The 72,089-nt window shown below is 38.0% G+C and overlaps 1 protein-coding gene across 1 annotated transcript; it reads right to left on the bottom strand.

Annotated features, from left to right (window-relative positions):
• Nucleotides 1–25,880: 25,880 nt before the first annotated feature.
• Nucleotides 25,881–62,811, bottom strand: PKDCC (protein kinase domain containing, cytoplasmic). The gene is made up of 7 exons (XM_075595743.1): nucleotides 61,829–62,811; nucleotides 44,642–44,764; nucleotides 42,925–43,196; nucleotides 41,367–41,446; nucleotides 40,498–40,605; nucleotides 32,034–32,207; nucleotides 25,881–27,664 (listed from the first exon to the last, which is right to left on the bottom strand). Exons 1-7 carry the CDS (start codon nucleotides 62,513–62,515, stop codon nucleotides 27,579–27,581), a joined length of 1,530 nt encoding a protein of 509 aa, XP_075451858.1. The 5' UTR covers nucleotides 62,516–62,811; the 3' UTR covers nucleotides 25,881–27,578.
• Nucleotides 62,812–72,089: the final 9,278 nt, after the last annotated feature.

Here is a 72,089-nt window from a genome sequence, read left to right as displayed (position 1 = left end):
CCAATCCTCCTCCCCACAATTACATTACTTGTGATAAAATCTGATTTCAATGAGTAATCACTTATTTGTATTAAATAATAATTTATTTACTTTTGAAAGGTAAATGAGCGGCATATAGTTCCAAATAATATGGGAACATCCCCATATTTGTTTTTTTTTAATAACGTTACATTTTAACATAGCTATATCAACCTTTCGCTAATCTATCCCTATGATTAGTCATTTAAATACAGTTCTCCTGCAATGTTTTGCCTACTCCTTCCTCGTTTGTCATATTGTTCTCTAGTGTGTTTCATTCAGAGCCTGTTGGTTTTTTAGTGAATAAATAGCACTTAGCACTGGCTCTCATTCGTTTCTTTCTTGATCTTTGGGGGTTAACTATTCAGATGAGATCTGGTGTCTTCTTTCATTTTTTTGGCCTGAAAGCTCGGCTTGGTGTGGAACCAAGGGATGTTTAAGTCAATTGGAGCCTAAAAAAAAAAGGAACAAAGAGCAGCATGTAATTCATCACTCATAAGTTCAGCAACAATCTTTCTACAGTCCTTATTCAACTAACTGCCAACAGCACGTTTTCTCAACAAATGTGCAAAATCCTTAGTAGAAAGGTGCTTTCATTCTCAACATCTTTCAAGAAAGGAGTTTATTTGGAAAGCCTTAAAAATAAAGAACAGATGGGGAAGTAACAATTGCATGGGCGAGTATTTTTCGCCACAGAAGTCTTAGTACTTTCAACATTTACAAGAATGATAGAAAAAGTAGAGACTTTTCATAGACTATAATATTGAAAATGTGTTTAAAAAAACGGGATAAGGAATAGAACATCATAAGTGTTGTTCCAGGTCTGAGTAATGAGGACCAAGATTTTAGTCTATAAAGTTTCTTAAAATAACAAATTCGGGGCATCCCCTTTTTAAACATTAAATCGAATATGACAGCTCCAACTTGTGACTTTTTCACTGCAGCTCACAGACGAGATGAAATTCACCTAAACAATTTCAAACTTAGTGAAAATATTTGCCAAACATTATGAATCAATTAAAATACAGATTATAGACAGCACTCAAAAACAATGGTTATAAATAGTAATGTGCAGGGTGCAAGGAACAAAGAGGGGACCCAAATTCCCCCGAACCAATAGTCAAAATATAACTAAAGCTCCAGCACTCACTGACTATAGGAAAAAAGGATGAAAAACTGGTTAAATGCCAAATTAATAAAAAAATTAATGTAAGCACAAGATAACTCCACATGGAGTGATGATGGCACAAGCGGGTATAGGGACCCTACTAGTACAGTGGAAAGGGTAATGATACACAGGGTCAGGGAGTGAGGTAAACAAAAACCAGGAAAGTGGGGAGGGGGGAGAATACACAAGCGATGGGGGGGGGCGCTTAAGTGGGGCAATGTTTTGGGGAGAACCCCTTCCTCAGGCCTGTTACCTTAGGTCTGTATAGACCATAAGGTATTTCCCTTGACCCTATCCCGGACCACCGGAGCAGCACCCAGTAAGCAGCCCACATTTTGAAAGGAGAGATTAGGAGAGAGACTCAGCTGCAGTAAACCAGGCGGTTTGATCCCTTCACTTTGACATTATTGTACGCCTGTATACCCTGGACTTTGTCAACTTGGCTTGTATTATTGCAGTATATTTGTGTTCTCATTACTTGATGCTGCTCCGGTGGTCGGGTATACGATCAAGGGAAGTACCTTATGGTCTATACAGACCTAAGGGAACAGACCTGAGGAAGGGGTTCTCCCCGAAATATTGCCCCCGTTAAACACCCCCCCCCATCGCTTGTGTATTCCCCCCCCTCCCCACTTTCCTGGTTTTTGTTTACCTCACTCCCTGACCATGTGTATCATTACCTTTTCCACAGTACTAGTAGGGTCCCTATACCCGCTTGTGCCGTCATCACTCCATGTGGGGTTATCTTGTGCTTACATTAAATTGTTTATTCATTTGGCATTTAACCAGTTTTTCATCCTTTTTTCCTATAGTCAGTGAGTGCTGGAGCTTTTGTTATATTAAGAATCAATGTACACTGTAAATTTTTCAGAATGGTTTTTAATCTCCTAAATTTCTCCTAAATTTTGCTCTAATTTCTTTAACTGCAGAAACTATAAATAGGGCACACAGACCTTTTTGCTTGTGCAGTTGGGAGGGAGCTTTAATACAGATACACACACAGTACAGAGTTAAAATACAAACATGTCGAGTGGCATTGGCAAAAGAGGAGTGTTGGGAACCTAACATAGTGGTGGGGATGGTGGTAGTGGTAGGGATGGTGGTAGTAGTGGTGGTCATGGAAAGAAAGGATTAGAATAGCGTAGGACTGTAGAGAAAATACTAAGAAAATATACTGCAACTACTAAATAAACAGCAGTGGTACTTGACCCTCAGCAGACTATAGACCTAAGAGAAATAAAACTGAAATGGAGGAACAGGTTGTTCAGAAAAAAAACTGTGTGTTGCTGACACTTCTCAAAATGGCTTACAGAAGTTAGCCATCCATACCAGAGTCAGCAGATGTGTTATTAGTATGTGCGAGAGAGAAGAACCTATCTCTAAGTGTACTCCTACAGTAGAACAAATGCTGAATTATAGTCAGGCTTGTATAGAGTTTCATGATCACAGAGACAGAAAGGAGAAGGGGGATTCTAATGAGGATTGTTTTTCTAAATCTAGCTAGGCCTTTAACTCTGGGTGTGCAAGAGCACCAGCAAAACCTCTTGTGAGGGAAGGTCTCAGAGACCTTCCTCATGAAAACATGCAAGAATAGATGTTGAACTGACTCTATCTCATCCAGCAAGACTGAGGAGGTGGAGGAAGAAAGAATGGCTGAGAGATAGATTGAGTCAGAGGCACATATGGAGGAGGAAGAAGATTATTATCATGATGATGAAGATGATTATTAGTGTGGAGTTGGTAGTGTGTGTGTCATGCACAAACTGCATAAGCGGGGGGGAAGGGCAGGAGGGAGAGACTTATGGCAGAGGAGGAGGTGATCATTTGATCCTTGTTGTTACAACAACTTTTAGTGGTATTGGTGCCATCAGTCATAAAGATGATGATGATAGTAAATCACTCTGTTCGCAGCATGCAGCCATGATCTCCACAACTAGTAGAACGTGTGCTCCTATTATTAATAGTACACTGAAAAGCAGAATTGACATCTGTATATAGTCTATATTTCTAAGTAAAAAAAACACACACACACACGAGCCTACCACCAACACCATCATTGTCAGCTTAAGAAAGCGCACACATGATTAGGCAACAGCATCCAATGCCATGTAGTGTCATTTGGGGAAGAAGCTAGAAAATCTTTTCAGCACTATAGGTGGGCAAAACTTTTTGCCAAAGTTCGAGTTCACCGCAAATTCAACACATTTTCGCAAGTGCAAATTTTTGACGATGTGTCCGAGTTGTTTCTAATAATTTTGTTTGTGCAAACATTCTTTTTTTTTCTTTGTACCAAATGAAAAAGTTTGCAAAATCAAACAAAAAAATAAAAAATAAATTAAAGGGGAAGGAAGAAAGCAGAATGGAGTCTTTAGGCAGATTTCAATACTTTGCATGGATTGTAAGCAAGAACCACGCAGATGCACTTTTGTCTTTTGTGGGTTTGCAAAGATTGATAAAAGTTTGTGTGAATGTCCGTGGGCCATATAATAATAACACAATAAGGTCTAATCTCTAATCACCGCTCAGCAGCTGCACACAGTATTACCTACATAAAACTGCTGATAGTATGTTGGTGGTGGTGGTGGATGCAGCAGAAATAGCACAATAGGGGGTGGAGCAGAACAGCTTCTAGAATGCCTCTTAGGCCAGAAGCAGCAGCAACATCCATTCCTCTCTCATCAAGTCCAGCAGCACCCTCCAGTTATTTAAGTCAGGGCAGCCATTCTCCCCCCTATTTCTTCATCAACTCAAAAGTCAAGAGCTTGCAGATTTGTTATTATAGAGGGTGAGGATGTGGGTGCAGTGACTGATTGCTTGTCTCATGCCATTGTGAGACAAGTGAGAGCAGGGACTCATCAGAGTGCATTTGCACTTATAGGTCACATAAGCTATCATCATAAAGCTACATGGTAAGAAGTTTAAACTCTGAAAAGGGTACAAGCAGTAGCACAGTTGTGAGAAGGAGGAGTGACTCAATTCTTGTTAGTTGATCAGGTGCCTCAGAAGGATTTGATGGTGAAGCTCATCATGATCAGTTTCTGATGATAGATGTACTTGGTACTTATAGATTAAGGAGTAATAGTAATGATGGCGAGGCTGTGGGGGTTGCTTCAGAATGAGCTGAAACTAGTAGTGGGCAACATACACATGGTGAAAGAGGCCCTCTTGCAGTAAACAAACATGTGGACCAATTATGTCTAAGCCAGTACACCAACCTAAGGTTCGCAAAGTTTCTGATATGGTGGGCTCGTCACTTCCACAATAGGGCCCTTATGCCAAAGGGCAAATTGGCCAAAATATTTGAAGTTGAAATGTTGCCTAGAGGGCTAGGTCATTAATGGAGATACTCAAATGCACTGTCTTGCTGAAAAAAAGATGTTCCACAACTGTACAAAGAGGTTGTTTAATTAGTGGGCCGGCTCTTATTGGTTCACACACTAAGGTTACATCTCACAACATACATGTGTACTAATGGCAGAGGATACTAAATCACTGTTGCTGTCCATTGGGTGTGTTGGAAGTGGTGGCAGTAGTAGATGCTTAGTCTGAGGCAGTATTTAAAAAAACAAAAGGAGAATGGCAATCAGCAACATTTTTTTTGATAACTGTCCATTGCTGCAACCTTTGGTGATGTCAAGGTACTTTTTTATTGCTGGGTAGAATTTCTTGACAAGTGCCACAGGTGCTGACAGACATTTCCATTTCTCATGTTGGGCCAGTACATTATTGTTCTAACTTGAAACTTAGATCATTAAATGCTTGATGTGCAACATGAATTCTTTCTACCATATGTGTTCTGAAGCCCTTAGGTATGATGAATTTATTGCCTGTCATTAATAAACCATCCTCAACATGTACCTCATTGGCCAGTAAGATTGTATGCGTGTGTCAACAGTTTTCTTCTAGTTGTGCCAGCCATGAAGATACATTGCTTTTAGTGCATACACACCGCATACTGTGTACTGCAGCAATTGTCTCCTCTCGTCTCTCTATGCCGTGGAACAAATATACAAGACCGTATAATATTGGTACTGTAGGACCTACTGAAATCAGTTTAGTGTAATTTTATGTAGCATTGGGCTCTTTTGTCTTTTGCTACTTACGTTATATGCCCTTCTTTTGATCTATATCATCCTGATGTGGTATGGGATATTGAAGCAAGGGATCAGGAGCGCAAATATGGAATATACAGTATATTATGTATATCCCTTTAGATAGAAAATCTTTTTAACCAAATTGTATTATTTACTCTTGGTATTTGATTGCTTATATTGTTTTTTTATGTATAGATACAAAAAATCGTAGAGATTTGTGGGGTGATTACTATATACCTGTATAGAGCATGGTACAATCAAGATGAAGATTTGGAATACCTGAGATATAAGAATGAATATATCCTTTATGAATATTTCAACTATTGTATTGCATCTTTATTATTAAAGACTTGTGAAATGTTATCAATGTTAAATTGTTGATAACTTAATTTTTTATTGACAATGTTACATGATGTTGGTTCCATCTGTAACTCATGTCATACATATATACTTATCATGAGACTATCATAACTGTATATAGTGACTTCCTGTTATTGGCTAAATAAACTTTTTTATTTTTGGAGCTGCCTCCTTCTTCGTTATTTGCTGTGCTTGTGTGTCACAGTTTTTTCTTTTTTGTACTGAAGCAGCAATATCGCAGACAGCCTGTTCCTGTCAGGACTGTTTTGGAAGACAATGATTCCTTCTTTACATAGCAATCATGAGTCCCTGTTTCAGTCAATTTTGGGGAATTTAAAGTTGGAATAAGAATGCTGGGTGTCATTCATTTCATATTCCTGAATGTTTCTAGCTCTGAATCAGAGTAAGGTCAGATAGACGCCATCTTATCAAATACCAATTGTTATTGGATCCCTTCAGACTGATAAATGTAGGGCTCAGAGAGCCATGCCGCCATCGGCGTGCTCCCCACTCACCTTCACCGCCACGGGTTCCTCCACGCCGCTCGCTCCCACCTCCTGCCATGCCGGGCAATAACCGCTGGTCTGGCGTGCACGCCTGCGCCTATCCTAAATAGCACTGGTCGCGGGCGTGTGCAGCGCACACAAATGGATGCATGCACGTGCGCTCTAACTGAAGGTCCACCTCCTCACTCAGCTATTCCCTCAGCACCTGCACCCTGCCCTACCACACTCCTCACCTTGCACAAACCTCCATGCTGCAGGCACCTCATTGGACGCTCTCTCCTACTTATGCTCAGCTGCCCCACTGACAAATCGGCTGAGCAAAGAATCAGTTGCGTTGTACTTACCTCTTCTCTGTCTCCACAGTCTTGCCTTGTCTTGCTGTTCCTTATTCTGTGTACCAACCCAGCTTTTCATGACGATCCGCATCTCTCCAGACCCGACCTCGGACAAACGACCATTCTACTCTCTCCAAACCTGACCTCGGCAACCGGACAACGATGTCTCTACCCTCTCCAAACCCAAACACAGCTAATAGTACCTGCAACATTCCGCATCTCTCCTATTCTGACCCCGCCAAGTATATCGTCCATCCGTACCTCTCCAACTCCGACCCGGCTACCCTGACCAAATCTACAATCCAGACGTGCCCTCATGGCTGTGGGTGGTGTTATATCCTTTCCCACCTCAGCACCGTGGTCCCGCCTTGTTTGTGGTGAGAAATATACCAGAGAAAAGAATCCCCTGTCATCAGAGCACCCCAAGGAGTAGCAAAACCTTAATAGGTGACCAAGTGGTATATATTGATAGATAGCCAGGGTAGTAGCTCAACAGAATCGGTAAAGTATTGTGATAAGGACTTAAAAATGTAACTTTATTATGAGAAATACTCAATAAAATGGATCGCAAACCTAAATAACAAAACATTGGTGCCTAATAAACTTAGCGAATTAAAATGGGTGTGTAGCTTCAAAGGTACTCCTATAAAGTGTGTGTCACATGGGTTGGAAAGTGCTAGGTAGGCTTATCTTAAATTCATCTATAAATCAGATAAAGCATAAGTGCTTGTATGCAGGGAGACATAGGTCCCCTGTATGTCTGCCTGAATAGTGAGATAACCTTTTCAAAGTATGTTTCCATGGACAGTATTAGCATTCTCAATGATTGTCTTGGTAGCTAATATATTTGCTTTACCAAGATATAAAGCCAGAATAGATTTCTGGATTTTAGTGACGTCATCACGGCATCGGCAGTGGAATTGCAGCACGGGGAACCAAGACGACACTAACACGGATATCTTTTTGTATAACGCTGCTCAGGTCATTGATTTACCTACCTATTTACATTGTAGCTAGAGTGTATTATCATGATCTTAGTTACAATGCTCCAGTGACAGTCCAAGGTGCACTAGCATGTTTTGTATTGTCATATCTTGCATTTATTGCTAAGTGCATGCACTAGAGACTATGGGGCCTATGCAGAGAGCAGCGCGAATGGAAATATCGGCATTATTTAGCGAATTAATGCTATAAAAAGGTAGGTAATGGCGAGTTGAGAAAAAAGCGCCATTTTTTTTTTTGGTGTAAATCTCGCCGCGCGGGTGGCGAGATCCTAAATCTCGCCACTGTTGAAAAGGGCCGTATGCAGGAAGGCGCGATCACCATCTAGCGGCTGATCGCGCCATTAAAATGTAGAGAAATTCTACAATAAGCTCCGCCAACAAAAGTTGGCAATAAGCTGGAGCTCGGCGGCCAGAGAGACAAGAGAAAAAAAAACCCGCGATTTTTTCCTACAACGTTTCAACAGCGCGCATCTCTCCGTTTGAAACTCGCCATATTCATGACTGATATTAATTGCAGATTTCGGACCTTTCTGCATATAGAGAAAAAATCCTGCCATTACAGGTACAATTTATTACCCTCGCCAATTATTTACAGCGCTGCTCTCTGCATAGGCCCCTATATATAGGATATGATTGTTGCAGAAACTTAACTTTGGTCCGATTTTGTGTGGTTGTTAAATAGAGTTGTAATCTACCAATCTAAGATAGATAATTTATTTTCCAGCTCTATTCTATCCTGTGTCTTTACCAACAGGAGGGTGCAACATCTAGGCATGTAGCAAGAGGTTAAATTATACCTGCTTGTTTCTGTGTAACCTTGCAAGGATTGCTCCCCCAAGACACATTGGAGGAATATATACATAAGGATACATTTTTGATATCTGACTCATGCATCATACATTGTGGGCAAGTGTATCTTTGAGTGTCTATACCTAGAGGGTAATATCCCCTGGACACATATATTCCAACTCCCTGTACTGTGATTAACTGTGGTGGAAGTTCTTTACTCAGGGAGTATTAACCCTGTGTGGGAATTAAGAATATCTTCCCACATATATGAGTACTCCCCATTTTTTAGTCATATTCCACTGCCGTAATTTTAAACTTTTCTTGTATATTAAACCCTGTGGTTTTTGTAGATAACTATTAAAGATTTATTATTTTTACTTTTTCCACTCACTAGGACTGGCAGTATAGGATAATGTGTATCCTGGATCAATGTTATCCTCCATTTGAGTACTATACATGAGTGCAATTTTTGAGGGCTTCTTGTGGTGGAAGGGTTTTCTCCAATCCTTACCTCCTATGTGTATATATATTCAATATATTCCCTTATGCACCTTGTGACTTTTCATTATAAATATCTTAGTATGAGGTGAGCGGTATACCTCTCCTTATCTATTTTACTTATTAGAGCCCCAGTTTCCCATGAACTTTATACTTATAGTGATTTGTAGACCTGATATTTGGGTGCCTGGCAGCGTTATATGGATACAGCATTATATGGATACGGCCTTCGAACACCATTTGGCTTTCTCTATCTGTCGTCCTAGTAGTAGTTCATTAATATATACTCACAACACCCCTGTAAGCTCCAAACCCAAACCCACCTCACCACATATATCTATGTCAAAAAGGAGTGCTATTGGGTTTGCGACAATGTATACAACTAATGTATACATAATTTATGGTAATTTTAATTGTCCCATGGACTAGTGAAAAAAGTGTTAAATCCCTCAAGGGTTAAATAAAGCATGAGCTTATTATATTCACACCAGGGAATTTGTGCACCCTGGTTACCTTTATAGCAAAGGTAAGTATGATACTGGCTTTAGCCAGATTTTAATTGCACTACTCACATAAGCTCATGCTTTATTTAACCCCTTCAGGGATTTAACACTTTTTTCACTAGTCCATGGGACAATTATTACATATATATACAGTATAGTGTAGGTACCTGCATTAAACGGGTTGCCTTGACGTGGCATGCAGGCTTACAAATGCTTTGGCCAAAGGGTTTAACCAAATACCCTTTTTCATGAGAATATTATTTTATCTTAGCCTAATTGGTAGGAGCGCTGGAATCGTTCTTTTTGTTTATCATAACAGGTGGTATGAAGAGGTGCTTGATTCCTACAAACAGTCGGATTACCCCAGGAAATGGGAAACAAAAACAAAATAAACACTACAATAGTGCATTATCCTAAGGCTAAATGCTGTTAACATATATCGCCATTTGAACATTGACATAACAAGGTATGTTGGCAAAGGTAAAAAATGTAATATTCCATATGGATGAAAGTAGATGTAATATCTACTAAAAAGTGGTGCACAATTGCATACAACACATGCGAATCAATTTGACACACAATCTTAATATAAAATGACTGATAGTAACTCTGTCAATATCTCCTACGCCGGGGGGGTAAAAATTGGAAACCTACACACAAGAAGTGGCTAGGTCACAGGCGTCACCAGGTCCCCCATCTACTTCGGTGTCTACGTGTGGCACAGCGCAGACACCGTAGTAGACTGAGGACCTGGTGACGTCACTGGAAGTAGCTGAGCAGTGTGCGACTCGAAGGAAACGGCAAGGTGGATCCCGGTGACTGGAACTCAGAAATTACAGATAGACGGAGGAAAAGCATTAGTGATACTTTCCACATTGGGGCCTGTGACCTAGCCACTTCTTGTGAGTAGGTTTCCAATTTTACCCCCCCGGCGGAGGAGATATTGACAGAGTTACTATCAGTCATTTTATATTAAGATTGTGTGTCAAATTGATTTGCATGTGTTGTATGCAATTGTGCACCACTTTTTAGTAGATATTACATCAACTTTCATCCATATGGAATATTACATTTTTTACCTTTGTCAAAATACCTTGTTATGTCAATGTTCATATTAGCGATATATGTTAACAGCATTTAGCCTTAGGATAATGCACTATTGCAGTGTGTATTTTGTTTTTGTCTCCCATTTCCTGGGGTAATCCGACTGTTTGTAGGAATCAAGTACCTCTTTATACCACCTGTTGTGATATCCTTATCCAAAGCGCCAGAGAGGTCTGTCGTTCTAATATTCATCTAACTGGATGTTAGACACCCAGTGAGACTTTTTAGGCTGAAAATTGGACTGTCACAGGACACTTGCTCTAGTATTTATATATTTTTGTAAATTGTGTATTATAGTGTGTAATCACTGGTTATATATTTTGTCACTTTTTTGATATTGGTGCTGTGTTTGCACTAATTTTTCACTTGGTTATAACTTATGGTAAGGTTATACTTTTACTTTCTATGTACACATATGTTGTATGTTTACTGTTGTGATCATTTTGAGTCTTTGACTATGATCTCACTGCAATGTTGTATTGGATTCAATATACCTTTTGAACATTCATTTGTTGTGCTGGTATTTATTTGACTCCATGAGAGTGAGGCTAAGGATAATACTGAATTTGTGACGATGGTGGATGCCATGAAAGGATCCCCGTGTAGTAACCATTAAAACTAATGATGAATATCTTCTGCTCACTTTTGTAGACTCTTGCTTCACGGAGAGAATCAAAGATATTATGCCTTTGTGGTAATCCGACAGTAGTAGATTGGCGGGACAAACGTGTACCTAGAATACAAGTATTTCTGAAGGGGGAAAGGCACAGGAAAGAGGTCAGTGAAGGGCTACGTCAAACTCATCACAATTCAAAGATGCACACATACACCAAACCACCTCTGAGGGTGGTAGGGATCCAAAAGGACATGCCCGTGGGAAAACACAGGACTGTGTTTTGTGTGACTGCTGCCACAACAGTAGGGTCTAGTGAGAGAAATTGAATGTGAAGTGAGAGCCTGAGACTTTTATTTATTTTTTTAGATTTCAATTTTCACTCTCTGACACTTAGTAACACTCTAACACTAACTGATAGTCTGTAACACTCTTGGTTTCTCTCTCCTTCACCCTCATAACTTTTACCCATGTAACACTAACACATAAAGTTGTCACATAACCATTTATTTACCGCCATTTTCATGAAATTCTGGCAAAAATCACATATTATTACGTTAACATCAGAATATTTGCTCAAATTTGCATGCTATGGGGATTTTCTAGAAAACTCAAAATTGAAAATAAAATGCAAAAAATGTAAATAGCAAATTTGAAGACATTAGCACAATTTTAAATGCTAACAACTGTTGCAGTAAAAATATGATACCTAATGTATCTTTCTTACTTTCTGGGTGATATACTTATATTGGTCCCTGAGAAAGAGTCAGAAATCACTAAATTATGAGGTTATTATACAGAAAATGAAACTCCAATTTGACCAAGGCCAATTACACAGTTTAGATGATGATGATGATGATGATGATGATGATGATGATGATGATGATGATGATGATGATGATGATGATGATGATGAGAACAATAATAATAATAATAATAATAATAATAATAATAATAATAATAATGATGATGATAAATAAAATATTATTAGATTCAATAGATTAGGAATCTAAACCACAATGTAGTGGGAAATGGGGCAGTTAACTGCAAGTGTAATTCAGGCAGAAAAACGATGATGATGTAATTTACTTTCTCTGTAAGTTCTAAAAAGTAATTATCCTACTTTTAAAATACATGTAAACCAGCACATTATTTAAGGGGGCCTTCTCTCAGATCGCAATCTAAAAAAAATTGGGAAAATGTTGTCTTACTAGAAAAGAAGATTGCATGTTTGTATTTTCCTTGTTAACTATATTAATTTGCTGTTCATATATGACAGCTGCTACTCGTACCTGATTTGTATAATTACCTTGTATAATCTTCTGCAATATTTCCTACAGTCTCGCAAAGGTGCATTCCTAAGGAACGAATGGCTGTAACAAGTTTAATGAGTTAATGAGTTAAATATTACTGATAGAAACCTTTCGTTAAAACATCAGAGAACTATAAGTCAAATTAAAAAAAAAATGTTTATACACCATGTCAATTAAAAATGTGGGTTTGTTGTACTTCCTTTATTGTATGCCTTTGATTTATCTTGCTGCTTTCTAAATACCATTCCCTTCTAATTGTCCTTTCTGATTTGACTATATGACATGAATGGACTGACTGTCTATCTGAATAATGTATTATCATGGGTATGTAATAATGTAATATTTATTTATATCTGTATGGTATTTACTAGTTTAAATACTCAATATAGCATAACAAATCTAAATGCTTTATCATATCCTGCCAATTACACAATGAAATTAAATAAATAATATGTTATTGTACAGAATATTGAAATAGAAAATGTTGAGGGATCGGACTCTATCTAAAGAAAGATCTGTTTTATTACAACCAAAAGTAGTCACAGAGAAGAAATACAGGATCTCGCTAGTATCTACATACTCAATGCAATCAAGTAGAGATCGACACATTGTGAACAAGCATGTGAGAACAAGAACAGTATGTCATCTAAAGTGACCATAGGATAGCTGGGCAGTTTAATGCCCCACCACTGATGTAATACAGAAGGTCCAAGAATATTAAGGACATGATTACGAGGATGGATTTATCGGCCACACAACAGGAACTATTATAATTGCATAAACTAGTGGGCATGTGTTCGTATGGACATTGTATTCATTGTAATGCGGTCATAAAAGGGAAAACATTTTTACATCCCCATAGTGGGAAAACCTATGCAATAAACCAGTTCTTTAACTGTCAATCAAATAATGTTATAGCTATTGAAATGCCCCTGTGAGACCATGAATGTGTGTGATACTACAAGGATATTGGTAAGGAGAATAAGTGAACATAAAAGTTTGAAATTAAATAAATCACACATTTCTTCAGTTTCTAGACACCTTAAGGAACATGGTCACTTGGTGACTCAGTTAAGGTTTCAAGCAATAGAGCAGGTAATTAAACCTAGAAGTGGGGACAATCGCATGTCATCATTAAAGAGAAGGGAGCTGTGTTGGAAATATGCATTGGACACCATGATGCCTAGAGGCATGTGCTTTCTATAATTTTGTATCCCGATGTCCAACTCTTGTTTTATATCCAGGACAACATACTTTAAAAGTGTTTCAAGTTTAATCTGGTTGGAATAGGGATTATTGCAATTCAAAACACTCAGCTATCTTTAAGAAGTGGATCATATTAAACAACTAGGTTGGTGAGTACAGTTAATAAGGTTAATGTGAGTGGATAGGATTTTTCTAAAGTGTTTAGATATTTAAATAGCCATGTGGTCTGAGGTGGTAAGAAATGTTGAATAGTTTTAGCAAATATGCCAGGATGTGATGAAATATGTTACTGTACTGTAGATATTAAAAATGTAGATAATGAAAGCCATCTGGGTATTATTCTGTCTATTCAGTCTGAGAATCTGTGATGTTCTGTGTATGATTTTTTTGTATGTTGCACTTTTTGTGTGTATGTATCATTGAGATGTACAGTATATATGTATGTAAATTATATTATGTAATATGCACTTTATAACTGGTTGCTTAAATGGGCATATTGACCTTTATGTAACACATAAATAACATGAGGTGTTGTAATAATATCACAATGGGGTTAAAACAGAGAGGGTGTTAGTCATGGGAGTGTTGTATACAGGGTTGCCATGACTACAAACAGGCATGACTTCATGACGCTTATGCGCCTTGCGTCATGTGCAGCAATGGCGGCCGTCAACAGGTGAAACACATTTGCAGAAAGAGGGGAAGTACCTATTTATGGCACACAGCTTAATGGATAATTTAGACTCTTGACAAAAGGCTGCTGCCCAAAACGTTGAGTCTCTTCAGGCGAGTGTGTCAGCTACAGTATGTAAGTGGTTTTTCATCTATTGCACTTGGTCAGTTTAACGCATTAACTGTGTATGTTTTACATCTTTGTATATGTACACTTCAATACAAATGTAATTTTTTTTCAATACTGGTGTCCTCATCTTTACATGTTTAAGATAGAGATCTTTTTCCCCTAATTGCTTCATTGTACAGAAAAAAAAAGCTGTGTGTGCTGTGCACGCGCATAGTAAGTGAAACTTCTTTGACTTTTGTCACAGAAATTGTATTTGTATTGGTGATGTTTTAATTAAAAATCAAAATACAATTTCATTGACAAAACGCAAATAAATTTGACTTAGAACATGCGTACACATCCCTTGTATTTGCACTAAGCGTGAATTCCTCGTGTGTGCGTGACTGTGTGTGTGTGCGTGACTGTGTGTGTGTGCGTGTGACTGTGTGTGTGCGTGTGACTGTGTGACTGTGCGTGTGACTGTGCGACTGTGCGTGTGACTGTGCGACTGTGCGTGTGACTGTGCGTGTTACTGTGTGACTGTGTGTGACTGTGCGCGTGACAGTGCGTGTGCACGTGACTGACTGTGCGCGCGACTGACTGTGCGTGTGACTGTGTGTGTGTGCGTGTGACTGTGTGTGTGTGCGTGACCATGTGCGTGTGTGTGTGTGACCGTGTGCGTGCGTGTGACCGTGTGACGTATGCGCAGCCCCCCTGCACCTCACACATCCCCCTAACCTATTCACAGTCAGTGTGTGTATGTCAGTCAGTGTGTGTGTATGTCAGTCAGTGTGTGTGTATGTGTCAGTGTGTGTGCATGTGTGTCAGTCAGTGTGTGTGTATGTGTCAGTGTGTGTGCATGTGTGTCAGTCAGTGTGTGTGTATGTGTGTCAGTCAGTGTGTGTGTGTGTATGTGTGTCAGTCAGTGTGTGTGTCTGTGTGTGTATATATGTATGTGTGTGTGTCTGTCACTGTATGTGTGTCTCTCTTTCTGTGTCCTGCCCCCTCTCTCCTGACTCCTCCCCACCCCCCCCTCACAGACAGGCAGAGCTGCGGACTCGCGGCGGCTCTGCCTGAGACTCTCCTCCCTCCCCCCCCCCCCTCACAGACAGGCAGAGCTGCGGACCTGCGGCGGCTCTGCCTGAGACTCTCCTCCTTCCCCCCCCCCCTCACAGACAGGCAGAGCTGCGGACCCGCGGCGGCTCTGCCTGAGACTCTCCTCCCCCCCCCCCTCACAGACAGGCAGAGCTGCGGACCCGCGGCGGCTCTGCTTGAGACTCCTACTCCCCTCACAGACAGGCAGAGCTGCGGACCCGCGGCGGCTCTGCCTGAGTCTCTCCTCGCCCCCCCCCCACCCCCCGGCGAGACGCGGCCGCACCGGGCACCGGGCAGATACCTAATAAAGGCCCCCCCCCTCCGGAAGTGCTGCGTGGGCAGAGGCAGTGTCGGCGGGGAAGGGGGGCAGCGTGTCATCGTCAGCGGGAGCTGGCTTGGTGCTGTGGGGAACGCAGCTCACTCTACCCCCCCCCCCCCCCCCGTTCCATGCCTCGGCCGAGGGAGGTCAGCAGGAGTGGCGGCAATTAAATTTTGAGGGCTGCCGCCGCCGCATGTCAGCGGGTGGGGGGAGCAGAGCTCGTTATGAGCTGCGGCGGCGGATACCCTCCATGATCCCTGGGCTCCTCTCCTCGACCCCGGCGGCGCTGAGTCAGCGGGACGCAGGAAAGCGGAGGTAGGGAGGAGAGAGGCTGCGCAGCATGTCAGCGGCCGTTAGGAGCGGCGGCTATCGCCGCCGCATATGTCATGGTGTGTGGGGGGTGTGGGGCTGGGTGGGGTGTGGGGGGTGATTAGGAGCGGCGCCGGCGGCTATCGCCGCCGCCGCCGCATCTGATTTGTGGAGCGGGTGTGATGTCAGTGTTGGGGTCGGGCTGAGCCAGAACACAGCCCGGCCTCAACTGCCAGCACTGACGTCACATCCGTTTCATTTCTGTCTCCACAATTCTTTTTTGCCCCATCACGAATGAGGTGCCACTAAGGAAGTTTCACTTCAATAAAATGAATATTTATATACAATAGAATATTTGCTTTGTCACACTTCATTAAATTCTGAAAGTAAATATACGTAATATTTAAATACATGTGGTAAGCATATGGGGAATGCTTAATTCCTGCCAATGGCAATTTACCATTTTTGTGTTTTAAACCAAATCAATCTCCCGGTGCCTTCGCAACAGACTTAAAAGAATATATCAACTTATTTTTTGGGGGTGGGAAGAGGAGTTCCATTTTAGTAGTTTCTCCAGTTGTATATATATCCCATCAAACCTCCCTCCAAATAAATTAGGGAGAGATGTGTGTGCTGAAAAGGGAGCGCATCTTAGTTACCCTGGGAGATATATTAATGTCTATGCAAAGTATATTTTAATGAGTCATATCCTACACTTCCTAAAAGGCTGTCCATAAGAACTCAACTGAGTTGACAAGCCAAAGACTTAATGACTGGATTGCTGTCAGACCCAACAAGACTAAAACCAAAACCACTGCTATTCCGGGCATCACCTCTAGTGGTGTAACATAAACCAGCTGCTGTGTAGCACTAAGGTAACTGTCTACTAGCATATCTCCAAGGGATATCTATTTTGTTCATTGGGACCTTGAAAGGACTACAAGCACAAAGTATTAAGAGCTAGGAGTCACCGAGGCCAGGTGAGATTAAATAAAACACAGGTTTTCTGACACACACAAGTAAAAACAAGGTGAAGCACTGCAAATAAAGCAGATGCAGAGAGAAAGTAATATAACAAAGTGAGCTGGTGACTTGAGTTAGTACTTCTAATCTTACACTGGCGACACACTTTATTCGAGCTCGGCTAGTCCCACGAATTCGGGTATACCCGGGTGTATTGAGGTTTGTGACTGTTTTCTGCCCGAGTGCATTGAGGTATTTTCAGGCAGGGATTGAAGCATTTTATTCCCGCTGGCTGCAATACTGCACAGTATATATATATATACTGCATTACAATTCATGAATTTATGCCATCTGGTAGACACGCGAAGCATTGCAGCCTATTAAATCCTAATCATTATCATTTAACAGATCAACCGCCCGTCAGCCAGGCATGAACCCAGGCTGGGAAGGCAAACGCAACGGGGCTTGTCAGAGGTGAGGAGCGGCGCATTCCAGGTATCTGCCAGGTACATACTGGGTATTTGCTCGAATAAAGTGTGTCGGTGCAGTATAAAGAATAAAGACAATGGACCAAATTTACTAAGCAGCGTTCTGTCATAAGGCAGCTTCAGTGCTGGAATGCATTACTATAAGGTGTCTTCCTGTGCCAGAAGGTGTCTCATGACTGAAGACTGTTTATATGTAGATATGGTTCATGGGTAAAATACTTTCTACAGGTATGAGCACTCAGCGAGAAGTAGAGCTCAAAAGTATGCTGTTACAGTGGTGCTAATTATTAGCCGGTTAAGTTCACACTCCTAGAGCTGCTGCCAAAAGTATCAGAGATTGTCGGTTCTAAGCTTGTTGGGTCTGACACCAATCCAGTCATTAGGTGCCTTAGGTTTGTCAACTCAATATAGTTCTTATGGACCACACTTTTAAGAAGTGTGAATGTGACTCATTTCAAAATAGTTTGCAAAAGCCCTTAGCATATCTCCCACGGAACCTCAGGTATGCTCCTTTTCAGAACAGGCATCTCTCCCTAATGTATTTGGAGGGAGGTTTGAGGGGATATACATACAACTGGAGATACTATTAAAATGGAGCACATATACCTTGCAAAAACTATAGTTCAAGGGCGTGTCTCCTTGCAGGAAGATGTCAAACATGCTGCTACAGTACATGAATAAACCCCACCCAATGCATTTCATAATCTCTTCTGGTCACTTCTTGGAATAATTGCTCCTCAATATTATCATAACCATTAGAATCTACAGATTTTGTAATTGGAACCAATCCAAATACTCAAATCCGGTTTATACAGTAAATGCTACTAATCACTTTTTAAAAAAAAGATCAAACTCTATATTTAAACAATCAGGAGCTAATGTTTTTATGTTGTAAATCCAGTAACGTTCTCTCTTGGAAATCTGGATAATCCTGTTCCCCCCCTCTCCAATTAGTTTGGGACAGTCTATTCCTTTACATATAAATCCTTTTGGGTCTTGTCCATGTGTTATTTTAAAATGATTAGAGACACTGTGGGGCTTTTTCACAAAACCTCAGTAAAATCAGTGCATTACTGAGCGACTTTGCATTGTTTTACCGCACACTAAAACATGTGTGTCAAAATGGTATTCACTAAGAAAAAACACAATTTTTTTAAAGTGTGGTCAAAAAATGCAAGATTGCACTACTTGTTTTGTCTTATTGCACGGAAAGTGTTTGTTTAAACTGCAGCCTGGAAGAGATGCACGGAGACTCTGCGTCTCCATGCACGGGTCTTACAGGCGAGCAGGGGGTCTCCCGACCTGAACCATACTGATTTCAGCCTCCGGAGACCCCCTGCTTCCTTAGTTACAGGCCCTGTTATGTGGCGCCGGTGTCCCCGCCATTTTAAAATCATGACCGGGGATTTAAATACTGCAGGGGATACCAGCACCCGATACCGGGGCCTGTATCTCAGGAAGTAGGGTGTCCCCGGGTCTGAAATCAATGCGGTTCAGGTCAGGAGACCCCTTGCTTTTGTACATTTGAAAAAAAAAATCATTACCATAGCGACTAGCCACTAAGGTAACAAAGCTGCTTTAATGTGATTTTTCTAATAGTGTATGGAAGCAGGGGGTCTCCTGAGCTTAACCACATTAATTTCAGCCTCGGGTACCCCCTGCTTCCTGAGTTATAGCACCGTTAAGGGGTGCCGGTATCCCTTGTGCGTTTAAATCTCCCGGTCACATGAACGGGAGATTGAAACATTTTGTCACCCCATACTGAGGGGTCCCCGCGGGTCTCCGGGAGGTCCCCACCGGCCTCCGGTATCAATTCTCTGCAGTAAGACTTAAAGAAACTGCTTTTATGCATCTTGCAATATCTTTAGTGCCAGCCTTTAGCTGGCTCCAAAATATTGCAAGTTTTTAAAGTATAATATGCTTGTCACTGCTTAGTGAATAGGAGTTTCTGGCCAAAAAATCGATTTCGAGCATTTTTTTGGCTTATCGTACGGCAATTTTTTGCCAGAGTCTTATAGTACTATAAAAATCCGATTTCGTGCGATATTGCACAGTTATCGGAGCTGTGTGAATAGCAACACAGGCAATATCGCACTATAAGGGCATTTATAGTGCTATAAGCACCGAAGAGGATTGGCGGACAGCCAGGAGAGCCAAAAAGCACTCACAACTCACCGGGTGGGGGTGGATTAAAATATTTTATGAAACTATTAAAAAAAATAATGGGACACAAGGAGAAAGCAATACCAGAGAGCGTGAAACGCGTGGGAGGAGAACCCCCCCCTTTTTTGTTTTGTGTCCCCATTATGTTTTTTATGTAGTTTCATTAAATATTTTTAATCCGCCCCCACCCGGTGAGTTGTGAGTTCTTTTTAGCTTTCCTGGCTGTCCACCAATCCTCTTCGGTGCTTTTGGCTTCCTCCCTTGATTGGACGGGCCCGCAGCGGCAATGCAGGGTCAGATGTTTACAGATCTCGTTGCAGATGGCTCTGGAGGACGGCGCTGGATATCAAGCACCGTGTGCACCACGCTGGGACTAGAAGAAGACAGGAACAGACTGTGACATAGAGCAGGACCATAGAGGTATTCTATTATTTATATATCTTCTCTCTCTTGGTTATCCCTGCCAACAGTCAGCATTGAGCTTGCCAGCTCTACCTCCCTGTATCAAGGTCCACTATACTCCACATGGAGCAACTGTAACTTCATTACGCTGCAAACACCATATTATACCTGTACCCAAACGCTGCTGCTATCATGACATCTCATTCCGGATTATACATTTTTGAACATGTTTTTGTTTATTAATACAACCAGCTGTGTTGTGAGCTGTGAATGGTTTGTCTGTTATCATTTATAGTGCTATAAGCCACTTATCAAAGTTTAGTGTATAAGCCCCTGTGTGTAGTCTTCTATTTATATTATATACATGTTCTGCTAATCTTCTTTTCAGTGGTCCAGCTGTCCTCTCCACATACTGTAAACCAAGGGCATTCTAAGTATACTGCTCTTACAATTCATAACTGTCTCAATTTTATATTATTCATCTGTAACATTAGATTTTAAAGTGTTGCGTTTCTGACTGTAGCTACACCCTATGTATTTCGAACAGTTAAAATACCCTTTTAGGTTACTGAGCCATGTAATCTCCTTATTTGTCTTGTTACTGTTATGGCAACTAAGAGCTAATGATAACTTGAGGTTTTGTGCCCTTTGGAACACTATTTGTGGCAGCAAAACATTCTGTAGGATTGTATCCCTCTTTAGAATCCTCCAATAATAATAGCATGTTCTTGTATAGCGCTGCTAGTTTTACGTAGCGCTTTACAGAGACATTTTTGCAGGCACAGGTCCCTGCCCCGTGAAGCTTACAATCTATGTTTTTGGGCCTGAGGCACATGGAGATAAAGTGACTTGCCCAAGGTCACAAGGAGCCAACACCGGGAAATGAACCAGGTTCCCCTACTTCAAACTCGGTGCCAGTCAGTGTCTTTACTCACTGAGCCATTCTTGAGGTTCAATCACCACCTTATTTTCATAATTTTTTTAAATTAATCAATTGTTCCCAATTATGACCTCAATATCTTTTTTTTTATATATTCCCTTTGAAGAAATGTTTCTTTTAAATCCATCAAAAATATTTATCAAAAACATTCTTTGAGAACAATTTCTTCTCAGTCTTAAAAATTTAACTTGAGGTATATTTTTTAGCCATCTACGATCATGGTCTGGATACTGCCATTTTCAATGAACAGCACCATATCCAAAAAATCTATGTGACTACTGTCACTTTCAAATGTAAATTGAAGATTCATGGAGTTAGAATTTAGATTGATCTTACATTTTTCCAATTCTTCTATACTTCTCCCTTTCCCCCGGACGAACAGTACATCATCGATGTAACGTTGCCAGAGCACCAAGTTTGCACCAAAAAGGTTGCCCGACCAGATATAGTCTTTCTCCCATACGCCTATAAAATATTGTTATAACTTGGTCCGAACCTGGTGCCCATTCCCATACCACCCGTCTGAAGAAAAAATTGACCATCAAAACAAAAATAGCTATGAGTTACAGTAATATAAACTGAATTCTCTCCAAGCTAAATGCATTTAAAGGTTAATTAACATTGCTATCCTGCTCTAGAAGTCTTTTAATTGCTTGCATTCCTAGTTTGTGATCAATCACTGTGTATAATGAGGTCACATCACCGGTGAACCATATATACTGTTCATTCTAATCTAAAGTTTTGATGTCTCAAACATGTGTTGTGTGTCTCAAAAAAGATGTAGCTGTTTTACATACTTCTGAAGAAAGATATCAAGATATTGTGAAATATTCAGTCAAGGATTTTATCCTGGACATACAAGGATGATCAATATCGATAAATTCCAATTCTCCCTAGTTAATCCCTCCATTTTTAAATCCCTTCTATAAAACATTTAAATCCCTTCTGTAATACAATTTTTCAGTGGGGTTGTGGTATAAACTTGTATATGTCTTTTCATTACGAATTATTCCCTGTGACACAGCTTTAAAGTAGATGTCCATTACAACAATTCTCCCGCCTTTATCGGCCGCTTTGATTATTCTATCTTCATTGTTTTCTAATTGTTTCACTGCTTCCTTTTCATTACGATTTAGATTGTGATTTTTAATTTTTAATCCACTTACTGATGTTTACATCTATATATGGATTGAACCTATAATGGCCACAGGTAGGGGCAAAAGACATCCCCTTTTTCAAAACAACTTTTTTCAATCTCTGTAAATTGATGCTAATGTTGAAGATGTTTCTCGCTTCCCCTACCAATTTGTTTTTTCTTTCGCTTTCCTCCTCTTTTCCCTCTGAATCCTCTACATTTTCTTCTTACTGATGATGCCGTGTTGAACATTTCTGTTCTACTATCTCTCCCCATTTTTCTTTGTAGTGTATGTTCTTTCTGTTTGTGCCAATCTAAAAAAGAGTGATCTATATTCTTTTCTAATGTGGAATCTTGTGTATTGTATTTATTTAAAACGTAAAAGCATTAGCTCTGGATGGTTTAAATATAGCGTTCAAACTGAGTTCTTTTTTGAGAGAATAGTAGCGTTTATAAAGCAGTTTTGAGCAGTTAGATTGATTGAGGTTACAAATATACCTCTTTCCAATTACAAAATCTGTAGATTATAATGGTTATGAATAATATTGAGGTACAATTATGCCAATGTTGTGTAAAACCCAAATTCAAAATCTGTATCTGTGATATTGGGATATATCTTAATCTGTTTTCATTTATTGTATTCTTTTTAAGTTTTATATCATTTAAGTTATTGTGTAATGTGATAATTATGGATTATATGATGCCGTAATGCTAAAGTTATGGTCTTGAGTTGATAGATAGTTAATCTGAGACAAACAAGGGGTTAACGAATTACAGCAGTCTATTTAAAGCCTGGAAAATTAAGAGAGACCAATACCCCTCAGGAAGTGACCAGGAGAGATTACGAAATCTGTTGGGTGGAGTTTAAGAATGTAGTAGCACGTTTGATGCGAGAGGTGGTGAATCAGTGATATCATCAGAGAAGGAGAGGTGTGAGACGCGGCCGCAAGAAGAGAGACGTAGACAACCCAAGCTAGAAACACCACGGCTTAAAATAATACACACTGCTGATGGCAATTCTTTTAAAAAGCACCAAAGAATGGGAAATCTGTAAGTGTGATTCCTGGTTACGTGTGCATGTTAAATTTGTTACGTTTTACATTATATGTATTTTCCTTTGTTTATGGGGAATTCGTGAGAAATACCATTAGGAGTGCAAGGGCTATAAGCAAGAAAGAGCAGCCAAGTTTGCTATAAAGAGATCATTTTATTTCTACATGCTCCAATGATAGACACCTGTGAGAGCAAACAGTTCCTGTTGGGGAATAGACATATTGCGCTATGTTTCTTTTTCTCCTTTTTTTTTTAATCCTGCAGCACGACAACATTCCTGAGAGTATCATCTGGGAATAATACACCATTCGTTGAACGAAAGAAACCAGTTTGACTTTAAGACCAAAGAAAACATCTGTATCTATCCTTGTTCAATAATCCTGCGGCAAGGAAAACCCTTTTTTTTCCATTAAGAATATGACTTCTAGTTTTTGAGAAGAACATGTGGGTTCCCAGGCTGCCAGGACATTCCAATCGGATGCAAATGTCGAACATTTTATATCAAGCATCACAGGGTGATAACATCAGTCATTGTAGTAGGTTTATAGAGTGTGTTATTTGCTCTCTTTGCTTAAATACATTTTTCTGATGACACTCTTGCAATGTAATTATTATTTCTATTACATCCTTCTCAAATTAATATGCCACATGGCGTTTGGAAGGGGGCTGGTATAGGACTGTGGTCCTATAGTGTTTCTTCCCTGCACTGAGTATATCTCCAGCAACATATATGCCTATTCACTAAGATATAGGGCCTTACTCTAAATATGCCAAATAAACTATTTGGGCTGTTTTTTTGTCACAAATCCCCACAGATGTCAATGAGGATTTTCATCCACAGATGGCTGAAACATCAGATATTGCATATATAGAATGACCGAACGTGGAGGAGGGGATGGGGGGATGGGGAAGGGAACCCTCGTTACTGCTATAGTGTGTGGTGATGGTGCTGCAATCAGGGGTAATGGACAGGGTTAAACAAAGGAGAGGAAAGAACCCCAAGGAGAGCACTCGTCACCTCAGGATCACAGGGACACTAGTGGATTAATGTATGTAGCGGGTGAAAAATGAAAATTTTAAAACACACTTTATTAACGAGTACATAACTCAAATGTTAAAATAGGAGCGCTCAAGAATCAATAGTGTGATTCCAGTATGGCCAGTGAAACAGTATGGCTCTGCAGGTGGGGAAGATATACCTTGAATTACTGTAGTATCACAGTCATTGTACTCATATAATCCTCTTTTCTAATAAAATAGGACACTGGTCACATATCCTGCTGCATCCATATCATTTTAATTCGCTGTTTCACTGGCCATACTGGAATCACATTATTGATTCTTGAGCGCTCCTATTTTAACATTTGAGTTATGTACTCGTTAATAAAGTGTGTTTAAAAATTATAATTTTTCACCCGCTACATACATTAATCCACTAGTGTCCCTGTGATCCTGAGGTGACGAGTGCTCTCCTTGGGGTTCTTTCCTCTCCTTTGTTTAACCATATATAGAATGACCCCCATATTGTCTATTAAATTATTTGAGATGCTATCTCTTGATTATTGATGCAGTTGATGCACTTTATTGGATACTTTCAATATTGATGCAAGAAAGTTTGTATAGTCCTTTACTGATCTTTCATTTGTACAATAATGTTATGCATAGTACTGTGATGAGATGTACAGTGGTTTCCGGTGAAACTGCACCAATATGACAATGGCATCAACGATGGCACATATACACATGGGCAGGATAGATTGTCTCTGGCTTTATTGCACCTAGTATATAAATGTGTTAAATACAATTTATTGCAATTGTCAATGGGGGTCTCTCTCTCTCTCTCCAAACTCAGTGCCAGTCAGTGTCTTTACTCACGGAGCCACTCCTTTTCCTGTTTTAAAGCCACCTTATTGTGCTAGAGATGGTTTAAGTCTTTTAGACTTTAGATTTTAAAAGTTAAATCCAATGTTTCCAGCTGGAATTTTTTTTTATTAAAAATAATCAACAGTTTAATAAGCTTTCCTAAACAAATGTAGCCATACCAACAGCAAATAATTGATTTTTTTGTTTTTACAAATTGCATTTCTTAGGGACTTCTGAATGGGGAAGTGTTTTCGTTACCCTCATCCCACTCTGTCCTTATCAGAGAGCCAATAAAGATATGGGGATGGAGAGGGGGTTCTGCTGTGCAAGCTGAACACACAGAGACATCAGACAAAGGGAACTGCCAGAGGAAATCAAACCCCTCCCAAGTCTCAGCTCACCATGTTTACAAACATGGTTAAAAAATATTTATAGACGCGTAAGATTTGGATACAAAATTGCATAATTTCCCAGTTATAACCACTGGCATGTCACTGGCATTAGTTCACTGTGGTTTTAGGAGTGATTTCCCCTTTAGAAACTGGGATTATGTCAAAAAGTCAGTAAAGAATAACTCCCTTTATCTGGGTGAGTTCACTTGTTGTATTTACTTAATTTCCTATCGCTTAAACCTCTTTTCTTATTTTTCAGGGAGCATTGGGTATTACTTGTCAGAAGTTTCAACATTTAGGGAATTATTAATAAAACTGAGATTGTACACAATTGCAGTGTAATAAATAGCCCCTGTGTGTTATTTCTTTCGTCACTTTTATTACACCCCTTTGAGTGTGCACATACACACGCTCACACATCTGGGGAAAAAACCCACAAGATAAGCAAAATCCAAACACGTTAAAATAGATTTTACACAATTTTATTTTTTTTAGAAAAATAAACAATCTTAAAAACAGAAGTACAAAAAAAATCTGTCTGTACAAACTGCCAAACAGTGTGGCAGTTGTCAGTTTTAGCTTTCACTGAAAGCAAATAGTATAAATACTGCATGTACCTTTTAATTGTCACTATTATTAGGCAGCACCATTTAGGACAAAGTTAATATTAACACCCACCTGATCGTACTCTGCAAAAATATGTTTCAGTTGCTGGGATAGCAATTTATTACAGCCTTGCTCTTTATACTTCCCCTTTTAGTTTTGAGTTGAGTAAGTAGTTCTATTAAAAGATGATATATCAGGCAGCCAAAGATTGGAATGAAAGGCTCCAGAATCCTTCAGCCCTACCCAGGTAACAGAGCTTCCTGTGAATCTATCCTTGACAGCAGTTGTACAGTATATCTCACAGAATACATGGCTTTCAGGATCCAATTAGAAGACACCAGTGTATCTCACAGAGCACATGGCTGTCAAGATCCAAGAAACCAGTGTTTTGGGGTTTATGGAATAAAAATATTACATTTTAAAGCAGCATCTCCCAACTAAAAGTTTTCTTTTTTAAAGTATGAGAACCAGGGAAGAAAGCATGGAGCTGTGGATCTGTACAGCACTCTTTCTTATCTCTGGCGGTCCCTGGGTTTCAGGGATATTTAACTTATTATGTGCTGGTGTTTCTGGTCCCTTTTGGAAAATCAATATGACTACCATCCAAATCTCAATCCCATGGTCCAATAGGAATCTGTGATGTCATTAAAGCAAGCATACTTTTGGACGACGCTGGTGGTCCTCTTTGATATTACTTTCGTTTTACTGGCACATAGGTATATGTCTCAGGAAACGGAGGTTCCCAGAGCTAGAAAAAGCATGGGTCAAGTCTAGAGGACCCTGGTTCTGATTATGCAAAAAGAGATATTAAAATGGATCTGCTGCTTTAATATTAAGATTCTCTCTTCAAACAATTCAACTTGACAGGTCTGATCATGACAACTACAAAAGGCAGCATTTTTAAACATCACTATCCTCTGGGGGGTGGGGGTAGACGACCATGACGCCAGTCGTTCAGCAGGGCTACTCGCTTAACCAATTAGCTAATGAATTCATTAGAAAAGCACATATTAAATATTGCAACACAAATGTCAAGGCATATGTGGGGTATGGCTTGGTTTTGCTAACATCACCATTGATTAACATCTTAAAGTAAGATGCTTTGTAGTTACAGTTATATAATTTAATATAAAAAAAACTATAATATAAAATAACAATTGACAGCTTTCTGATTCCCTGTAAGAAGTAAAACACTGGATGAAAATAAACCGTATACTGTTGGGAAAACTTCTTATTGTATAGCCTGACATTCTTTTTACATTGGTACGCTCAAGCCATTCATCCTTATTGCAGACTGAGCTAACTTTCTATACAGATTGATAATCAGCATATATTCATTTCTAACAGTGTATCACATTATCTTTTTTTTTTTTTTTTTTTTAAATCACATTTAAAATTGCTGATTTATTGCACATTCATCCTGGTAATTCAGGTAAATTTTACAATGACTTGCAACACTCTAAAAATTAGAATGAATATTAGTGCAATTTTCCGCCCCAAATAAATCCATGTCACACCTAAACAGATCTTGTCCTATTGTTAACTAGTGAAGTCTCCGTCAAGCCGTCACTTTAAGGTATGTTATCTTGTCGTCATCTGACATGAGATTTCTTGACCCTGCCTTGAAGAAAACGAGCTGTCGACCTACAAGAAATATTTAAGAAAACAAAATAAGTTAGTGACTCAGTACATTCAGAACAACATCATTGACTGATGCAGAATGCGTTATATTTACAATGCATAATCGATATACAGGTTTGATTTTGATTTTAAATATTGGTTATTTCAGCGTTTTAATAATACAAATGCAGACTGTTATTTTTTTAGTTACCCTCTTTTGCCAAATAGTTCAATAGAAGAAAGTTTAAACACTTTGTAATAATATGGTGCAGAGCATGACTGGCAGTCTGTGTAGTTTCAATTACACAATCAATCTTTCCACGCATCCACGTTAATTTCAGCCTATCTTTCAATAAGGTGTTGTATGTTTTTTCCCCCTGGTGCCTGGATACTGCTGTCTGATCTAATAGCTGTTGAATTGGGCACCTATTCCATTCACTGAATTCTGGACTGGATCCAAGTAACTGAGTTATGCGGTAACACAGTGGAATGTATACCATCTTTTCTACAGCTGTTTAACTTTTACTATTTCTTCTGTATAAAAGTTGCTACTAATGGAAGACTTGCCGTCAAATCGAATCACCTACAGATGTAGCTAACTGGACTGTCTTCTGTGCCGCTGCCTCCCGCATTCACCCAACCGCGGTGGTCACGGCACCGGAGGATTAACGCTGTGGGGTTCCCATTCGGAAGCATGGACCGCCCGCAGCCTGTTTGCGTCAGACACTGTCTCCGGCATCGCGGACTTCCACTTTGTGGCCGCGACACGGGAGATGCCTACCTATCTTTATAGGATGAAAAACGGGCAAAAGGAGGTGCACAGCTGAAAATATAATGGGCTGGAAACCCAAGTGTAATAAAAAATATTTATTCAACACATGAAAAAATGGAGGACCGCAGCAATGATCGCTCCAACGCGTTTTGCGCTGTCAGCGCTTTGACAAAGAGTCGGAAGCAGGTCTACAAATGGTGGTTTTAAATATACTTAGCCTTTCTGCGCATGTCATCATAGGCCAGTGATGATTGTGAACACCTGAACTACACCTGAACTACACCTGGCAACCGATCAAAATCTGAAAAAAGGGCTCAAGTCAGTTGAAGAGAGCCTATCATAAAGTGAATAGTATCTGCTGACCTCAGGGGTTAACAAAGAAAACAGCCATATCATGCTGCACTTTAACAACCGATTCAAATAAAAACACATGTTTAAAGCAATAGTAACAGCACCACATTTAGGTGTAGCACATTAAATATGCTGATAAATATATAGATCTATATATAAATGTATGAATAACCAATATATAAACAAGCACATTGAACATCAATCCTAACTAGTCTATATCTATATATCCATACAACTATCCCAATGTTATAAGGAGATGTAAAAATGCATATATGTGTATATCATTTGCTGACCACTAAAATAAAATAAAAGCTTTACTCCGTGAAACATAATTCACATTGAAAAGACCAAGAAGTGTATGTATATGATGGAGAACTAGAGAGATACTGTATGTATAAATATAGTAATAATAATATCATGAAAGAATATGACAATACATTTGATGCTCTCACCCAGATATTGTGTGAATGTACATAGTGATCTCCTACCCATAATAACTGTCATCCCAATCCCAAGTGTATTGAAATGCAGTTTATGTGCATAGGAGAAACATATACAGACACATTAGTGGAGATTTAAAACATAATATACATTAAGTCAAAGGAAGCCTGACACACTAAAATACTTATCCCACCCCAAAAAGAACATGGAATTATACATTAATGTATACACACTACTAATGAGTGGGGGAAAAAAACCTATGGAGAAGGTTTATAAATGGACATCGGTTAGAAAACCTTTTACAATATGTGACTGTATACACACTAATAAATGGTTGATAGAAGTATCTATGACAAGCCTTCCTGGCTGGCTATCATTTCAAGTATTGGATCTTTGGGAGATCGACTGCCAGGTGTAGTTCAGGTATTTACAATCACCATTGGCCCTATGAGGACATGCGCAGAAAGGTTAAGTGAATTTAAACCCCCCATTTATATACCTGCGTTGTACTCTCTGACAGCGCAAAATTCGTTAGAGAGATCCTTGTTGCAGTCCTTCATTTTTTCATGCGTTAAATAAATACTTTTATTACACTCTGGTTTCCAGCCCATCATATTTTCAGCTATGCACCACCTTTCACCTGTTTTTCCACCTGTTTGTTCCTCTTCGGCAAGGAGCATGCCCATGCTACTTCCAGCAGCTAGGAACCTGTGAGTATTTTTCTGCGATCAACTTTACAGAGACTATTGTGATATGTTTTTTTTATGATTAGTGTGTTTCATTGTGGCAGCTGTCCATTGGTGGGTCTCCCAGTGGTCCAGGGCACACTGTTTCAGAACCGATTACACCATATGCTACACTCTGTGAACAAAAGCCATTGGACAATATACTTGTAGCCATGTATCCCCTTGGTTACTAATCTGCCCTGCCTAACACATAAGCCCTGGTACCAGTGCAGTGTTACGGTTAATCTGGGTTCCACTGCAATAAACAACTCCCTTGAGTGGCAAGGGGGGTGGGCCTGAGGCCTGTGTGCTGCCCTCAGGGGCTCAGGACGCTCCCCCTGGGTACAAAAGGGACCGCAGATCCAACTTTAGTGGTGTTGGAAGAGTAGAGCCAGGGCTCTGGCCACCTTCCTTCCCCTCCCTCAAGGGAGTGGGATACTACCCCTTACTCCACCAGGGAGATGGGGAGCAAAGAATAGACATTTGGGACCTCAAGCCCTGGGGGTTAAGTCCAGGGACCCTAAGAAGAGTGTACCTGTTGTATGCCATAATGTACTGTTGTACTATGAAGAATAAAGACTAGTTGCTGCTTTTATACTCCTGCCTGTGACTGCAGTTTATCAGGGGGAGTGCGAGAGGGTTTTCCTGCAGTAACTGCACCCACCACTGATGGGGCCTGCAGGGAGTGGAGGCGCTGCACCCATGTACGAGATGAGAGCTCTATTTTCTGAAAGCCTGTCCTGTCTTCCCCATCAACATCGGCAGACACTCAGCAATCCTGTACGCCTCACAGGTACAGCACAGCGAGAGTACCGGTACCAGTGAAATCTCCCAAAGGGTGGGGGAGCACCGGTTACATACAATATATCACAATGCTGATTGAAATACTGTACTTATGGGAAAGCTGTCCTGGCAAGCTAAATATGGAAGTATGCACCTATTTTGGGCTTTTTTTAAACAAACGCAGAAGCATTTTCCCAATTTCTCATAGAGACATATTGTTTACTGTTGTGATCACAGTGTTGTGGATTTTGTTACATCCATATTTGGACATGTTCCACTGTTCTACTATCTATCCATTTAGCCGGAATTTATAGTTTTAAGCATTATCAAAAAATGATATTCTGAATGTGATATAGTCGACAATTTTAACTTATAGCTGTGATGAATGCATGTCAAATATGACCATGTATTCCATATGCATACCACAATGCAAGGCAAGGAGAGACATTACATGTATACCAAAAGTGAATGAAGTTAAAGTTTGCAAACCCAATAAATATTGTAAATATAACACATATATAATGTTTACATGGAAATAAAATCAAATGCATTCAAACGTATTCAGCACCTTACAGATTTGACATTTTAAAGCTGAAAAAATGGTGTTTGAATCCTAGAAAATTATTTTTGCAGATATACGTATATGAAAATAGTTACTGTTTCTATAGGATAGGAGTAATTTTGTCCTGTTTCCTTCAAAGTCTCCAACTGTTGCTGCCGATTATGTTTATAAAAATGTTTTGCACTGTATAACAGGGCAAACTTGGAAGCAAGATTACTCATTACTCATTATACATTATATTCATTATACCATATGCATGGTCCTTTTATGTAGGACTGATTATATGGAATAAAAAAAAAATAACTGATTTGCCAACACAGACTCAATACATGTCTTATTTATGAGCAATTTTGATATTCTACCTAACTTGGCATCCATCTATTAATTTCATCATTGTTCTTGTATTTGCAAAACCTTTTCTCTTCTAGGATCATTACTTTACTATGAGATTTGCCTTTGCTGTAGAAAGTGAAGACCTTTAGCATTCTTTAATTCAAATAGAGTGATGTAGACTGTGATAATGATTAGCAGATCAACATGAATAGGTTTTAGATGATGATAAGCCCATGAGGATTCACAACCTCTATACACCATAATGGTGGTCCTCTAAAAGGTATCAGAGCCTACATCGAATCTGCTTTTCTCCAGGATCAATACGACTACTAGAACTTTAAACTACCTTAAATAAAACATATGATGGATATTGCTTTCTTATGTAGCCCCAAAATGAAACATATTTTCATATTTAGTACCGATTACCTGTCCAAGTTGTCTGATTTGTCCAAACAAAGGCCTGACACTGTGAATGGCTCTCGCACACCTCTATGGCTTCATTTATATCAAACACTGAGAGGAGGCACCCCTTATGGTGATAAGATGGCCAACACCTGTAATCTTGCTCCAGAATAACAGTTTCTGCCACTTGCTTGTACCCTGAAACAAAGTAGAAGCTTTATATTTTGTACACAGAGCAATAGGAACAGCCAAATTCATAAAGCAATAGATGTAATCCTTACTCATAAGTAGAAACATGGAAACCATCCAATAGGAAGAAAAACAAAACAAAGATGCATGTGATTAATCATTGATTGTTTACTGTTCAAAGGTTGGTGGAAATCGACTTTTTGTCAGAATTCAGAGCTTCAACCTAAATACAAAACTCTGCACGCTTGCAACATTATTCCATGATTGGAACATTTCAGCTTTCACATTCCTTGATATCATCACTCTCACTGTGTATTATTGCTAAATATCCTGCCTCAAGATGAGCTACCCCATCGTGGCTATGCTATAGTTCAGTCAAGAAGATCTTCAGTTAGCTGTAAGAGGGTTCAAGAAGGGAAGTCTAATAAGTCCCAGCAGCAGTTATGAACTGGCCACTGACCAGATCTTTGCGTCTCTATACGAGACAATAATTCCTCAGACATAAATTAACACGTGCTCTAAATTACCCTGAATACTGACATTTCAACTACATATTTTTTTCTGCATGCTAGAACAGCCCACAGGCGAATAATGCTGAATTTGTTTCAAAAAGGTGCTAACTACTTCAACTACAACGCATTGGTAAAAGTAAAACTAATGAATGAGGCAATGCCTGCAAAAAATTATCAGGCACGTCTGATCCTCCCTTCCTATCAGAACAGCATGCTGTTTTAATTTTGGTTTTGGGAAAAATAGGCTTTTAAATTAAGCTAAGTTTCCTTAGGTTACCTAGTAAGGGTGTTCCCTTGATGGTCTATGAAAAAGGAGTATATGGAATATGTCACTTTAGTTTTCACCTTGCCTCTCTGTATTGACTAATATATTACTAGGCTAGCTTGGCTGCCATTCAGTCTCACTTGGTTTTATAAGCCCCCCTCTTGTTCTCTGTTCACAGCTTCTCTAAGCTTCCCAGCCATCACTGAGCTCTCTTTATTACTGAAACCATCAGTAAATTAATCACTTTTAAATATTACAACTTGGTTCATTTATAAACATGCCGCTCCAATATAATCATTCAAGAGATTCATATTTTTGACGGTACAATGTGAGATCTAAGCCACATGGCAATGATTCTGGTATACCTAAAAAAAAACACTCCTATTATTTTTAGGATGCAGTTCGTTTGATTACATGAAAATGATGGCTGTGGAGAGCACATTATAAATTCCGCATGCAGCCTTATTCTCTCTTGGGGGGAGATCCTCAGACATCCGTTAAATGGTTTATCATGACATTATCCCCACTTAACGTGTTATCCCCATTTAACGTATCGATAGCCGTAACACAAATCCACAAAGGTGATTAGTGCTACGATGCCCTCACGTTAACCAGACAGATATCGCAGCGCACATTTTAACGGACGTCTGGCTTACTCGTATGCAAATTACATGCTAATGAGCCATCAACCTAACATCGCATATCCACAAATCTCTGTTAATGTTAGTGCATTGGAAATAACGCTCTACGGAAAATGAGGTCACAGCAAAACCTGCCTTACCGCTCATCCAGACCATGATTATCATAGCGTTATTTCTGGGAATAGCCTACACGCAAAAAGGGCAGGTCGAAAGTGGCACCCAAATGATTGTACCGAGTATAGGGTTTAACCCTTTTATTACATGTCATGCAAAGATATATAATATGGATCATATAAACGTCTGAAACACATCAAGAGATGCATCTGATAATGGGTCACGAAGTTCATTCAACTTGGCTGTTAGTGATTAAAGTGAATGTAGGATATGTTTGTCTGACATAATATGGTATATAATCTTGACTGTCTGAAGTATGGTTGTACAACAATCTTTATCCATATTATAACAATAATTCCCAAGATGTAAGTTGTGAAGAAAACTTTTATTTATACACAGTTAGTTCACTGTGTGAAAAATAAATTCAGAAATAATTAACAGTAAAAATAACATCAAAACTATGTACAAGAAATCATCTCCATCTCTTTTTTGGAGCAGAACTGTCAGGTTCACTACGTCCCCTGGCAATGTGTCTGTAACGCATTTGCGTTCATTGGAATAGACATTACAGTTCTGCCAATGTGCATGTGCAGTGTATTGGTTAAAGCATCTCTGCACAACAAAAATCCCTGTTAATACAGCTAAAGTAACGAGTTTACTGAACGGCTGTTTTTGCATCACATTAGCTTTGTGGATACCCGTTACACTGAGGAAAAATAACAAATGCTATCTATTTAGGTAACGTCACGTTAGTAGCCCAGATTTAACTGAGCTTTTAGTATCTACCCCATGGTCTCATTGAGGATACTGTATCATTAACAAAAGGAAGTTACAAACTTCCAAGGATACAAACAATAACATTTCTACAACTTTCTCATCTATTGAGCACAGTGAAAACGTAAGTTCAACCACTGCAATCAATATTTACTTGTGCCTATTTTTACATACTCAACATATTAGATTTCTTGTAGATAATGGCATCATTATGTTGACCTGTCCACGGGTTCTTTCAAGAACTGAGGAGTTTTATAATTTAATGCAACAAGTAAAGAAGAAGCGTTTGCCGTCTTAAAAACGCATATATACCTATGGAACATATACTATAGTTATAACACATGACACAGATAAACATCTACAAAGAAACCAGTACTTAAAAAGGGTAAAAATAAATTAAAAAGTCATCAACATTTACGCCCGGACCAATACTGTTACTTCAAAATACTGCAAGTGTGATATACTATATGCATCTTTTCTTTAATAACTCATTTATATTGATAATAAAAGAAACACAAAAAGCTGATGATTCCTGCACAGAGCTAAGTATAAATCAACTATTGCATATACAGAAAAATATGTGTCTGGTTGTATCCCGTTCTTTAATGAACACATAAAAACGGGTTCTAAATCACCCCAACAAACAGATTGTGTGAAGGAAGAAGCAGCATATAGGAGCATACAATATACGCTGATAGCATACAAGTAAAGTTATTAGGGATAGAATACATATAAAAGGGAAGCAGATGGGAGTCATCAGATCAAAACTACCACCTGTAATAGATCTTACACTGGCATAAATAAAGTGCATTTTCAGAACAGTTCAATGTGTGTTGTGGGTTGGGAGAAGGATTTCTAATGTATTTGCTGGGTTAGGGCTCGATTATACCAGATGCCACAGAGCAACAGCGTGATCCTCACGCAGAGCGGCATCTTCACATACCAGGGAAACTGCAAAGCACAGACAGGGAGGCGTGCAACAGGTATGAGCATTTCAATTGGGATTTGTGTATGTTGTTTTTCAGGCATGTGGCAGTGCGTCACCACACACGACTTTTGGTATAATCCCGGCTTTAAGGTTTACACATTTGTCACAGCAACCAAATGGAATATTTCATGTTGGTCGTATACACTGTGCAAACTATGTTTCCATATTTATGACACCAAATCCTTCTCTACTTACACAAAACCATACAAATTTGCACTCAACATAATTGTCTCCTCTATATCAAGTGATCTACTTTTCATGGGGATTACTGTCACGTTCCTTTTTCATGTATGTTGTGTAGGCACAAGACGGTTTTTGTCCCCTACATGATTCCCCCCCCCCCCCATTTTTTCTTAAACTTCTCAAAACATACTCAAAATCCCATACTAACTCTCTAGTAGACAACTAATGGTCCGTATTTTGTCCTGCCAAAAGTGAAGCTTATGTAAATTAAGTCAATGGAATTTGAAGGCTCTCAGCAGTAAATCACATCATCAAAAGGTCAAAGTTCTGGTCAATTTCCAGACTAATGATGTTTAAAAAAAATAAATACTTGCCTAATACTAGAAATGTAGTGATAAATTTAAAAATGACCGACAGCATAATAAAAATAAACCAAACTGGCAAAGAAGGACAATATGTTAAAAACACTAAGATTTAAATATCATCTTACCGACTGTAATATATATTTTAAAACATAGTCCATACGAAAGAAAACACTCAGGAATGAATCTACATGACTCACATATATAGGTTTCCCAAGCCTATCCCAGTCATTAAAAAATCAAACTGAGTTTAAAATTTAGATACTAATCATCCTACTCAATAAAGTAAATAGTAAGGTAATTACCAATTAACGATGCATTAACTTTATTTCATTGGAATGGAAGTTAATGCATTGTTCACTATGGATTACCTTGCTTCTCATTTTATTGAATAGTGGCCTACGTTTCTGGGTGGGGGCATTCAAATGAAATGTGTCCCTTTTTTCATTGCTTAACTTTACTTCATTCTACACATGCTGCAATACTCAGCTAGACTATCAACCAAGTCTAGGGGAAGCTAATAGATGGTCAGCAGAAGCACTTTTTCACAGCTTGTGTGGCAATGTTGCCAGCTTTACCTAGTCACTCTGGCTCTGGTTTATGAAGTTGGGAATAGGCTACAAAACAAACACAATACATTTATAAGCAAAAAAAAATGTCGTTTACAATTATCCTCTAAAACCTAAGTACTGAAGTACTCAGGTATTTAAACTCATTTTAGCACTGTATAAATAGCAACATGTTTATTCCATACACATGATATACTTATTAAGCAGGGCTCTGTCATAAGACAGCTTCTGGTGCTGATATACACCGATCGTAAACCAAGGGCGCAGTTTGGTGTAATTTATTGCATTTTGCACACAAAACATTAAGCCAGACCCAAAACTGCCCCACCACATTCAGAACATTTTTCTATGTAACGCTAACCCTAGACTATCGACTACTCAAGTCCAACCGTAATGCTACAGTAACTCCTTATACTATAATTCCCAATGGGCACTCCATAAGCATTCACGGCTGTGCTAATTGCCTACAGTCCCTATTCCTGAACGAAAGTTACACAAGAAAAATTGTGTAACTACTTAGGGAAGTTTATTTATTGCTCTGGCCTAGCGTTACAGTATACTTGCTGCTGTGCTACACTGCATCTGTCGTGGCATAGCAGCAAGGGCCAATATCTTTTTAGTAGCCATAATGGAGTGTGATATTTAGGATTAAGATTAATTATAGGATTAAGATTAAATAATACATAACTGTAGTTGTGCATCATATTTTGACGGTACATAAATATTTTCTATAATTCTAGATTAAATCTATACATCATTTTTTTTTTGTTGCAAGGGCCAAGGGTTTGGCCACACGCAAATATCATGCTGATTTGAAACTGCAGTTGATAATCTCCTATACAATGGACCTGCACATGAGCATTAAGATCCATATTTTTTTATGCAGTGGTAAGCCATTAGAAACCTTGCACACAATAACGAGCTGTAAGGTGTCTTCCGACTCCACACTGCATTTTATGGCATAACAATGACTAGTAATTATGGCCCTAAAGGGGAGATTCACTAAACTCTGATAAGGGATATCAGAGCTTGATCCCGCAGTGACGACTATGGCAGTAAATGCAGGATTGAGTTCCCATACCTGCCATTGGGACCCTATATGCCTTATTCACTAACCCATAGAAGAGTTTCAATATAAAATATTGCCATCAAAGTAAATGGTAGGAATATTCACGGTTTGGTGAACAAGGCTTTAAGTCTGTCACTTTTTAGTTTCCTCTTTAACGCACATATTTTCTGCATCTCTATTTATTTTCATTAGTTTAAATACAGTACGTTCCCTAATGAGGATTTGTCTCTCGACCAAAAAAACCTTGTGACCAGTTTTTCACATTGTTTTAAATTGTTACAATCGCCTTAAATCTGATTTTAATTACTCTTAATCACCAGTTATTTCAGCCCTAGCAAACCTGACTAAATTTTACTACCAACTTTAGCTACCAATTGGAAAATTGCCCAAGGCCCTTTTCTAGTTAACACTTGCCAATACCCTATGGTTCAGTGACCCTGCTACAGCACTGCATGTCTCTGGAAAAAAAGAACACTCTGACCTCCCTCGTTTTATGAGAACTAGAACAAACTGATTTGAGAACTGTTCATGTCCCAATATAATATTTATCCTCCATTAGAGCATTAGTTTATTATCTATGTGCAATACACTTATCTCTCTAACTCATCAACATATATACTGTCTCCTTTCTGTGTCCTAATACAAAGTCTAGGCCTAATACAACAGAGGTATATACTGTATGAGCTCTTTCTCTACCATTAAATCTTTCTCCCCTATCTATATCAGATCATGACATTGTTTTTTAAAATGCCTCCTCCTTATACTCTTCATCTCTGACACTTTTCCCTCTCAAGACCTCACAACCTTTTTCAAACTTCAGTCTGGATAAAGAATAAGTAAGGGGGGAAAAAATCATCAAACCATTTATGAAATCTTAGTTCATCAACAAACTGCTGCTCTATTCTCTACGCAGTAAGTAAGTCCCATTATTTCAGATAACATACGTGTTGTTCTTTATACAGGAGTCCTCTATGTGACTATACAAAGGCATAACATTGGAAATACAGATGCAATTCACAATATTATTAAACATACTGTCCCAGTATAATAGGTTAAATGTAACCTTGATCAAGTGGAAGCATATATTTATCTTGAAAATAACCCTGCAGGAATATAGGTATACACAGTTAAGTAACAGATATAAACTGGGGTATTAACATGGTACCCAACAAACCCAAGAACCAACATAAACATTGGTATTCTAAAATCAATCAAATACATTCTTTCAACTCCGCCTATACATTTGTCTGGCCTTGAAATATGCATAAAATAAAAAAGGAAGTTGAAAAGTTGCTGTTAGAAATAGCTGTCAAAATTCTATCCTGGTAGTTACATTTGATTCAACACGTGAACAGCTTTTAAATTCTTTCTGTATGGTGCCCCAGAGTTGCTAAAACAAAGTTCAGAGTACATTATAATTTAAAGCACTATAAATGTTTTACAACTCAAACATTTTTAAAGCTTAAGACCTACATTTTTTTGTAACATGACCGTGGTTCACCTTGTTAAACCTTGTTTTATGTGAAAGCTCGGCTTGACATGCTGTTTCACTGGATTTTCATAGTAATTGTTAATATCACTTTTCACACTTGCTGTTGTTCAAAGAAATAGTTTTTCCTATCAAAAACAGTGGGTGACATGTGAAAGGGCAACTGTTCCATATGTTGAACTGTTAGCTCCATCTTTATTGTTTTAACTAGCATTTTATTAAGAATTTAAAACACTGTAAGAAGGATAAAGCAATCATTTAAAAAAGGTTGACATGCTACAGCAAAAACACTTTCATGTCCTTCTTATTTGCAATTATTACACAATGCTGATATATTAGGATGTACATATGTCCCATGTATATTTTGTGATTTTATGTGTAGGAAAACAGTGTTTTTGCCTAGAGGGCTTTAAATGTAGCCAGATTTATCCTAAAATTGGCTATACGGGAATGCAAAAAACTCTGTTTCACCATAAAAGAGGTAGTTAAATGAGGATTGTAAGCATGTATCTCCCAGTGTTAATAGAGCATAGTAAAAGAAGCTGAAAAAAATATTATATAGTTAATAGTACTGAAGACGAAGAACTTTGTTAAAAAAATGTTAATTTAAGAATAGTTCTTGATCTCATAAAATAGCTGTTTCGTTTTTATGGCCTTATTAGCAGTAATCACTTTAATATCTTACAACACACAGAGCTTTATCATACCACATACTGTACCTAATCCACATGTATCACTAACACGTTGGAATACCACCAACAGAATCTGATCAAGATAGTAGAATGCCAGTTAAAATGATCAATTGCCATCTCTTAAATTTGATAATAAGCCATCAAGACATGCAGGTTTGCTCAAGGGTTCAGGACCCGAAGACTAGCACTTCTATGTCCTTGACTAATGACAAAATAATTGATCATAAGAAGCAAATGCTATCAATGATAAGAACTGTCTACCCAAACATTTGTTTATACCATTTTTATTATAATTGTTATTCTAAGTGCCAGAAGGTGATCCCTATAACTTTGCATCTTGTTTCATTCTAGCCTAAAGTAAATTATTACACTGTGTTTCCAACATCGTTTAACCGATTTACTACTACACTACAATTTCTCGTTTTTTTTCAAGTTTTATATTTTATTCTTTTTATATTTTACATTGCTTTTATTGAAGTTGGAGATCAAAAAATGATGTAAAACCATGAAAATGTGCATATTGTCCTTTATCAGGCTGATGCTCAACACTGCTAAGCATAATCATTCCGTGTTGAAATTTATCACTCAACAAAGAATGTAATGCAAATCAGTTAAAAGAAAGAGACTATACCAGTACTTACCAGCTTTTGGTATATGTGTATCATTTGGCAGATAAAGGCCACTCTTGTACAAATACAACACTTTTTCAAACTGAGCAACAGTTTCATCTATCCCCCAACGCAGTTCACCTGAAATGTTAAAATAAATCAGTTTATTAATTAAAACAAACAAAAGGAATCTATGGTGAAATATATATATATATATATATATATATAGATATATATATATATACATATATATACAGTGTTCGACAAACCTATACATCTGCACGCCCCGGGCGAGTGGATTTAACATTGTGACGAGCTCCTATTGGCCCAAGCAGCACACGTGTGGTACTAGGTGGCGAGTAGATTTTTTTGTTCGGCGAGTAGATTTTTTTGGTGATTTGTCGACCACTGTATATATATATATATACATATATATATATATATATATATATGTATATATATATATATTATTGAACACTAAATTAAAAGAAATCTACTTTTCAGTTTAAGCATAGTCAGATAATACAACAGATTTGTTGTCTTAGATGTCTCAGTTTTGTAGCAGGGACCCCAAGATAAATTGGTCAGTCTGGTTAGCAGCCCATTTAATTGATTAACCGCTTCTGGTTGCATTTTCCTGATGACTTGCAAACTTTTTTCTCTATTTATTGGACATGTCAAAATCCATAGCTACAGTTTACGGATTACATACTAAATGAGTCAAACCAACCAAGTAAATAATTTAATCAACACACATCATTTTTCCAATAAGAAGAATAGCACTTTATTAATAAAATATATGCAAGGTGAATGTCCATATAAAGCTACACAAATCATCAATTTTGTAAACAATGTTATTCAGTTCATAAATCTTTCCTGCTACTATTGATTTACAATATTACCTGTTGCATTGACTATAGCATCCAGCAGTGGCCTTAGTGATAAAGGTGCGCTGTGCGGCAGAAGATATGTGAAAAAAAACCTACGGCAGAAGAAAGGATCCACATGAAAAATCTGCTTCGAAGTGCCTGGTAAAAATAACTAGAGTACAGATGTAGCAAGCCTTCGTGTGTTCTGTACCACTGTCACACGCCGTGGTCACGGAACCAAAGGATCAACACCGCAGGGGGTTCCATTCAGAAACAGGGACCCACCCACAGCTTGACAGCGGCAGACTCTGTCACTGGCGCCGCAGACTTTCTGCTTTTTCATCCTCGGCGCCGGGGACAGTAAGTCTTGCTACATCTGTATTTAAAATGAAATTCCAATAGGCAATAAGGTGTTATGCTGTTCAGGAAATATAACCATATATCATAATCAAATAAATACATAACTGACCCAAACCTAACAGTCTGGCATACTAAAAGTGAGCTGTTAGACACAAGGCTGCCTTGTAATCACCTGCAAATGCTCCATTAACACAGCAGCTTGCTGTGAAGCTTAGTGGATTGTGGCTATTTGTAAGGATGTCTGGTACATGGATAGAATTTATTGCATTTATATCTCCAGTGGTGGAACTTTATAATTTTGGGTTTGTTCCATGAGTATTTTAGGCTTCTACACTGCAGAACTTGGAAGAGCAGATGGAAATTATAATAAATAAAATAGAACTAACACAGAAAGAATTGCATATGAAAAGCAACAAACTTAACGCTTTAATAAACTGCAAAGTTCCAAATAGTGTTTTGTGTTTTTATTTTTTTTAAAGGAGTTTTATTTCGTATTGATCTTCATTTGGTTTCTAGTAGATGGAGGGTACAGTACTGTCTATGAAAGTTTACTCTTAAGAACATTCAACACTACTATTTTTAGTGCTACGGATGTAAACTATGCTGATGCAATTGACAGTTATGCTAATAAACACATCACAAAACATTGTCAGCGGTGTTGTTTTAAAATAATATCTTTATAATGACGAACAGTATTATTTCCTCATAATGTTTGAGCATCTTTTTGCTTACAACCTTATTTATTACCTACAAGTTTTGATTTGCCATTTGCTAGCCAAGTGCCCCTATAATCTATTTATTAGCGGTTGGGTTGAGATGAATAAAGGGCTTCCACAAGAAGCCCATTTACTGCCCTTCAAGTTCAACATGGCCTTTTACTTTGTTGAAATCATCAAACTCGGCCTAATCTGAACTGTCATAAATCATCACACGCTCACTGTCTGGTTAACGCCGGGTAGGATATTCTTAGCTACATTAGTGTATTTATGCACTTGTGAAGCACAGATTCAGGGCAACAAGAAAAGCTTATGTAAGTTCAAAGAGATTTAGAAAACAAGTCAGTTTAAGAGAAAACAGAGAAAATTCATTATGTACTATGCAATGCATGGTAAAAACAGAGAATGGCCATGATTTCATATTTTATTTAAACTGATGTTTCATCTCCACAAAGAGAGATTATTCTTCTTGTATGAGTAATCAGAATTAAATGAAAATGGCATGTACATTTTACCTGTATGCATTGTACAGATTCCTCTTCTCATTCATGTTTTGACATTTGCCATCGACGGAGCATGAAAGTGTGAAGTTTCTTGCTGGGAACTCCATGAAGCAGTCCGCGTTACTAGAACAAGAGGTTTCTTCCATGCTTGCATCATCTAAATCAGTAACTTTTAATTCACCATCTACAATCACAAACTGTCGAGGACGAAAATCCAGTAGCGTTATAGAGCCAAGGGGAGAGTGAGCCAAGTAATGTAAGAGGCGAACTAAACTGAGGCATATCTGAAATGAGAATGTTTTCACTTATTTAAAAAATAATATAAAGCTAGTAATGCAGTTTACATGTAATGCATGTCTCATATGGATCTTCGCATGTGGAATATTGGCAGGGATATGAAATGATGATTTGACAAATTATGAATGGTTGAGGCATAAATTACTGCACTGGGAAGGCCTGGTACTGTATGTACAGTAAGCAGAAGAATTGCTCTTTTGCATAGGTGCCTATTTCTGAATCTGAACTCGAGAAGTAGATAAAACAAATCAAATAATGATCTGAACAAAATTAGCAGCCCAAACAAACACGAGATAAATATCCACTTAAATAGCAGAGCAAAATGAATGCAATGACTTAAACAAAATATCACTAGCAAGGATCCTACATGCACTGCCATCATTCTGCTTCGTGCAAAAATATGTGATGTGGAAATTGCCCCACTCTGTAACATGAATTACATGCATATTCTATACTGCGAGACATTCTCCTTTTATAAAAACCTTCTCACTGCATTCCTATACTGCAGCCCTTCCTCTTATGTATTCTTATACGTGTGTGTATTTAAGTTTTTCGGGAGTATCAACTATTGCTGTTGTTAATAATTCTGGCTTTGTATTAACTAGATATGTATTACATAATTTTTTATGTGAAATACAGAATAATAAAGAGCCAAGAGTTAATTAGGTGTCTCTATCAGAGAACATTTTATCAATGTCACTTTACAGTATATCTCAGTATTGTAGATATTATGTAACAATATGTTTCAGTCATTCTGAAATAATTAGGCTACATTTGATTATAATTAGTTAATGTGGCTAAATATATGCGTATGACAGACTGTTGTAATACACGTGTGTTTTCTGATTTGTAACGTATCTTCAAACTTCATTCAAAACACTGTTTATTAAGTGAGAAACCTTAAAGCGGAACCCCCCTGCCTCCCCCCCCCCCTGCACCCACATTCTCTTTTTTAAATGATGTGGACTGGAGGGTGGGGTCCCTTTGAGATGAACCACATCCTGTTCATCTCCATGATTCCGCCGGTCCCCGATATACTTATGGGTGAAGTTAGCAGCATTTCTGCTTGGTGTCTCCTGGGGATTTAAAAAGCTGTTTAATAGGAAAATCGAATGTTATGATTGACTCGTGAGTCCCGCAAGATTTAACAGGCTGTTTCGTATCCCCTGGAGAGGCAGAGATAACGTAACTTCCCCAGCCCCAGCTCAAAATAATTCAGTTCAGCTACAGGGGAGCCCCAGTTCCCACCTTTCAAAAAGAAACCCGCAGGCAGGATAGCTGCTTTAAACATTCTCTTTGCTTCTGATTTTGACCATAGTGCTATCGGTTGTGGAACATAAAGACAGTTCCATTGAACCATCATCGTTTGTTAAAAAATATCATTTTTTTTTAATTTCTTCCTTTGAAAAGCGTATTACAAGAAATCACTTACTCGAAATCTGTCCTCCCAAGAGGACTGTAAGAGCTGAATCATCTCCAGCGGGGAACCCAGTTCGGTGATGGTGGTCAGTGTGTCAGTGATATCATTACTGTCTTGATAACAGTAACCATACAGCTAAAACAAGAAAAAAAAGACAGGTTAAGTTGCATTGTTCACTTCATTATATTTATTAATACATTTTAGCTAACATACAAACTAAAGACAGGAATGTACATTTTAGTCTTGTATAATGGTATAAGGATGAGGGCAGGTTCATTCTTTCAAAATGACGATAGACATGGATTTGTGTTGTACGCATTACTGTAATATACAGTTGTGTAAATGTAATGTATTTGGTTGTGTAAATTAAGCCTTACTTGAGCCATTTCAAGTTGCAGACTCCTAATGTGAAATAATGACAGTGGCTTGTTCATAAAGATAATAGTAGATGATTGACACATTTCCAAACAAATCACAAAAGTATAAATATCTCTAAATAATTTCTGAAACATTTAATGCTTTGATAGTAACCACATTATTTGGATAGGTTTTAAAGCAGCAAAACTAATTTCCAACTTTTAAAAAATATATTATTTTTATATGTAAAGCATGCGACAACGTATAATTCTACATTTTTACCTAAACTGACAATCGTTTGGGGCTCCTGTTATAAATATGTGAAAACCCTCATTGTGTGCCTAACATAATGGCCGCTTGAGTCAGTGTAATTCAGCAGCTACAATTTATCCTTATATTACTACGGTAACATTATCTATTGTTACAGTTTACAGCACAAACTGCTGGAAATATTTGCAACAAATTATCTCAAACAGGAAAGTGTTGCAAATATCTTGCACTACTTGGCAGGTGGGTAAAATCCTGCTATAAAAATCTAAGGATGCTTTAAAACTAATTAAAAATGGCATTAAGAGTTGAATTAAAGCAAAAACAAAATAGTCACTTATCGAATACTACAGAAATTATTATTATTTTTTTAAAAACCATAAGATTTCACGTTTAGCTTCTTTAAGGGCTTTAAATTATTTATTTTGAGATAGCCCTGTTTGTAAATTGTTACATGTGTGTGAAGATCGTTTGTCCAGGCTCCTTCCTTTTTGTTGTCTTGTTTGGCTAATATTCGCAGCATGCTTAGTTTTAAGAGTTAAAGGAAAAAAAGAAGAATTTCCAGATAACATTATAATTAAACAGACCTGAAGAAAAAAGAAACGTACTCACTTTTATTTAAAAAAAAAAAAAAAAAAAAACTAAGTCAAACTATTACTTTAGATGGAAGTGAATCGTTCTCAGGGAAAGCCAACTAAATAATGATCTAAATAAAATACAAAAATGTTTGGTTTGTGGGGCTCCGTCCTTTCATGGACACAAAAATACATTCTGCCTTTACCGCCCTTCATCTTCACTCTTCCAAGGCTAAACATTTTCTTTGTATACTGACAAAGTAACCAAAGTCGTACAAATAACTTGGTTTACAGAAGAGATAGGGTGAGCAGTGGGCGCTTGTGTAGATGAAGTGGAAACTTTTGGAGCTGATGTATTATATATGACACAATCACCATTTGAGCTGAGTGTATTAAATATTAAAACAATTCTTTAAAATTGAAAAGTAAGCTAGAATGGGAAGGATTTTGTAAGAAACCCTTCTTTTTTTTTTTTACCTAGTTGATTGGGAATTCAATGTTTAGTGGCCTTACCTGGAATCACTAAAGATAAGAATTCAATGGTATACCCCAGAAACCCCTTAAAAGAAGTGTACAAGGTTAAATACATCCCACATGATTATTTATATTATTAATCTATGCAACAAAAGTATGACATTAAGTTCTATAGACATAAATGGAAAGTGTGAGAATTTGGGGCGCTAAGCTTGGTCGGGACCGTGTCAGAAAACATGGTATGACAAGGCTTTCCCATGCAGTCTCAAAGCTGGATGTACTGTACCACATATTTACGTTATCTATGGAAATCAAACAATCTTGTGAGGTCCGCGGGGCTGAAATGAATAGGGTTCAGTTCCGGAAACCCCTTGCTTCAATCCTGTGTAAAAAAAATTATGCCAAAAAAAAAGGCGCATGGATTGCCCCTTTAAAGCTGCATTACCACCTTAATATAAACAAAATATATCATTATGGCCTCGCGTTTATATAAGTATGTGATTATTTATATATGTAAATGTGAGCTAATGTTAATTTAAAATATAATACAGTATTAAAATAAATAAATACAATTTAATTAATAAAATGACTGTGATTTTTTTGTATCTTTATGTAAAATACAAGTATAATACAATACAATATGCTATATATTTATTAAATTATTTAAATGAACATTAACACATTAAAATATAATATACATCACAGATTAAGTATACCATTGGTTTACATAACTGATTAAGTATACCATTGGTTTACATCAAGTCTGTAACAATGTGGTAGTATGGCGGTAGCTGGATGGTGTATTGTGGCATCAGAAGACACCGTACATTCTGGATTGCTGCTTAGTAAATATCTCCCAGAGTGCCTCTACAATGTAAAAATCTAGTGGGAGGCAAAAGGGTTAGAAATTTGAGTAAGTCCATAATCACAGACGGGCTATAACATCATTTAAAGTCCATTAGGTGGAAGTTAGAATGTAATGAAAGGTTTAATAATAGTGGAATGAAGACAGATCAGATCTTTATTATTTTTATTATTATTATTATTATTATTAATTTAGTAGTAGTATACACAGTACAAATAAAATTGTTTATTTTAACTAGCAGCAAAAATCTGCACAGTTTCTCCAAGCTGTGAGAATTTGTGTGTGTTATAACTACTATTACACGCATACAAATGTATTGTCGTAAACGTCTTGATAGTTTATGTTACAAAGTATGTGAACTTTGCATAAGTAAACTAAGCAATTGCTTAGAGTTCCAACTAGTTTAGAGAGTCACACAGTTCTTTTCTCTCCCTTTCCTCACGTGATATAATGTTCGTAGGTGCAATTTTATGGATTTACAGAGGTTCTACTTTGATCCATGGTAAATACAGGGCTTCAGGGTGCCAGGACTGACATTGTGTTTATAGCTAAGTAAATTATTATTGGGCACAAAGGGCTCCTAGGAAATTCTCCCAATAAGGTAGAGCTGCTGCTGTTGCTTTACAGTAATGACTTACTGACAGTTACTTTCCCTTGGAACATTTTAGCACAATGTCCATTTTGTAAGACAAACAGATAGCAACTACTGCAAGTTTCACTTAGGACAGCTAACCACAAGTTATGCAAGGCATTCTGCCCTTCATATAACTTTGGTGAGTTGTACAAGTTCCCAGTGCTCCATTAACCGTTGGAACTGTGCAGTGAGAATCCACTCACTATTTGAACGAATATGAACTGTATATACTCTAACAGATCAGAAAGTAAGCAGATTGAAAGGTTTCATTATGGATACATTGAGCAACAAATTGCAGATGAAATGAAGAGATGTGAAAAATGTTCACGCAAGTTCTTCAAATAGCCAAACACTGATCTTTTTCCCGGCTCTCCAACACTTTGCAAAATCTGCAACATTCACAAACATTTACCTGGAATCTTGAGAGAGAGATAATTTATTTTGCGAATTTCACAATTTTTGTGAAACCTCTACATTTAGATTGGCAACATTTGCCCACCAAAAAAATGCCTGGACCGTTGCGAGCTTTTCTTGTGCGATTGTCACTTTTTTTGTGAACCACATACTTTTTGCCAAAAAAAAAGGTAAACGTCACAAGAGTGTGCAAAATTTTTTGTGACCAAGTCAAAACCATAAAAATACCATTAACATTTTCACAGACCGAACTCAGACATATTTCCGCGTCTAGTAGAGAGAGTTGGAATTAAATATATTGTACAAAACAAAGTTGGAGGATTCATAGGGAACAAGCAGAGATATTTGTGAGGTGAAATGTTGAGAGGTGAAGGAGGCTGGGAAGTAGAGAGGCCAGTGAAGCATTTGAACACATCTTTATAGTACAGGGCAGCAATTGCATTTTTATTGCATATCAGTAACACATTTATTATTTCTGTATAAAATATTTTATCAGAAGAAAATACATGGTGTTGCCTTTTCTTTTCAAGTATGTCCTGGGTGCAGAATAATAAATATACATTCCATGGCGGCTTCATGGCGGTATAATTGAAGCCTGAGCATCGAGCCCAGGGTTACAGAGGCCCATGCACTCTTCCCCACAACAATTAAACTGATTGACGTGGGAGAGTGAAGGGTCTCTTCCCTTCTCTAGCGGCTTCTCTTACTGCAGTGTACCGTTGCCATGGCGCCGTGACGTCAAAGTGGGTTTGTTGCCATGACAACATGACATCACATGACGTCGCGACATCATGCGGCGTCACATTGCTACGACAATGGGATACCTTGTGGCGTTGCATTGCCATTACGCCGCATGGCGTCGCATGTCACGTGACGTCATGACGCTGATGAGATGCCGCGCCAGACAAGATAAGCCCCGCAATTAACAACCTTCTGGGGATCTACCCCATAGTTTGTAATCTGTACCTTAGAGTGTGTTTGTTTTTCTAAACTGTTCATCTATTTTAGAATTTTTTCACATATGAATTTAAAAAAAAAACAACGGGGACAGGATACAGTAAGAAACAAGGGAGGGGAAGGGTCACAGGTACCTACATATATATCGATACATTCCAGTTGTCCAATTATACAATTCAATAAAATACACAGACAGTTTCACATTATCTGTGTATACGCATGAACTCCAGCACAATATAGACACGTTCTGTTATACAGTATATTTATTTATAAAATGTTTTACCAGGAAGTAATACATTGAGAGTTACCTCTCGTTTTCAAGTATGTCCTGGGCATAAAGGGATGGTGACAAATACGTGGTTACAAATACATAGTTACATTAAGTGAACCTTATACACCAGACATTGCATGCACAGGTAAAGCTAATATATTATGGGCGTATGTAACAGTTACAGACTAGATTAAAATGTGTATGTGTAAATATACTGAGCATTGGTCATCGTGCCTCACCTGAGGGCTCAAAAAAAAATGGAATCTATCCTGGGTGTTCAAATATCCCCAAATATTTATTGCGTTCCATTGAGAATACCAGAGAGTTTTCCCATTAACATAACATCATTCACTCGCTTAAAAATAGTCTCAGTTTGTGGGGGTTGCGCTTGTCTCCAATGGTTAGCTATTTAATGATTTCTCTGCCAGGGACGCCTGCAATGCATTGCAATGCAAAGACTTCAATAGTAGCAAACGGGTAACGTCTTCTTTTTAATGGGGTTATAGGGAATTTAAAATATAAATCCATGACATCGCTCTTTCTTTTAAGTGTAGCCTCTTTAGTTTTTCGGACCCTTCTAAATATTTCCCTTGTTCTGTACATTTTTGCGACGCGTTTGGCAAAGGATCCGTATCAACAACGCTTTATCACACCCTATTTTTAGCAATACTGTATTCGTGGCCACAAGCAGCGCACTGCATTCCTGGCTCCTTTGGCAGCAAAAGGGTTAATGTTAACACTTGTAATATTGTGATGTTGAACATTATTATTGCACCGGAGTGGTTTAAAAAAAAAAAATATATATATATATATATATATATATATATATTTGCATATGAAGATTTATCCTGAAATATAATGGGAATACAAACATGACTTGTTATATCCAAATCTAGTTCCCAAATATACATGTACTCCAATATTTGTCTCCATATCAACAACAGAACCTAAAAGGCTGAAGTTGAGTTGCAACAGACATATCTGTAATTTCCGGTATGGTTTTTATTAAATATAAACTCAATGATGAAACATTTCGATAAATTTGTTATATAGGTTCACATACTGTATAGCCAAATAACATAGTTTTTTTATTTTATTGTTTAGGCAGTAAAGATTTCCTTCTAATGCTTCTCGTTCGTAATGTCTGAAGCAAACTAGGATTGTAATAGTACGCCTCCTGAATTCACTGTTTTTGAATCCATACTCCAAAGGTTGCATTCCCTGTCAGTGACAGATAAAACAAATTAGTTATCTGCTTTGATATTCTTGTAACAATAGGAATCAAGTTGTTCTTCCATAAGTCTACAAGCCCACAGAGCCAGTCATTTCATGTCAATTTCAGCATTCCACATTACCACAAATTAAAGTGACACAGCTGCCCTTTTCAGACAAAAAAAGCAGAGGTCAGACTCTACACAAAGGCTGACAAGCCTTCTGAACAAAAACACAAAATAAAAGCCCTTATTAAGCTGTCATCAATGTGTAAGTATATGCAAACTACAGACTCCCTTATTGCACTAAGTTACTCACCAAGGATAGATGAATGCAAGGTTACAAAAGGATTTACCATGTCAGATTATTTTATTTGCATAGCTACATGCAACTCTAAAAAGGATAAAGTAGCAGATACATTGATGGCGAGGCTCTGTAACAAGTTAAAATGGAGGAAACCTAATTTAGCCAAAATTGGTCCTACTAACGTTTATCCGAAATGTTTACACAGCACTCCCTGTGTGTCTAACTACAAAGGGGAGAACGTTGTCTGTTAACTATCATTTGAATGTAAAAAACGCTCCATGCATTTGGAAGAAAACTATGCTGTTTACATTAATAGTATTAATAAATTATTTAATGCAAGAGCCAAGAAAGAAAAAAAAGTACTAAAATATTTATTTTTGTATCACTATATGTTAAACTGAAAAGAGTCTCAGTTCAAGTCTTACGTTGTAAAATATATTTCTATAACAAATGTAACAAATAAACTGTTTTTGACTATTCAGTAAAAATAAGTCAGCTTAATATGACATGGAAAAAATAAAACCTCATTTATCATCATCCGTGTAGTTAATGGACAATTAATTGTACAACTGTCACATTAGCATGATTTTCTCAAGGTGGAGTTCATTTCCTGTCATTCATTTACTCTGACCTCTGCTAATATTAATTGATTGGTTACTTATTTTTGGTTTCACATATATGTCATGTGAAGAACCTCAGTCTCAGGGAAGTGGCTGCTTGTATACAACATGCAGTATATCTACAGGGAGGAATAGTTTCATTGTTTATTTGATAAAACTTTGTTAGTTCTTTAAAAAATGTCAATGGGATCTGTGGTGCTTTGTTTTTGTTTGTTACCGTACGTTCGTTACTGCTTGTTTCGTTGTTATTTTGAAGCTCAGTGTAAAACCCACCTTTCCCAGTGAAATTCCGTCCCTTTTTAAAGCTGTGTATTTTTTTTAAGTTCAGCACAACTTACTTTATACCAAAAGCATGTACAACTTGTGTGTGCCTTTCCACGCACATCACTATATCAGTTCATTAACAAAAGCCTTCATTGTTTTTCTAGTTTTGTAGAAATATACTAATTTGAACATTTTTGTAGAGTCACTTAAAATTACCATGTGATCGTCTTGTACAGTAATGTCAACCCTGATCAATGTGGCTTTAGAAATATCACAGCTTTATTTGCACAGTGAGGCATATGCCCCATAGAGAGCAGTAGCATCTATTACTCTTGTGTATTTGTCATTGTTTACATTCAGACACAAATTTGCAAAGCTATTAAAAATATATTAAATTATGAAACAGCTGCAATAAAGTGTATAGTATGTGTTATTGGGATTGCAACTTATTGCATAAGACCCCTTCTGGCCCCAGAATAAACTTGTTGGCCTGTCCAACAGAATGGACTGTGAGATGTCTTACAATGCCACGAGGTGTGTGTGGAATAACATTGCATGGTAATGTACTGTATGTATGTAGTCATACAGCATATGTTTGATACTTTAATACATATGGGTTTAAAAAGCAAAGTCAAGAAAACACAACAAGAATATACACGGCATTCAGATGTCATTGGGCGCTAATCAGAACTTCAGAAGCAAATTTATTATTATTTATTATTTGAGGAATTAATGTGGCGGGGGGGGGGGAATCCACAGCTGCAGTAATGTGAGATAAGAAACAGAAATATGTCAAATTACCATTGAATATTCCACAAATGCAGCCATTTTTGAGAGGTCTCAACATAATAATAACAATTACACCAACATTTACAAGTAAGTGGAAAAGCTCTTGTGCTGCATGTTATGAACATTAATACACCACTCATGTTATACAAATCGAAAGGGATGGAGTATTTTTCAAATGAATTCCCTGAAAGAATACACAACTGGAAGTGTAAATAGAAAAGTAACAGTACTCTGCTTTTGAAGGTACTCCATAACTCTTAGCGGTAGGTCCCCAGAAGTGTGTTAAATAACAGCAAATAACGTTATGTTACCTAACTAGGTAACGGACGTCATTTTCCCTTTATTTACCGGGGATGCTCAAAGCTAATCATATGCATAAATAAGGTCCGTTAGCAAAACCACCATCGTTGCGTTACCTGCAGGAATGTGTATGATCGTAGTGCTGAGACGCGTTGCACATGCACGTTGGTCAAACTTTAAGGCGTGTTATTAAGGTAACGCTATGTATGTGTGCTACCAAAAGCTAATGCAAACCTTGTTATAATATTAGAAATGTACAATGTTTACACTTATTAACTTTTTCACTTAATTATATAGATAGTGTGATAATGACTATATAAAATATGGGTGTATAATAATATATCCATACCTAACTCAACAATATTAATTTATAGTTCATTTTTATTAATGTACAATTAAAAACATGAAGGAAGAACATCCTTCATTTATTTTAATTGTACATTAGTAAAAATAAAACATGAATTAATATTGTTGAGGTATGTATGGATATACATTATTGTAACCCATTCCTTTATACTGTCATTATTACATTATATACCATATTAGTTCACACAAACATATCACTTTAATCACTAGAAAAACATAACATAGCTTATGACATGTTTCAGACATTTATATGATCCATAATATGTATCTTTGTATGACAAGTGTAACTTTTTGTAATTAAAGGATTACGTCCTAAACTCATAACATTGCTTTTAGACTATTCAGAGAAATAACTCAATGATAATCAGAGGTTGAACTTGATGGACGCATGTCTTTTTCAACCTCACTACTATATTACTACGCATAATCAGGGTCTTGATGTGAGTAAGGGCGGCTTTTCGTGGCGTTATTATCATGCGCTAACCGTAAGGGATGTCTGAGGATCTCCGTTGTTAGATACACTGCTCATTACCATATGGTTTGCAAATGAGTAAGCCTAACATCCATTAAAATATAAGGATCCTTTTCCAATCTCCACCCCCTGCTCTTTTTTTCTCTCATAAACAGATGGATATTTAACCAAATATTACAAATGACAGATGTTTATTACTCAATGTTCATGTATCATATCACACTGTGTGGTTATTTTGTTAACATTTGCTCGTCTGGAGTGCTGCGTCACTCCCCTCCCTCCCCCTCTCTATCTTCTGTACCCCCTCTACCCCCCTATAAGTGTTGAAAAAATCTCAATAAAATTTAAGTTGAAAATAAAATAAAATAAGGATCCGTTATTTTTAAGGAAAATGCCAGGCCATTGTATCAAAAAGCACCCTAAGTGATACGCGTTACGGATAGGAATATGTTAAATTGACATTAAAGGAACGTTAAAAATGAGCGACCTTCTGAGGCTCTACCCCTCAGTATCATCACACACACCATCTGCATGCCACCCCTCAACTGAAGGGGTTAATGTCTCTGCATTGCTGGCCAATCTGGCATCGTAATGGTTAAGCATGATACAGAAATTATCAGATTTAAGGACATTTAAAAAAATAAAAATCCATTTAAAAGACTAAAATGATGGAATTAGCCGCAATTGAAAGAAGAAGCATGAAGTAAATGCCAAATACGATTACAGTAAATAACTAACTGATTACATTAGACGCGGTCAAACGATTGCATTACTTCATCTCCTTCAGCTTTTTTTTTTATTATTGCTCGGGAGATCGCACTCCAGAAACTTGTGTATGGCTAATGCCAGCAAAACGGCAGACACAAGCTGGTGAAGAGATAATATGTAACGGATGTCGGCATGTTTTACTAACAAAATCAGCGCCGAGCTGAATGTGGTAACGTTCAGTTTTATAAGCATGTCATAACATTTGATGGGCAATTACTGCAAAATTCAAACATGCACTTTACAAGAGTCTCTTTCCTTTTGCATGTAGGTCAGAGACAAAGTGCAGTATATGTAGCAAGGTGCCGAATGGAGACAGCTCCCACCTGCAGGTGTGCAAACGTCGCCAATGCCCTTGTAGTCTGGGTATGACTGGTTATATATGAAAGCCACTGTCCTTCTTAACCCATTACCTGCGTCTGGCAGACAACAAGTTACAGGTGCAATACATATGTATGAAAACACACAGGAAACCAAGTACTGCCAGAAATATACACCATGTCCCTACCTATTATCACAAATAATCATAAAACAAAAGCATTTGACCACACAGTCCTCATTACCCTGACTTCATGTAGAAGCAACGGGGGCTATTTAAAAAAAAATGTGCTCAAAAGCCTATGACTTTGAAAGCAGATATCTCCATAATGCGTACAAATGAAAGAAAATGATTACCAAAGAAAGCAAACATTTGTATTTTTAAATTGAGAAGTGAAGGCTGCGCCTTTAACAGCCCGCATATGTGTATTGTTTAACATACTGTAGTTATATATAGTTTGATGATACATTTAAAACAATGAATACATTTTCAAAAATGCAGCACCATATGTGGGAGTTGTAAGAAAGTGAAATCAGTTAGTCATATTAAACTGTCTTTACCATTATAACGTTTCTTTTGTTCAGAATATAAAATATGTTTAATAGGTTTACACATTAAGTCCTGAAAGCCTAATTTAGAGCACTACAAGAATAGATGTCATAGAGATAGACTATAAAATGCCCATTTCTTAAGGCTCAATATGACTTCATGTTATGGCCATTAAATACTTTTTTGTTTAACATCATTTTGATGCAATTGAGGCCAATTGCTTAATACATAAATGCAAATCAAAATGAAAGCTGAATTTCACACCTTTAGCAGAAGCAGCTTAACATCTTTTTGACAAACGTTTATATGCTAAGGGGTCTATGTACTAGAGACAAATTAAATATTTGGTGGTAAATGGACACAATAAAAGAAAAAAGTATATTGTGTGTGTGCATCTGTGTAGTAACAAAAACATTTTTAGCCAGTATATTGGCGCAAACAGGTGGAGCAGTAGTGATGCACATGTAAATAACATGTACTTAAATAATTTGTATATGTGCATCAAAATTGGTTTTGCAACTGCATCAAAATTACACGCCAAATGTAGCCTGGCGTAAATCCCACAAAGTCTGTTTGTTTTGTTAGTGCAGAATTAGACGTGTTTAAGTTGCTACAGTATCAACTTCCTTTTTTTTTAACGTAACACGGATGTTTATTATATGCAATAATAACATTTCATATATTCCCAACATGGCTATTGTAATATATTACATTCATAATTGATATTACTAATACTGATTATACAATTAATTCATAATACACATAATTCTGTTCCAATTTAAATTGTATCAATATAATGACCTTCATAAGTACTGTACCATGCAAAATAAGATTTGTACTTCTTTTTAGCACTACAATATTGATTCAAAAACAAATATCCTGTTAGTACATAGACCCCTAAGAGTTTTAATTCTCTCAATGATATCGAAATATTCCAGATTGATTAATCCACATGTACCTGACAACCAACCGGTCAGAAACTCCTAAAAATATCATGCATTCAAAGCAGGTTTGTGTTAGAGGTCACATATTAAGGTCACCTGGTTCCAAAACTGGGGCAGAAAAATCGCACCAAATTTACGAATTTTAACCATTTCGATTTCTTTGTTTTGATAAATCTGGTGCAGTTTTTGTGCCCCAGTTTTGCAGCTGCGAGTCTTTGATAAATATCCTCCAGTGTATTGTTGCAAAGGTAGAGACGTAATGGAATTTAGAAGTGTACTCCTACATTTTCATATTATGAGTGAATTTAGCTGTGATCATTGTGTCGTTTTGGCACAGGCTGAAAGTAAGTACCACTGCGGGCTACTTCTACTGTACAGGAATCCGTGGGAGACCCCACAATGCCATTTAATAATGTGATGTTGAATATTTGCTTAAATACGGCAATTTGTAACATTTTAACTTTTCAGCTATTTACAGCATATTTGTGTCAGCTTTACAGGGGGGATGTTACACAAAGATAGTCATTTCCTGGATAGTATGTTTACAGTATACTGTAAATCCCCTTGCGTTTAGACCGTGTAATAACCAGAGAATTGTGAACCTGCTGAGCTTCGCCTTAACACTATTTCAGTCGAACTTTCCAAAAACTTTGAAAAAGACAAGGAAATTGAAATCTAACTTTTGGCGCCAAAAGTTCTTGCAAAACAACCGAAATTATTCAAAATTCTCTATTTCCCCTTTTAAAGGGGCAAAATAGCTACCCAGCGACTTAAAAAAAGAGAGGCTTAAATCCTATTTCTAAAATGAAAGTAATCAATGTGAATTGACCATGCGATGCCCATTGACTTTTAACATTGGGAGAGTTTGTTGCAAACTTTCACTGAGCCAAAAAGGGTGCAAATTTGCAAAGTTCACTAACGCATGTGAAAAATTCACTCATCTCTAGTAGGAAACGCCCCAAAAATGAATGTCCATGAATGACATGAATGTTCTATATCATTTACTGCAAAGGACAAATACTATCAGATTTGGGTGTTTTATTATGTATGACACTATGGGTGTTTTATTACATAAAAAAATGAGAAAACAAACGCACAAGGGTATAAAAAGTATTATTGCAAATAAAATCCCACAATAGTTGTGTATATGAATATACACACTTAACACTGCCTTTTCTCGGTAATAAAAGGAAACTCCAGGCTACCCAAATTACTGTATAGTCTATATAATAGACTGCTCTCGTGTCTAAAGAAATATATTCATGTGAAGAACATGAAAATTCCATCGGTTTATATGTCCTTTTTTTATTTATTTTTTAAATATTGTGTTAATTCCACTCATTATGAAATGGTCTATTCCCACAATGTTTAAACTATAGGCATTATTACTAAATTGGTAGCTAGGAAAGAAAAGAAAACTTTTTCTTGTGTATAAATGTGAGATTGAAAATGAACGGGTAACTTTCAAGTTGAGAAACAAAAGTGCAGCCTGACAGAAGAGCCCATCAGAAGTATTTGATACATAGCAACTGGAAGGCAATTAGCGGACTGCTAAGCCTTTTGTTACAATAAATCAGTGACCCAAATCCCCCTCTTCCCAAATGCTCCTCATTATTAAATCTGCTTTAATGAACAACCCTCCAAACCAAATACATTTCCATTTTAATGGATGTGCACCTGCCTATCACAATAGCTCTTTAGAAAGGAATGTATGAAACCCGAGCAATGCAGAGCTGTGATGTCTAAAACTTATAAAGAACCAAAGATACTCCAGAAAGTGAAGTCTCAAGGTATTCAAACTCCTACTATTAGAAAGACAATCAACTAAGCTAAGTTTGCTACACATTTTCCAATACCTCTCCACCCTTCCTATATATAACCATGCATTTGTATATAAAACATTGTGCATATTATAAAATTATGTTTGTGTGAACTGTGTTATTATTTGCAGGGTTGTTTTCTATCATTTAAGATGGTATATCTGCATGTTGACGGGTCTAATACCTTTTAGGGGATCAACTTTAGATAGATGAAATTGTAGTGTGCAGAGCTTTCAAAAACATATAGGTTTCTGCAAGTGCAGTCACTTTGACATACAGTCTATTACATAAGTCAAATTATATGATAATAAATACTAGACAGACAATCTAATTTTGACAGACATAGAATGGGAACTCCTGTAATAGCAAAGATAGTTAAGAGCTAGATTGCTATCTCACAGATTACACTTAGTGCTGTCAGCTACAGGGGATTCACAAGAAAAGTTCCTGTGCTGAGAACAAAAGGCTACAAAGGAAAAGCATGACTTCCACTAGAAATGAGTCCAACAGCTTTCTCTCGATATGGGCTTTTCTGGGGGCATATGGACTCACAGGAACATGCAAATAAAATGCATAAAAATGGTACATTACTCATATTCTATTACATTTCATTGCATGTATATACATGTTATATTATTTTGGACAGCACATACTTCAATATTTGTATCCACCAGAATAAACCTACTATTGGCGTTAGATAATGTTACGTTTATCTCTATTAGGTAAAGGGAAGCAATTACTTAGCACATTTCTTTTGAAGGATTACAAACAACTATAGAATGTGTTCTTTTATTGTGTACATAATATAGTATAATAGTCTCCAAATTAAATAAGTAATGTAATAAATAATTTGAGATAGTACATTTTGCAAGTAGTATTATACAATTTCCATGCTGCAGATTTGTTATCAAGAAAAAGGGTATACTACTACTAATGGAAAAAATGGAAAATGAAATAATCTGTATAAGAATGTAAAATGTTGTATGTACAGAACATAATGAATATTGCTCCTGTGTGAACGTGCACTCTGTGTCTTCCTAAATAGCAATTTCATCTGTAGCCCAAAGTGGGCTGAAAATCCAATGTGACCAAACCCTATTGGTATGCAAGCAGTGCTTTGAGAAATGTTAATTTGATGGATGTTACTTGTAGCCCTGCTACCACCACCTACACATGGAGACAACTTGTGATTTGCAACTGCTAATTTATGACATAATTGCTGAGCAATAATCTGTTCCTAATGAACCTCTCCTGCTTCCATTGGCTACAGAAGAGAAAGCTGCACAAAGAAAGGAAACCTTTGCTTCTGCAAAGTCATGTTTTTCCATGCAACTTGTATATGGCTAGCATAAAAGTGTGTTTGTCTGTTTTCTGTTAAGATGCTGTTGCCTTTCAGCAATGACATATTGACAAACTTGTTTGACAATGCTGGATGGTAGTAATTTGTTCTGCTATAATGTTTTTGTTTGTCTGGCTGGATGGAAACCTTCAATGATTCTCGCTCTTATAATGACTATTACATTCTACTTTTTGCCAAACTAAAATTGCATTACTGTAGCTTTTCAATTGAGATCAAATCAGTTTGTTAAACCCAGACCTCAACAATGTATTGCAAGCATTAAGGTGAATGATAACCAGACATGCAGTAAACTTAATAGAGATAATAACATCCATGGTATATCCCACGTTGTCAAGTGATATTCATCATAATATGCATGTTGGAATCAATAATTGGATGGAGTTACTAAAGTGTTGTAAGAAAGAAGAACAGTGAGATAAAAGTATTTAATAGCTTCTGAGAGAGAGAGAGAGAGAGAGAGAGAGAGAGAGAGAGAGAGAGAGAGAGAGAGAGAGAGAGAGAGAGAGAGAGAGAGAGAGAGAGAGATTTGACATTGTCTTAAAGGTCACAAATGAAACTACTGATCTTTTAGGGAGCAACTGTTGTGATTGTTTCAGAACTAATCGTTCTAGGTATGTCTTCTCCAATAAGGACCATAACATGATGTATTTTGACTGCTTTACAAAAGTAAAACGATGTAACCATCTAATTCAATTTAACAATGATGCGATGTATTACCTGCAGATACGGCACCGAGCATTGTCTTTGAATAGTCAACTACAGCATAGGGAGTACTGCTCTCCTGCCAGTCAACAAGCAACAGTATTTACAAATGAATATGTTAGCAGCATACCGGGCTTAAACAGCAAGAAACACTTGCACATAAGAAGAATGTTGTTAAACGAGCTGTGGAATTATTTAGCATGTTAAAAATAATGCATGCTAATTGTGTATGAAAAAATAATCTGATCTGATTAAAACATATTGTCAAATCAAGATGGCAAGAGAGAATTCACAATGACACACTTGTTTCTTACCAGAGAAACTGTTCTGGACAATATTTTTATAATTATCAATAGTGCTAAAGATTGTACACTGGATTTGTGCTGTCAGGGCACACAGATACCCTTGTTTCTGTCTTGAAAGACTGGGTTTGATTTACACTTCTGCTGCTTAGGGTAAATGAACTAAGACTCACATTTCTCCTCGCTGTATGTAACCCTCTAGATTTAGTTTCTTTGTCACTTTGAGTTCTAATGTTAAATCTGGCATTAAAAAAACACTGGAATTGTCTTTGTAGAGAGGGGTTTAAATATAATACATTCAAAGTGAACAAGTAACCATTTACTCTCCAAGTAAATAAACAAGGCAGCTAGGCCAGGAGAAAATCCCTCTGGGCTTCCCTACTGCCAGTTCAATGCCATGATAGTACCACATATCACAATGATATTTTTCCTCTAATGTCCACAAAACAGTTGAGTGTAGTCTAACAAAATAATGTGTGTGTGTGTGTGTGTGTATATACACACACACACAATGTGTACAATATCTAAAATACTGTAGATTCCCTTAAGTACATCCACAGAGAAGCATAACCATTAGGCACAATGTGTTTCATATCTTGGCATGCAGCATGCATATGGTAAAAGCAATCAAAAATATGATTGTAAAAATGAAGTGTTCTTTATCACAGTGGCACATGATGAACCATAGACTCCTGAGATAGATGTATATATGAACTGTATGTCTGACTGAAAAGTAGACAGTCTGTGAAATGGTTTAGATAGGGACCAAGAAATGTAGCAATGTGACATTTATGAACTGCCCTGCTTTGTACAAGGTCTCATAAATAAAATTGAGCAGGTTTTAATAATATATACACTCAAATTGTCTGTCTTTGAAACATGTATCTCTAATAGCACTGACTAGTATCTAGACATACAAATAACTTATTTGATATCAGGAGGGATTGCTAAAAATTGATATATATTTATAATTGATATATATAGTACAGTTATATATATATATACACACATATATACATACATACATACATGTATGAATGTATGTATGTATGTATATATATATATATATATATATATATATATATATATATATATATATATATATATATATATATATATATATATATATGATCCCATTGTGAAATAAATAGTATAATTTGCTATTATAATATTACCCTTATGGTACAGAGAGGCTGCAAGTATTTTTAAATCTGCACAGAAGAAAAATAAAGTCTCAAGTGAAGATTAAAACGCGCATTACCATGCAGTTACCCATATCAATATAGGGTGTTTACCTGCAATATGTTGGGGTGCTGAAGTCTCTGCAGCAAGGTCATTTCTTTAACAATCTTGAAGGAAGCCAATCTGTAACAATCTTCTAACGTCCTGTACTGTTTCACACAATTCTGTATGTCATGCCCTCCAAAATCAACTGATTTCAGAGCCACTGACAGAGTGTCATTCAGGACCAATTTATAAACAGCTTTAGTGTAACCAGAACCCAAATAGCGCGCATTGGTTGCATTGCCAATGTCTTGGCACCCCAACAAAGGTGGCTTCAAAGACACGTCTATTTTTGACCTGGGGAGAGATATGTCCTGGTCAGCGCCGGGCACCTTGGTGTCCCCCCGTTTCTGGTTGTGTTCTGCAGAGTACCGCTGATCCAGGTCCATTAGCCTCCTCTCCAAGGGTCTCGCCAGCCTCCCCGAGGCTGACACTGGGGCTCGGTGCTCTCGGTAGCGGATCACCTCCTCGTACCTCTCCCGCAGCTGCTTCATCAAGCCCAGCGACCCACCTTTCATGCGAAGCGATGGATCCAGGGGGACCGGGGTGACCCCATTCTGCAGCCGCCGCTGCTGCTGCTGCTGCTGCTGCTGCTGGTGATGATGATCAAACCCGGGAACGCACAGCAAATTGAGCAGAGTGCCCAGGAAGAAGGACAGGAAAAACCCAGCGGCGACTGCGATCTTCCTCCGTCTCATGTTGAGCGTGTCTCCTGCAGGTCTCCAGCCTGCAGCTCTCCTGCTGCTGCTGCTGCTGCTCTCTCTCCTGCAGGTCTCCTGCTGCAGAGATGGGAGGATGGGGGCTGCCAGAGGCTCCAGTGTTCTCACATTGTGCTGCCAGAGCCCTGCTGCACCGCTGGACCTCGCCCATATAAGGGAGACCGGTGTGTGGCACTTGCTTCGGTGCTTTCAAACTTCTTAAAGCGCGTATTAGCCATGAGCCTGAAAACCCACCCAGAGTAGTAAAGCCCCTGAGCTCTGCTCCGGGTGACGTCGCTTTGATGGGCAGCTCCATATTTCCAGTGGCTCTGCAGCAAGGGCTTCTGGGAGTTGTAGTCTCTGGCAGAAGGGGGCTGTATATTTCTATTGCCAGGGGGCATTGCTTAAACGCACAGTAGACTGCGCTTCAGTACAATGCTTTGTGTGTATGTGTGCACGTACGGTGTGACTACACAATACTGACTTCATAGCACATGTATTATAAATACACACGCATATATATGTGTGCATCAATATACATACACACCATGTATGATGCAGAATTATAGCCTTGGTCCTATTCCAATATAATAAAAAATAACTGTTTTTTTTTGTCCAGTAGATCGGGATCATTGAAGTTTAGCATTTGCTAATCTGGTTGTAAATATTATGAGCTATAAGGTTCGGTTACATGAGATAATTAACCCTGGAGTGATTATTATTTCATAGTATTAAATTGGCTACTTTTCAAACCTCTCTTTTCTGTCAAATGAAGCCGGTAAAAAAACAAAAATAAAATAAAATAAATTGCATCCCGGAGATAAATAACCCTCTTACAGGTCACTGGTAACCAACCTGCTGCAGCGTCTCAAACTACCATCAAAGTGAATGGGAAATCCATTGGCAGCTGACTGAGCAAGGTGATGGAGCAGAAAATAACTGCAACCTGACAATACATTACTTAACACCGTCTTTCGTTCAGGAATATAGGGTGTGTGTGTGTGTATAAATACACACACACACACACACACACACACACACACACACACACACACACACACACACACACACACACACACACACACACACACACACACACACACACACACACACACACACACACACACACACACACACACACACACACACACACACACACTGTATAAACAAATGAATACAGAAGAAAGCATTGCAACCAAAATCACGCCATTTGAGTCAGGCATGTTATGTTAGAAATAAAAAAGATAATGGCACGTATATTACATTATACATTCATGCTCTACATATGTACAGAGACATAAAGACAATTGTAAACACCAATTGTAAAGACTGTGAATATTAAGTTAAGAAAGGTACCCAATGTGGATCTCTTTAACTTAGCTCTTTCTTTAAATACTGTGTCTGTCATGGTAAACTGTAATTGATGTACTTCAATGCAGAGGGAAAAGTTTGAAATGAATAATGAAACTTCGCTGTCTGGAAGGTTAGTTCTGCTCTTTACACTAAATCTACAAATCATGGACTCAACATGGGGTAACCCTTGCCCTGCTGGAGATGTGAATCGCAGGGGTGAGTGCTAATGACATGGTTATCCATCAAGCCCACATTATGGTGCTGTTAGCAACTAATTAACAAATACAATCAGCCCTGCGACTTCACAAAGAAAAGCATATCAACAAGAGAAAGCCATAAAAAGCCTGAAGAGAATTCCAAGCTAAAGTTCATCTTGGTGAAAAGAAGGTGGCAGTAGCCACTGGTGATCATTTAGAGGACAAGCCTTTCAGTTAATACACATTGCATGCAGAACCAGTGTAAAGCCAAGCAGAGAAGGGACCCTGTCATTCAACTGAAATCACATCAAATGTCATTACACTAGACAATAGTCACATCAAACGTCTATACATATAACTGAAAGCATCAAATGTTTTTATTCACAAGTTAATTCCTCATGAGTGTTGTTTTAAACCAGTAGAAACTATCACAAGTCTGTCAGAGAGAAAATGGAATCAGGGAGGCCAGATTAGAACCAATTACAGAATACACATATAAACACTGCATTTAGTAATACGTGTTATATAGTAGCATTTCGTCTTGTTTTTTGTTTTGTTTAAACCTATTTATGGCACAGTAGCAGATAATTTCAGTGATGTCCCAAACTGCATTCTCATCTGTTATAAAAACAGGACAGATTGTCAGGACAATTGACATTTAATGTTTAAACCACATTTTATATATATACCTACTATTTACCTTTAAAAATAAAAAATAAATATATATATATATATATATATATATATATATATATATGTAGAGATATCAGTACCGTGTTAGCCGAGCTTCAGTAATTAAAAAATAAATAGATGATACCGTTCTGTGGCTAACGAAATGCTTTTATTTGTGCGAGCTTTCGAGATACACTGATCTCTTCTTCCGGCGATGTTACAATGCTAACATCGCCGGAAGAAGAGATCAGTGTATCTCGAAAGCTCGCACAAATAAAAGCATTTCGTTAGCCACAGAACGGTATCATCTATTTATTTTTTAATTATATATATATATATATATATATATATATATATATATATATATCCCCACAGCACTCCGGAAATAAAGATACATATATTTTACACATCAGGAGATACAGACAATTATATATATACATATACACACACACTGTGTGTGTGTGTGGGGGGGGAGGTTACCGCTGGATCCTTACAGACTGTGTGTGCGCGTGTGCGCGTGTGTATACATATATATATATATCTATATATATAGATATATATATATATCTATATATATATATATATATATATATATACCATAATACTGAGTTAAGTTATGGTGAGTAAAAAAAGTGACAAAAACCCTCCACAGGAAAGCAAATATGCAAATTTATATATATATATATATATATATATATATATATATATATACATGTAGAGGTATCAGTACTGTGTTAGCCGAGCTTCAATAATCAAAAAAATAAATAGACGATACCGTTCTGTGGCTAACGAATGCTTTTATTTGTGCGAGCTTTCATTTTTAAGTATTCCCTTTGCTTGCTTCATTCATTGTAACATCGCCGGAAGAAGAGATCAGTGTATCTCGAAAGCTCGCACAAATAAAAGCATTTCGTTAGCCACAGAACGGTATCGTCTATTTATTTTTTTGATTTTATATATATATATATATATATATATATATATATATATATATATAGTGCAGAATAAATGAGTTCTTCAGTATTAGGTGATACCTTTTTTATTGGACTAACAATTTATGTCATAGGACAAGCTTTCGAGAGTTATCCTCTCTTCTTCAGGTCACGCAACTGGACTAACACGGCTATTTTCTGCTTTATATATATATATATATATATATATATATATATATATATCGTATGGATATTGTAGATATGTGTAGTCAGAGGGATGTTAGATGTATATACAAACAACAACTTTTTAAATTGGTCAATTAAATAACGTTTAAGCGTCTCTCTCCCACATCTCTTTTTTATTTTTCTATTACCTGCCATCTAATCATAATTTGTTGATATAGAAGTGTTATTTCATACAGAAAAAGGTTGTATTTAGCTCTATGGATAGTTAAAAATATGTCACCTTTATAAATCCTCTCTGACAGTTTCCATTGAAGAGATAAGTAATTTTTACACCTATTTAGTGCCTCAAATTAATCTAATTTTATGACTAGGGAGGCTTAATGAATAGCTATTATTTACTCACCAGTTGTAAAGTGGAGTAAGCCCTGCAGCTGATTGGTAACTAGGTGTAAACATTTGATGAATTCCAACCCAGATGCAGAGGGCAAGCAGGCTGGAAATGGTAAACTGTTTAAGAACTGTAATTGCGTGAATGTATAGTTTCTAAGCATAGTTTAATACACACACACGCGATGTAGAGGTATCTGTACCGTATCTGTACCGTGTTAACCAAGCTTAATAACTGCTGTAACACCGCCGGAAGAAGAGATCGGTTTATCTCGAAAGCTCACACAAATAAAAGCATTTCGTTAGCCACAGAACGGTATTGTCTATTCATTTTTGATTTTATATATAAATATACTATATATATATTTCATTTTTTTTTAAAATAAGTGGATAACAATATTATATTTCACTGTCAGACTGATTTATTTATTTTGGTTGATTTTTTACCGAGTCATGTAGATTTTTATCACTGTACGTTGTTAAAAACCAATCACAGAATGTGCCAAAAACTGCAGGAGTTTTTCTAACAAGCAGCACTTGTCACTTAATGACCCCAGAAAACTCCACACAAAGACAATGGGGGTTATGTATCTTTGGGAGATATGTACTGGAGCAGACAACGTGGTGCCTATGGAGATCATTTATCAAAGTCTTCCAGCTGCAAAACTGGTGCACAAAATAGCATCAGATTTACTAAAGATTAGGAATCCTATTCAAAATGAAATACATTTTCTACATTGAGAAATGTAGTCATATTTTTGTTGCAGTTGTGCTATTCTGGGGCAAAACTACACCAACTGTATTAAAGAAGCAATCCTATTGTTATTACATAGGATTTTCTATTTGATACATATAGTCAGGTCCGCTGCTAGCTTTTCTGGGGCCCCGGATAGAATGTTGGACCTAGGTCCGGATAGCTGAGCCGGGGTAAGGGAAAGAGGGGTTGGTCGAGCCCCATGGCCCAAGGAGGCCCCAGTGGCCGGATGTGGAAGTGTGTACTGACTTCTGGGGTGGACAGAGCTTCTGGCATCGGCCCGGCTGGACATCCTAACTCCTCCTTTTGACTTTCACCAAATTGCTCGCTGAAGCACTTGGCGCTATATTTTTCACAACAATTTGCTCGAGTTTTGTAGACGAGTCTTCAATACATAGGGGTTATGCATCAAAAGAGGCCATTGTTCAAAGTAGCCCTGATTCAGAATCAGAGCAAAACTAGTGCACAAATGCACTAGATATAGCAAAGAAAATATGTTTTTTTTAATACATCCAAGACAGTTATTTTCCCAATTTCTGCAGGTGAGAGGCTTTGATAAATAACTCACACTGTCTCCTTATTTGAACAACTGGGACACAAAACAGTGCAAACACTAGTGCAATATTTATGAAAGTTAAAAAAAAAAAACAATTGGAAGCAACCACATTATTTAATTATCTAAATCTACTCAATTTTGTGTGCACCAATCAATCTCTCTCTCTCTCTCTCTCTCTCTCTCTCTCTCTCTCTCTCTCTCTCTCTCTCTCTCTCTCTCTCTCTCTCTCTCTCTCTCTCTCTCTCTCTCTCTTTATATATATGTGTGCGTGCCACCTATCCTAAGCTTCATTTTGCAAAGCCAGTATAACCAACCCCTGATGAGACCCATTAAGATCAAAACGTCTGTCTGTGGGTGGGTTTACTGGCTATGCATCTTAACCCAGGCTGTTCTCAAAGCTGTGAAATGCAGCAAGCATAAGCTTACTGGGGACCATGTTATATGGTTTTGAAGCAAAAGGTGGCACTGTGTGCTCATTTGCATGTAATTTCCCAGAATCTGACTGCCCCACACCTCTGGAATGCCCTTCCCCTCAGTACCCGACTTGCACCCTCTCTATCCACCTTTAAGACTCACCTTAAGACACACTTGCTTAAAGAAGCATATGAATAGCACTGTGGATATTCTGAACACATGATACATAAAGCTTGGCCCCCTGCAGACGCACTTACCAGAACTCCCTCCTGCTGTCTCTGTACGTTCTCTCTACCTACCAATTAGACTGTAAGCTCCTCGGGGCAGGGACTCCTTTTCCTTAATGTTACTTTTATGTCTAAAGCACTTATTCCCATGATCTGTTATTTATATTATCTGTTATTTATTTGATTACCACATGTATTACTACTGTGAAGCGCTATGTACATTAATGGCGCTATATAAATAAAGACATACAATACAATACAATCCCTTGCTGCAGTGGAATACTGTGTGCTCGGTGATAATGGTGAAAGGCAGGGTTGCAGACCTGTCTAAGACATGCAAATGAGCATACAGGAATATTTCCATTTGCTATATATATATATATATATATATATATATATATGTTTTTTTAATTATTATATATTTTTTATGCATTTGATATATTTGTGGCTGCTCCATTTTGCAGCGGAGAGTGCAAAACATGAAAAATAAAGGCAACATATTTACAACCCGTGGAAAACAATAATATTTTTGTCATAGATAAATGTACTGCTGATTTTTTTTTTCTCACCATTCTTACCCCAGTCCTACCTGTGAGACTGATAAATAACAAAAAGAAACATGGAATTGCATGTAAAACATGGGTAGCTGTCAAATGTAGTAATAAAAGCTAAACACACAAGAGTCCAGATAAATGCAACTTGGGATGTCCCAACTCTATGGGAACAAGAGCAACAAACAGGAATAGTAGTGGGTGCTGCAAGCAGAAAAAACCTAGTCAGGGTAACTGCATGCAGAACAGAAGGGAAGCTGAGCACACCAAAGAAATGCAATAATTTATAAAAAGTTCATTTAATTGACTGATTACAGTCACAAACCATCCGACGTTTCAGGGATGAAAAAGGTGTTTGTACACCGAAACGTCGGATGGTTTGTGACTGTAATCAGTCAATTAAATTAACTTTTTATAAATTATTGCATTTCTTTTGGTGTGCTCAGCTTCCCTTCTGTTCTAGCTGTCAAAAGTATAATTTAAGGAAACATGGACATGATTCTGAACACTAACAGATTATAATGGTTAGGTGCCCGGGCTGCAAAACTGGTGCAAAAAATAGCACCAGGTTTATTCACATAAAAGAAGACATGGGATTTTTTCTCTGCAGGTTTTGCACCAAAGATTTATCAAGGGAAAAAAAAACAAATTGCTTCTTTCAGAAAACTGATGTGACCTTTGCACTATGTTTTTCCGGCAACCAGGAGACCGTGATCCATCTCCGAACAAGATCTGATGGGTTGTTTTTATATTAACCTCCTTAGCTACTGTTCAGGTGTTTTTTTTTTTTAATGTTCTAATTTTATTGTTTATTTATTGTCTGCCCACTGCATTGTACTGTGCTATGGGATATATCGGTAGTGTCGCGCTATAGAGAAATGGCAAGAATAAAATGTGCAGATCTTAACTCTTCATTATTCGATCTTATTGTTTCACATAGCTATTGCCTAATGTGGAAGCTATAATACAAGCAAGACAGAATAGGCTAAAAAACGCTGAGATATAAAGACAAAGGGATGCTGTTCAAAGTGACTGTTTGTATCACTTTAACAGCAAAAATACATTTTCCTCCCTGATGATAAATAACTATCCACTAAGTGCCACCTGCTGATATTTATTTATTAAATGTTTTAACAGGAATTAATAATTAATAATAACACAGTAATGGTTTGTTCTTGTATAGCGCTGCTAGTTTTACTTAGCACTTTGCAGAGACTTTTTGTAGACACAGTCCCTGCCCTGTAGCCCTTACAATCTATAAGTATAGGCTAAAGCTGTTAAATTCCAGGCATTATTGAAATCCCTGCTCTCTGAGTGGTTAAAATTCCAGGCATTATCCAATCAGTAATGGCACGGAATTTTTGGCACCCTAACAAGTTTTTCAGCCAATCAGCTTTCAGTTCTCATTCACAAAGAGTGGGATCAGCTCTCAGACAGGAGAGGTGATTGGACTGGAGGCAGCAGCATGGCACTGACTTCTCACCCACCTTGCCTGCAGAGAGTTCCGCACAGGAGTGAGGGGAAAGGTTTGTGTTTGTTGTAAGTTTTGTGGGTGTAAAGGGGACCAGCAGAGTCTGTTTTGTTGGTGTGTGTGTCTTCTGTTTGGTGTGTGTTTTGTCGTTGTAGAGGGGGCAGCAGAGTCTGTTTTGTTGGTGTGTGTCTGCTGTGTGTGTTTTGTGGGTGTAGAGGGGCGGGCCTGCAGTGTGTGTTTTGTGGGTGGAGGAGGGGTGCAGAGTGTTTTGAGTGTGTGTGTCTGTGTCTGCAGTATGTGGGTTTACAGGAGGGCTGCAGTGGGTTTAGAGAGGGGGCTGCTGGTGTGTGTTTTGTGGATGTAGAGGTGGCAGAGTCTGTTTTGTTGGTTTGTGTGTGTGTCTGCAGTATGTGTTTTGTGGGTGCAGAGGGGGGCTGCAGTTAAAGCAAAAGAATGTAGACAATCATGCTGATAAAAATCAATATGACTACAAAAGTGTCTAACTTTTTTAATTTAAAAAAAAAGCCTATATTTAGCCTATAATAGTAATATTCCCCTCAGAACAGGACATTACTGGCCAATAATGCCCTGGCTGGGCTAAAGTCCCTCGACTTCGCCTCGAGCCTTCAACTCTTCCAGCCAGGGCATTATTGGCCAGTAATGACCTGTTCTTCAGGGATTATTACTTAGTAATATATTGAGAGTTAACTCTCGTTTTCAAGTATGTCCTGGGCATAGAGTTATGATGACAAATACAGGGTTACAAATATGTAGCCAGATTTCCCCCCCCCCCCCCCCCCCCTTAGTCCCCTTACCTCGCGGTGGAGGGGCGCGGGTGCCGCAGGCAAGGCGTGCCGATGCCCGGTGATGCAGGGAGCTGCGGGAGGGTGTAGTAGGGGCGAGCGGGTCGCTGGAGGCCCACGGCGGCTCTCTTCCCTGGGCGCTGCCATCTTTAGTGCAAGGGCGCAGGTGCGAGAATGGCACATGCGCCGAGGATAGCGTGGCGGCCATTTGGGGAGAGTTGCACGTGTGCAGACAGCGCAAGCGGCAGCCATTATACAAACAGGCTCCGCAGAGAGACTACATGTCCCAGCAGCCCCAGGGGCTGATAGACACGTGAGGCCCGACAGCCAATAGGACTGTTTAGCCCTTGTACCCCCTTGGTACTGAAACTATGTGTGTTGCTTTTACTTTTGTAGCTAACAGGAGGCCTGAGCCTCCTCCACTGGGAGCCTGGGATACACTTATGCACGGTGCAGCGCCTCCACCGATTAGGGATCCCAACGTGGTGGGAGTATTCCCTCACTGGAACCAACATACAAAGTAACTGCACACAATTATATATGAACAGTATTTACTAAGCACATATATTTGCATATACCATAACACATTCACAGCATATAACTCATTGTGTTACCCCACAATACCTTCAAGAGGAAAACCCCTCCCTTTTCCTTCAAGTACGGACGTGTCTGGGCACTTAACCCCTGAGTGTCCACAAGCAAGAGTTTATGTGTGAGGGATAGTGCTTCCCTGTGTTGCGGCCGGTGGTGCACTTATAATACCTTCCTGGTCATAGTCCAGACGAGGATAACCAGAACCAATCTGCAGCTCCGCAACGTGGTCCCGCGGCGCGATACGCTGCTCCTCGCGTGGATGACTCCGCAGTCTGACTTCTCTGGAGAAACCTCCAGCCGGATGATTCCGTGTAAGCAGTCTCTAATATGGAGTCCAGAGATGCTTTCTGATAGCAAGCTGCACTGTCCTTCAGGCAATGTCCTGCAGCACCTCTCACACTAATGCTAATGGTGGGAAGGGTCCCTACTTTAAGGCTTTCCCTATAGCAATTGCAATAGATGTCTCTACTGTGTCTC

The sequence above is a fragment of the Ascaphus truei genome, chromosome 4 (genome assembly GCF_040206685.1).
Source record: "Ascaphus truei isolate aAscTru1 chromosome 4, aAscTru1.hap1, whole genome shotgun sequence".
In the NCBI taxonomy this organism is placed as follows: domain Eukaryota; kingdom Metazoa; phylum Chordata; class Amphibia; order Anura; family Ascaphidae; genus Ascaphus; species Ascaphus truei.
This window is presented reverse-complemented; position numbering and strand designations above follow the sequence as displayed.

Bases quoted from the DNA above. Each gene is read 5' to 3' on its own strand.
- PKDCC (XM_075595743.1), bottom strand. From the start codon at position 62,515: ATGAGACGGAGGAAGATCGCAGTCGCCGCTGGGTTTTTCCTGTCCTTC. The intron at 44,765-61,828 runs GTAAACACCCTA...TTCTTGTTTTAG, and splicing joins AGCACCCCAACATATTGCAG to CTGTATGGTTACTGTTATCA. The intron at 32,208-40,497 runs GTAAGTACTGGT...ACTTTGTTTCAG, and splicing joins TACACATATACCAAAAGCTG to GGTACAAGCAAGTGGCAGAA.